A 72,089-nucleotide genomic window follows, 5' to 3' on the forward strand; every position below is an offset into this window, starting at 1 on the left:
TGATTTAGGGCTGAAGCATTGGCCAAAATATCTTTTATGCTTCTGTTTGATGGACCCCAGCCTTTCTCAAGTCTCATCTTCCAGTACATGGAAGGAGCCTTCCTCTCCTTCCATGTGCTGATTCTCACTTGCTCTGAGTTCTATGAGCCAAGATTTCAAAGGCTCATAGGTGTCAGAATGATAGATACCCCATTTTAAAAACTATACCCCTTAATGTATTCACTTAGGGATGTCAGGAGTATTTTGACCCCACAGTTTGTTTTTCAGGAGTTAATGTAATTTAGAGGAGAAAAAATAAAATTTCATATTTTTGCAAATACATCATTTTAAAGGCAGGTTTTCTTTTTCTATAATGCACATGAAAATGAGGATTTACACCCCAAAATGGATACCCCTGTTTGTCCTGTGTTCAGAAATATACCCATTGTGGCCCTCATGTTATGTCTGTATGCATAGCAGCGCCCAAAATGAAAGGAACAGCCGGTGGCTTTCAGAACAGACATTTTGATTGAAGACATTTTAGGCCCCATAGCACACATGTAGAGCCCTCGGTTCACATGGCCGTATGTGGAATCCGCTTGCGGAGGCCCGCAGCGTATCCCAGTATATTCTGGCATAGAGTGACCTAAAATCATCAGTATGTGATTATAGAAATTAGGGTGTCATTTCTCAAAGCTACTACAAATGTGGTGCACTTAGGTTGGGTTCACATCAGCATTTTGTTTTCTGTTCTGTCTTAAGACCAGAAAAATGTAAAAAACGGATCCTGTAAAATCCCTTTTAGCGTCTGGTCGCTTTCACACAGGCAACAAAATTGGGTGATTTCCTTGCGATGTGACAGCGCTACAAATCGCATGTATGTGCAGCCTATGCTTTTCAATGGGTTCCTTCTAGAGATGAGCGAGCAAGCTCATTTAAGGCAGATTATCGAGCGGGCATCGCTCTTCTCGAGTAACTGGTTACTCGTCCGAGCAAATGCGGGGTGGCGGCGGGGGTGAGAGAGAGAGATATCTCTCTCACTCTACCCCCTGCATTTGCTCGGACAAGTAACCAGTAACTCGAGAAGAGCGATGCCCGCTCGATAATCTGCCTTAAATGAGCGTGCTCGCTCATCTCTAGTTCCTTTACATTTGTGATGTTTTGTAGGCTACTACTGTACATAGCAATTGTGGCATGCTCTATACAGCTGCAATTTGCGATGTTTTGTAGCCCATGTTTCCCTATGGAGCCTTTTTTTGTGTTGCAGCCCAAAATCGCGGTTTTTGTGCAAAGCGATATAACGTTTACAGTAGGAAGTCCTACTGTAAACGTCCCTAAAATAAGCAGCATATAAAAAAAATAAAAAACAATACATTACCTAACAGCCGCTCTTTGCTCAGCCGCACTTCTCCTCCCAAAGCTCCGGCACACATCTTTATAAATCCCGCCTTCAGGAAGCGCTGGCTCTGATTGGTTCTAAAGCGCCACGGCTCAGTCAATCAATGCAGTGCTCGATGAACTAATTACAGCCATTGCATTGAATGGCTGTGATTGGTTCATCCAGTGCTGCATTGATTGGGTGACCACATCAATGAAGAATAGCCACGATTGAGTCTCAAGATTACTTAGCGTTTTCTCGTCCGTTGGCAGAAATCCTCAGAATGTCTTCTAATGCATAAATAGAACCAGCTATCTTCTTTTCGTGTGCCGGACACAAGTAAACTTCCTCCCTCTTCCTTTTTTTTAACTTCCATAGGAGTCCATGGGAGCCTCCAGCAGTTTTCATCAAAAGATAGGTCAAGACTAGAGATGAGCGAGCACCAAAATGCTCGGGTGCTCGTTACTCGAGACAAACTTTTCGCGATGCTCGAGGGTTCGTTTCGAATAACGAACCCCATTGAAGTCAATGGGCGACCCGAGCATTTTTGTATATCGCCGATGCTCGCTAAGGTTTTCATTTGTGAAAATCGGGGCAATTCAAGAAAGTGATGGGAACAACACAGCAATGGATAGGGCAGGCGAGGGGCTACATGTTGGGCTGCATCTCAAGTTCCCAGGTCCCACTATTAAGCCACGATAGCGGCAAGAGTGGCCCCCCCAACACTTTTACTTCTGAAAAGCCCTCATTAGCAATGCATACCTTAGCTAAGCACCACACTACCTCCAACAAAGCACAATCACTGCCTGCATGACACTCCGCTGCCACTTCTCCTGGGTTACATGCTGCCCAACCCCCCCTGCACGACCCAGTGTCCACAGCGCACACCAAATTGTCCCTGCACAGCCTTCAGCTGCCCTCATGCCACACCACCCTCATGTCTATTTATAAGTGCGTCTGCCAGAGGAACCGCAGGCACACACTGCAGAGGGTTGGCACGGCTAGGCAGCGACCCTCTTTAAAAGGGGCGGGGCGATAGCCCACAATGCTGTACAGAAGCAATGAGAAATATAATCCTGTGCCACCGCCATCAGGAGCTGCACACGTGGGCATAGCAATGGGGAACCCATGTGCCACACACTATTCATTCTGTCAAGGTGTCTGCATGCCCCAGTCAGACCGCGGTTTTTTATAAATAGTCACAGGCAGGTACAACTCTGCAATGGGATTTCCGTGTGCACCCACAGCATGGGTGGCTCCCTGGAACCCACCCGCTGTACATAAATGTATCCCATTGCAGTGTCCTGGACAGCAGAGCTAACGTCAGATGAAATGCAGGTGGGCTTCGGCCCACACTGCATGCCCCAGTCAGACTGGGGTTCTTTAGAAGTGGACACATGTAGTTACATCTCCCTGTGGACCCACAGCATGGGTGGGTGCCAGGAAGCCACCGGCGGTACATAAATATATCCCGTTGCATTGCCCATCACAGCTGAGGTAATAATGTCATGTTTAATGCAGGTGGGCTTCGGCCCACACTGCATGCCCCAGTCAGACTGGGGTTCTTTAGAAGTGGACACATGTAGTTACAACTCCCTGTGGACCCACAGCATGGGTGGGTGCCAGGAAGCCACCGGTGGTACATAAATATATCCCATTGCATTGCCCATCACAGCTGAGGTAATAATGTCATGTTTAATGCAGGTGGGCAAAAAATTAATTGGATTACACTGTAGGCGAGGGCCCACAAAAATTGGTGTACCAACAGTACTAATGTACCTGAGAAAAATTGCCCATGCCCAACCGAGAGGGCAGGTGAAACCCATTAATGGCTTTGGTTAATGTGGCTTAATTGGTAACTTGGCCTGGAGGCAGCCCAGTTAAAATAAAAATTGGTTGAGGTGAAAGTTTCAACGCTTTAATGAGCATTGAAACGTATAAAAATTGTTTAGAAAAATTATATGACTGAGCCTTGTTGGCCTAAGAAAAATTGCACGTTCGGTGTGATTACGTCAGGTTTCAGGAGGAGGAGGATGAATATTATACACAGATTGATGAAGCTAAAAGGTCCACGTTTTTGATGGTGATAGAGAACAATGCTTCCATCCGCGGGTGCAGCCTACGTATTGCTTAGGTATCGCTGCTGTCCGCTGGTGGAGAAGAGAAGTCTGGGGAAATCCAGGCTTTGTTCATCTTGATGAGTGTAAGCCTGTCGGCACTGTCGGTTGACAGGTGGGTACGCTTATCCGTGATGATTCCCCCAGCCACACTAAACACACTCTCTGACAAGACGCTAGCCGCAGGACAAGCAAGCACCTCCAGGGCATACAGCGCGAGTTCAGGCCACGTGTCCAGCTTCGACACCCAGTAGTTGTAGGGGGCAGAGGCGTCACGGAGGACGGTCGTGCGATTGGCTACGTACTCCCTCACCATCCTTTTAATGTGCTCCCGCTGACTCAGCCTTGACTGGGGAGCGGTGACACAGTCTTGCTGGGGAGCCATAAAGCTGTCAAAGGCCTTAGAGAGTGTTCCCCTGCCTGCGCTGTACATGCTGCCTGATCTCTGCGCCTCCCCTGCTACCTGGGCCGCGGAAATGCGCCTTCGGCCACTAGCGCTGTCGGATGGGAAGTTTACCATCAGTTTTTCCACCAGCGCCCTGTGGTATAGCATCATTCTCGAACCCCTTTCCTCTTCGGGAGAGTGGAAAGGCTCTCCTTATACTGTGGATCGAGCAGTGTGTACACCCAGTAATCCGTAGTGGCCAGAATGCGTGTAACGCGAGGGTCACGAGAAAGGCATCCTAACATGAAGTCAGCCATGTGTGCCAGGGTACCTGTACGCAACACATGGCTGTCCTCACTAGGAAGATCACTTTCAGGCTCCTCCTCCTCCTCTGGCCATACACGCTGAAAGGATGACAGATAAGCTGCATCTGTACCCTCAGCAGTGGGCCAAGCTGTCTCTTCCCCCTCCTCCTCATGCTCCTCCCCCTCCTCCTCCTCCTCTGGCCATACACGCTGAAAGGATGACAGGCAAGCAGCATCTGTCCCCTCAGCAGTGGGCCAAGCTGTCTCTTCCCCCTCCTCCTCATGCTCCTCCCCCTCCTCCTCCTCCTCAATGTGCTGAGATATAGACATGAGGGTTCTCTGACTATCCAGCGACATACTGTCTTCCCCCGCCTCCCTTTCTGATTCCAAAGCGTCTGCCTTTATGCTTTGCAGGGAACTTCTCAAGAGGCATAGCAGAGGAATGGTGACGCTAATGATTGCAGCATCCCCGCTCACCATCTGAGTAAGCTCCTCAAAGTTTCCAAGGACCTGGCAGATGGCTGCCAACCAGGCCCACTCTTCTGTAAATAATTGAGGAGGCTGACTCCCACTGCGCCGCGCAAGTTGGAGTTGGTATTCCACTATAGCTCTACGCTGCTCATAGAGTCTGGCCAACATGTGGAGCGTAGAGTTCCACTGTGTGGGCACGTCGCACAGCAGTCGGTGCACTGGCAGATGAAACCGATGTTGCAGTGTCCGCAGGGTGGCAGCGTGCGTGTGGGATTTGCGGAAATGTGCGCAGAGCTGGCGCACCTTTCCGAGCAGGTATGACAAGTGGGGGTAGCTTTTCAGAAAGCGCTGAACCACCAAATTAAAGACATGGGCCAGGCATGGCACGTGCGTGAGGCTGCCGAGCTGCAACCAGGTTATGGCCGTTGTCACACACGACCATGCCCGGTTGGAGGCTCAGCGGCGCAAGCCAGCGGTCGGTCTGCTCTGTCAGACCCTGCAGCAGTTCGTGGGCCATGTGGCTCTTCTCTCCTAAGCTGAGTAGTTTCAGCACGGCCTGCTGACGCTTGCCCACCGCTGTGCTGCCACGCCGCGTGACACCGACTGCTGGCGACGTGCTGCTGCTGACACATCTTGATTGCGAGACAGAGGTTGCGTAGGAGGAGGAGGAGGGTGGTTTAGTGGAGGAAGCATACACCCCCGCAGATACCACCACCGAGCTGGGGCACGCAATTCGGGGGGTGGGTAGGATGTGAGCGGTCCCAGGCTCTGACTCTGTCCCAGCCTCCACTAAATTCACCCAATGTGCCGTCAGGGAGATATAGTGGCCCTGCCCGCCTGTGCTTGTCCACGTGTCTGTTGTTAAGTGGACCTTGGCAGTAACCGCGTTGGTGAGGGCGCGTACAATGTTGCGGGAGACGTGGTCGTGCAGGCCTGGGACGGCACATCGGGAAAAGTAGTGGCGACTGGGAACCGAGTAGCGCGGGGCCGCCGCCGCCATCATGCTTTTGAAAGCCTCCGTTTCCACAAGCCTATACGGAAGCATCTCTAGGCTGATCAATTTTGCAATGTGCACGTTTAACGCTTGAGCGTGCGGGTGCGTGGCGTCGTGCTTGCGCTCAAACTGGGGCGCTAGCAAAGTCTGGACGCTACGCTGAGAGACATTGCTGGATGGGGCCGAGGACAGCGGAGGTGAGGGTGTGGGTGCAGGCCAGGAGACGGTACTGCCTGTGTCCTCAGAGGGGGGTTGAATCTCAGTGGCAGGTTGGGGCACAGGGGGAGAGGCAGTGGTGCAAACCGGAGGCGGTGAACGGGCATCGTCCAACCTTGTGGGGTGCTTGGCCATCATATGCCTGCGCATGCTGGTGGTGGTGCCTCCCCAGCTGATCTTGGCGCGACAAAGGTTGCACACCACTGTTCGTCGGTCGTCAGGCGTCTCTGTGAAAAACTGCCACACCGTAGAGCACCTTGACCTCTGCAGGGTGGCATGGCGCGAGGGGGCGCTTTGGGAACCAGTAGGTGGATTATTCGGTCTGGCCCTGCCTCTACCCCTGGCCACCGCACTGGCTCGGCCTGTGCCCACACCCTGACTTGGGCCTCCGCGTCCGCGTCCACGTCCTATAGGCCTACCCCTACCCCTCAGCATGGTGTATTAGCAGTAGTGCAGAAACAGAACGCTGTAATTAAATGTGCCGCTTATTGGCCTGTGGTTGGAGGCTGACTTCGTTTACGGAACCCCAGGAAATAATTTGGCGCACGCCTGCTGTAACACTTAGCTGGCTGCGTATTTATTTGGAGAACTACTACCCCCAGCAGACACGGACCCAGAACACTGAGCACAGTGACAGGCAGGCCAAATAATTTTTTTTCCAATATTTTTTTGAAAAGGACCACTGCGTATATTCAATCTATAATATATGTCTTCTGGCCCTGCCTACACAATTCTCTCCCTGGAGTATTACTGCAGGGCGCAATGCTCTGCACGGCCGATATACCAAAAAAAAAAAAGTGCAACACTGCTAAAAGCAGCCTCCACACTACTGCACACGGTTAGATGTGGCCCTAAGAAGGACCGTTGGGGTTCTTGAAGCCTACAATAACTCCTAACGCTCTCCCTGCCTCCACACTTCTGTCCCTGGACTATTACTGCAGGGCGCAATGCTCTGCACGGCCGATATACCAAAAAAAAAAAAATGTGCAACACTGCAAAAAGCAGCCTCCACACTACTGCACACGGTCAGATGTGGCCCTAAGAAGGACCGTTGGGGTTCTTGAAGCCTACACTAACTCCTAACACTCTCCCTACAGCAGCTCCAACACTATAGCACTGTCCCTCAGCTATCTCACAACGCATCTGAGGCGAGCTGCGGGAGGGGCCGATTTTTATACTCGGGTGACACCTGATCTCGCCAGCCACTCACTGCAGGGGGGTGGTATAGGGCTTGAACGTCGCAGGGGGAAGTTGTAATGCCTTCCATGTCTTTTTATTGGCCAGAAAAGCGTGCAAATTTCTCAGAGATGAAAGTGAAAGTAACTCGAACATCGCGTGGTACTCGTCTCTAGTAATGAGCATCTCGAACACGCTAATACTCGAACGAGTATCAAGCTCGGACGAGTACGTTCGCTCATCTCTAGTCAAGACCTATCTTTTGACGCAGTGTGAAAAATTGGCGACTGAAAATGGTCTCCGATTTGAAGTTTTAACGGTGCAATTTGTCACGCACCCAAAAATCTCCCATGTGAATGAATGCATTGGAATCCATTACTTTACATGGTCGTGATTTTCGGACAGCGTTTTATCACGGCTAAATAGCGGCATAAAATTACCTGTGTGAATAAGGCCAAAGACTGACTATAACTAGAGATGAGCGAGCGTACTCGCTAAGGCAAATTACTCGAGCGAGTATTGCCACTTTCGAGTACATGCCCGCTCGTCTCAAAAGATTCGGGGAGCGATGGGGGAGAGATCTCTCTCCCCCCCACCGCTCCCCCCTGCTCACTCCCGCAACTTACTGCTCACCCCCGCCGGCGCCAAAATCTTTTGGTATGAGCAGGCATGTACTCGAAAATGGCAATACTCGCTCGAGTAATTTGCCTTAGCGAGTACGCTCGCTCATCTCTAACTATAACGCATGTCCCCATTCACATCTGCACCATGGAGTTTAAGTCTATTTCTATCGTTTGGCTCTGTCCTCAATCAAACTGAAACTCCTGGATCCAATACATGCCGGACCTGAACGGTGGTGATTAGACCACATTGTCTATGATGGAGTCCGACCGGCATTTTCCCGGATGAAATAGTGCAGGATGCTGTGCTATATTGTCTGGGATTTTGTGTTAGATCTGCAGTGGAGGCTGACACAGATGTGAATGGGCTGACAGCATTTTTTAATGCACCCCATCACCCCCAAAAAATAGAGCAGACAGTGTTCGAAAATCTCGGCATTAGAAACATTGCGGTGGAATGCAGGTCTATGAAGCCCCATTGGAACCAATGGGAGTGTTGTAACACGGTTAGCGCAGCGTTCCGAACTGAAGGAGAAGGTAACTTTCCGTTTTTCTTTTCTGATGGATCCGTTGGCTTTAGTTAGTACTAATTAGGGGGCTTTCACTTCTGTGTTGGGGACTCTGCTTTCCTGCTGCGTTTGGGGAGCAGTAAAGGGGAATTCCCACGGCCGAATGGTTCAGTCACTAGATGGAACTGAACAGCGTCAAAGAGACCCCAATGACTATATTGGGGGCCACCCACTTTCTGCCCAGCTCATCTCAGACATCTTTTTTTGGTAAGAAAAAAGTAGGATCCATTAATAATTGATAAAAGGGCGCTGATGTGAACACAGCCTTACCTAAACTAACGCAGAATCAAACAGGTGGGAACTTTGAAGTGCCGTGAATAAAAACTCCTTTTATTGTAATCTGTGCATATAAAAGTCACAGGTTCAGAGGACTAGTTTCAGCTCCTCATGAGCCTTGATCACCTCTTACAAATAACATTACTAGCCTATTTAAATAGTGAAACTAATTAAAAACAACACCTGATTAACCCTTTGTTTCTTCTTTCAAAACACCTCTCACCCTGTTCCCTAAGGGTGCGGGCAGACGAGCGCATAAACGGCGCGTTTTTGCGACCAAACGTATATACGTGACCATCTGAGGCAATAATTTCGAATGTATTCGTTCACATGGGCGATTTTACGGCGCGTAAAAACGGCAATTCGAAAAAAAACGGAACATATGCGACCGAAATACGCGCCAACGCATATTCGATGGCCGAAAAGACCATTTGCAAAGTAGGAACAAACGAAAATACGCTTTCTAGCTCTGGTCGTGATCGGTGAAAAACGATCGCTCGGGCGATTATACGTTGCACTCGTGCGAACGTAAATACGCCTACGCTCGTCTGCCCGCACCCTAAGGGTGGAAGTCATTTTGTTTGAAAAATCACTTAATCACAATTTTATGGATACACATAATGCACAATCTGTTAGAGAAGAGTTCTAGCCCAAAACACATGTCTATCAAAACGATTATACTAGTATAGAACATTTGTCTTTATACAGCAATGGGGGATGGATTTCATATTATTCAGTAGCATACTTGTTATAAACGGCAATGAATTATTATTACCTGTTATTCCAGCGAATACTTATCTTGAATAGCCAAAACATGATTTTTTTGTCTGTATTTTAAAGTTAGACCCAAATACTTCATTTCAATGCAACATTCATCAATATAAAACTGATTTGATAATATATAGTATAAGGAATATCTCGGCATATAGGCATATGTTCATAATACATTTTAGCTTTTTAAAACTATAGGCATGTGTTCGTTCATATTACGTTTTCACTTTATGTGGGTGTGTTTATCCAATGCCAGAGGTTGTTATATACCTATTAAACATATGAACCATAATATCTTGTTGGTTGCATAATCTCTTATAACTTTGAAATTAAACCAAATTTATTAAAAATAAATATTAATTCTAGTATATAGCGACATAATAATCAGCCTGCAACAAAAAAAAAAAAAAAAAATTCTCAAAAAAAAAATAAATAAAAAAAAATATCTTTTATAGAGAAATATGCAACACAACACAACCAAAATTGGTATGTTACACATAATTGCCTAATATGACAAAATAATTAATATATATACAACAAATCAGTTTTGGAATTCAATCCCTTTGGATATCTAGTGTCCAGAGTTAGGATCCAGTAACCCTCCTGTTTTAGAACAGAAAACTTATCTACATATTGTTTTCTTTTGTTTTTACATTTAACCTTTTCAATGCCAAAGTAAGAGAAATTTTTATTCACGGCACTTCAAAGTTCCCACCTGTTTGATTCTGCTTTACTTATAAACACCACCGGATCGAGTGGCTAATGAAGTATGTGAGTATACTCCTGCATGTGAAATATATGCTGCAAGCTGAAGTGGATAAGACGAGGTGAGACTTTTTCTGCTGCTTTACCTAAACTAACCAATCAGACTTTGCCTCTTATTTCATACACCATTTGGAAAATGATAGCACCAACCTAATTGGTTGCTATGGGCAACTGCGCCATTTCCCCTATTCTTCGACCTCTGGCACAGTAGTGTTATTTCGGGGCCGTGTACCTCCATGAGCAGTACACGCCACCATTAGGGTGACTACCCACTACAGCTCTTTTTCACTGCGAAATTCAAAGCGTTTTTTTTCTGCAGGGGTCTATGGGACTTGTAATGTTAAAATCGCGATCGCGCAAAATCGCGATTTCGTGTTAAATTGCAATGTTTGCCATGATGCATTTTTAATATTAGAAAGCCCCATAGACACCGGGAAAAAAAAATGCAGCAAATTAGCAAACGCTAGTGGGTAGTCACCCTTAGGCTGGATTCACGCGAACGTATATCGGCTCGGTTTTCACGCCGAGCCGATATACGTTATCCTCATCTGCAGGGGAGGGGAGGATGGAAGAGCCAGGAGCAGGAACTGAGCTCCCGCCCCCTCTCTGCCTCCTCTCCGCCCCTCTGCACATTGCGCCACCTGAACCGCGCCCACAGACCTAATATAAGAAGCCGACAGGCTTTTTCTTGCACCACACTTTGACCCCTTTGCACAACCTTTGGTGGATGATTTGGGTGTCCTTAGATTTGGTACATCCTCCCCACCACCATAAAATCATACAATGTGAGTGTGACACATTGAGTGAGCTGTCAGTAATGGCTACAGTTCCTCTGTTCAGTCTAGCAGCGCCGCTAGGGAGAGTCAGAGCTCATTCGCACTGGTGAGGGCGATATTGGGGCGTGAATCACAGCCAGATACCGCCCTCGCCACCATGTGAAGCCCCTGGATGCAAGTCGTCTGCACATGGAAACGACCTTCTATCCCTGCGGGGCTGCAGGAATCCCGGGCGCAGCGGTCACAGCCACAGCAGGAGATCGCCATGTTCTCCCATTGCTTTCAATGGTGCCGACGCTGCTGCCCCCGGCCATATTGAAAATAATGGGAGATATCGCAAAAAGAACGGACATTTATTCCCTGCGTAGCATCACAACGCGGCGCCATGCAGGGAGACATCGCTAATACGAATGAGCCCATTATATGTGGATGTACTGCAGGCGCGAGGACGGCGTGACGGGCGTACATCGGTCAGAATAGGCTCACAAGGTACAAAAGAATCCGGCGCACATTATTTAGCCTAAAGAAGTCGCATTTTAGACTAAATAAAACGCAAATACTTTTTTATAAATCTCCCAAATATGTGTATTTATGTGCAAATTTCCACGGCCCGACGGGCGCAGCAAGTCCTATCTAGCGCTATTTTAGGCTCAGAATTGCACATTCAAGTCAACGGATATGTTAAAAAAATGAAATACAAGACGGAGGCGCACTATTTTATTTATTTGTCACGCGCCCAATAACTTCTGGGGAGTTTTCACCGACATCAGTTGGTCGACTTCCATTTTTATTTTTTCTGGCCACGCTTGACACTCAGGTGCTATAAGCACAGAAACTGCGCAAACTCCGATGGGGCGGCCGGTCAGCTGCAGCCGCCCGACTATCACCCAGTCGCGATAACCCGGTTAATGCAGCGCTCTTGAGCATTATCAGCCCGTGTTGGCCCGCCCTTGTACAAGCAATGAAATCAGTTTTTCCATTGCCCAGCCCCGGGACATTCCGGCCTCCCGCCCGCAGTGACGTCTCTCACACCCAGCCGGGCTGACAGGACGTCTTTCCCACACACAACATGGCGGCGGCTGCTCGCTGGGAAGCGACTCCGAGCCGCCTGATTGGTCAGCAGGAGGGTCAGCCTCGCTGACGTCACGGACCGCAGTGATAAAAGGACGAGCAGCGGCGCGCAGTGCTCCATCCCGAGGTGTTCAGAGGTAAAATGTATCGTCTTCATTCACAGGCATTCACCGGAGATTCATTCAGTTCTTCTTTCAAACATTTCTCACATCTGCCGATAGAAGATTCAAACCTTATTCCTGAGAGACGGTTTAGTAAAAAGTGCTCTAGCATCGGCTGATTTTTACTGAACTCTGCAAACTCACACCGAGGAACCACAAGTAACGACCGACGTGGTGAGCTAAAGCAGGGACGCGGACGGGGGACAGTGCCACAGACATGCCGAAATCTAAGAAGAGGAGCAACCGGCCCGCGGGTAAGCCGGGGTGTACGGGAGGCCTAGCGTGTGAGAGAAGAGCGCAGTGCATGCCGGATGTTGTGGTTCGTCAAGCAAGACTGCAGATTATGTGACGTAAATAATTAATCGGACCCGGACTACATTTCCCAGCGTACATTGCGCCTAGTAAAGCCGGTATTTACAGGTTTATGGGTGCTGCCTGATATGGCTGGGAGAGAAGTGTGTCACGTGTCCAGCTGTCCTGCCTGCGTCAGCAGTGCCCGGCACGGTGACGTCAGAGCCTCGGTCTGGCGCGGCGGCTATACGGCAATGTAGAGACTGTCTAGTTCAGACTAGGCAGCCACTTTACACCGCTGCTATGGCTGACATGCTGCTGGCCAATGACAGGGATCGCCTATGTAAAGGGACTTGTTCTGGCTTCAACCATTGATGACCCACCCAGCTGTCAATAGTGATTGAACGGTGATCTCCGGCCATCTGTCAGCGCCGCGGGGCCGGACGTCACGGGGGTCACAGCTTTACTCTCATAGAAATCTGTTTTATAATGCTGGTTCCCACGGGGCGGTTTCACTGCGGAAATTTTGTGGTTTTGCAGCAGCGAAAAACTGAGATTTCCACGGGATAAGCGCAGCTTCAAAACCCGCGGCACCTACCAGGGGCTTTGGCGCGGCTTTGCTGCATGCTTTTGCCTTGTGGCCGGCTCTCCCATAGAGCGGAGCTAGGCTGCCAAGCAAACAAAATTGACATGCTGCGTCCCGGGAATCCGCGCTGCAGCGCCGGCTTTGCCGCAACACATTGTCCGGCCCATGTGGACGAGATTTTTGACAAATCTCTTCCCCATGGCTGGCTAATCTCAGGATTAGCGACCGCAGTGAAATTCTGCAGGGAAATTCCGCGACAAATTTGCCCTGTGTGAACCCAGCCTTAGGCCTCATGTCCACGGGGAAAATCAGGCCCGCTCCGGATTCTCCATGGACAATCCGTAGCGGGTCCCTCCTGCCCCGCGGACATGAGGGATGAAAATAAGAATAAACTCACCTCTCGCCCGCTCCGGATCTTCCCTTCGTCGCGGCTTCATCTTCTCTCCGTCACGGCCGGATCTTTTTTGTTCGGCCCGGCAGATGCGCAGGGCACGTCGGTTGCGTGTTTCGCGCATGCGCCGGCCTGAAGAAAAAAGATCCGGCCGTGACGGAGAGAAGATGAAGCCGCGACGAAGGGAAGATCCGGAGGTGAGTAAATTCAGATTTTTGTCTCCCGCGGATCCGGACGGCTTCCATAGGCTTCAATAGAAGCCCACGGGAGCCGTCCCCGCGGGAGACCTGCACGAAAATGGAGCATGGTCCGAAATTTTTCATGCTCCCATTTTTTTTAAATCCCTTTTATTGGCCATCCGCGGGTATTTATCTACCCGCGGGTGATCAATGCATCCCTATGGGGTGCGGATCCGCTGCGGATTTAAAATAATCTTTTGGCCGTTGGCATGAGGCCTTGCACTTCCGACTGCAGCGAGGAGTCAGATGTGTGATGGAGGCATCATTCATACGTATGTCAGTGGGAGCGAAGCGAGTCGTCCATCAGGTGACCGCTGGTGATAATGGTTACAGCCTAGAGAACCCCATAAATGGGCGGCCCTGCAAGAACTAGCCACAGCATAATGGCGCTCTTACACAGGACGATTATGGTACAGATTCCCGCGGGGTGGTCATCCCACATAACTGCTCGCTGCCACTGGAGGTGGATCATACAGTCAGCTTCTGCATTCAGAGGCCTAAAGGAGGCGCCGTTCTGTGCAGTCGGTAACTTCTGAACGCCTGTCTGCTTACTGAATGGAGGCCGTTGGGGGGAGAATGCTCCCCGGCCCATTTCTTGTGCCCGCGCTGAGCGATCCTCCTGTGTAACAGCATCACTGGGACAAGTGTCGGCCGTCATTAGCGGACAGCTCGTCTCGTGTAAAGGGACAGTAAGGGCTAAGTATCTGATGGTCTGAATGCTGGGACCCCTGCTGATCCTGAGAATGGGGGTCCTGAACAGCACGGTGGTCACCCCTATAACATGCGGGCCCACAGCTGTTTGTTCCAGGTCATTCTGCGTTGCTGTCCTTGTGACCCCACATGATGCTAATCCCTAGTCTGTGCAGTAGGAGCCAGTTATTCCTGTGGGGCATTAAGGGTACGATCACATGTAGGGGATGTTCGTGCCGTAAAGATCCGTCCCAGATGTTGCAGATTTTCTATGTACTGCAGAACATTCCTAGTATATCTGCTGTGTATGTGAGTGGGCCGTCCTACTGAACTTCTTCTCTTAGGCCTCATGTCCACAAGCTGGTTGGATTCTGTGCGGGATTCCGCCCTGTCGGGGGCCAGTTAGCCCTGCTTACCTGTATTTCCCCGGCAGCGGCGCCCGCGCACATCTCTACACTTTCGGGTTCGCTGTACTATGGATGGTCTTCACGGCTCGCTGTTGGACATGCGCAGTGAAGTTTCTTTTTTTTTTTTTTTTAAACCTCTTGCTTTCTTGCAGATCTGCGGCCCGTCTGTAGTGTCACCTGCATCTGTGCCGCAGATCGGATGGCTTCCATTGTCTTCAATGGAACCTGTCAGTGCAGGATCCGCACGAAAGTGGAGCATGCTGCGATTTTTGTTTTCCGGACCAAAAGGCCTGCAAAAGAAATCTGCATGTTTAAATTAATTTCTGGACATCCATGCTTCCCTATGTGCGGCTTGATTTTCGGATCACCCGCACAGGTTCCGCAAATCAAACCCGCCTGTGGACATGAGGCCTTATCCACAGGATGGGAATAAGAATCATGGGAGTGCTAGGATCCCTAACAAAATCCACCATGTGTGAACGCACCCTAAAGAAGTTTTCCAAGAGTAGAGTATTGATTACTTGCCACCAATAGGCTGTCTGCAAAAGCCACTGTGTGCTGGTCCACCACAGCTCCATACAATGTGCTGTGGCCTGGAATGGTACTGCAGCTCTTCCTTCATTTGAATGGGACGGAGACTGCAGCTCGGATCAGGTCATGGTGAGGTGGTAATGGCTCCTGCGGTTTCTCCCTGTTGGTGTACTTGGCATGTACCTCTATTCTGATAACGGGTGTGACGCACTCTCCTGATGGCTCAAGTTTACCAGGGGTGAAGCCGCACTTGGGTTTTGCAAGTCAGCGGTCTATTTGCTAAGTCACGCTCCTTGCAGAGGGCTGTGAGATAGTAAAGAACAGCTGATGATGACTTGCACGTTCTTGGCATAAAGCCACTTGTGGAGTCATGATGTCTTAGGTAACAGCTGGAAGGCGAGACGGCTTGTGTGCGGCCAGAAGTGAGGTAAGGGGTTATGGATATTTAGTAAGCTGCTCCATAGAGGGGTGTATATAGTGGGGGGTCTCTAAGGTCAGTAAGCTTGGCGCAGCTTGCCCTTTGGACTTGTTCATACTGACATTACTGCTAATACTAAGTTTATGGTAATTTTGGCACTTCACTGGGGGCTGAATCACCAACATTGATGCAGCGCTAAACTGGTGTCCTAATCAGACCTTTTTTGAGACAAGCTGGTGAAGGTGTGAAGAATTAACCAGGAAATGCGGATTTATTTGTCAAAACTGACACTTTTGCGCAATGAATGTAAGGCGGCTTCACACGGGCAGATCTAACTGCGGATTCCGTTATCGGCGTCTGTGCGGACGATACACAGGCATTGAAAGCCATGAACCTTCGCCAGTTCTCTCAGACGTGCAGATAGGAATTGCAGATTCTGCAAGCAGAAGAAAAATCACAGCATGCTCTATATTAGTGTGGATTCCGCACGGACGGCCCCTATTGCAGCCAATGGATACGAGCGTTCCGTCGCCCATACGTAATTGGCATTGTGTTTGAGTGGTGGAAACACTACTTCATATGAACATAGATAAAGGAGTGATAAATCTATCTTCCACGTGTACGGATATGCTGTGCATACGTATACATCCACGCTAAAAAAACACACGTATCCGTGATTATTCACAATTACTTTCCGCAAATGATTGCAGGTCTTTTTCTGTGGGAATCCGACCCATTCGTGTGAGCCTGGCTTAAATCGAAGAGGATTTGTCCAGCATTAGAAAAAAATAGGGCCTGGATTTTAACTTTTTTTTTTAATCATTAAAAAACCCAATTCAAGTGTGTAAGATAATGTTGAGGGCAAACAGCTGGTGGGGGCATGCATGTCGCTGGTGTGTGATCACTTGTGGCATTGTAATGACTTGGGCTCAGACAGAGTTGCAATCTACAACCCATAGAAAAAAGCAGCGCTGGAACTCGAACTCAGAGAAACCTTTTTAATCAAATCTTTCAAATGAATGGAATCCGTACCTGCAATACCAAGCCGGGCCACTGCGCTATAGTTGGCGCTGTCTGCTGCTTGCAATTCCCATAGTGACAGTGGTGCTGGGGATCGGACGATTGGCAGGGATCCTGAACCGTCACTTCCACGCATCTAGTATTGACTTGTCCAGAGGATTTTGTCTATGGAGGTTTTACCAAACCCTTAGGCTGGATGCACACAGGGCGGATTTGCTGCAGAAATTCCGTTAGGAATTTCGCTGCGGCAAATCCGCCTGCGGCCGCTAATCCCTGATTGGCCAGCCATGTGGACGAAATTTCTCAGAAATCTCGTCCACACGGAACGGCAAATCCGTTGCGGCAAAGCGGCGCGGATTCGCCGGCCGCAGCATGTCCATTTTTTAAAAAAATTCCGCTGCGGCTTTGCTTCCCTCTATGGGAGCGCCGGCCGCAGCGGATAGGCGAGTGGCCAGGCTGCTTCAAAACCCATGGCTAAGTGCTGCGGGTTTTGAAACAGCGCTTTTCTGACGGAAATCTCACATTTTTTCGCTGCTGCCAAACTGAGATTTCCACGGGGTATCCGGCGTGTCAGAACCCAGCCTTATTCATCTGCCAGCTGTTCCTTCTACCCAGCCATTCACATGCACTCTGACAGCCTTGTGCAGTAAGCACCTGTGGTGGCTTATCTCCTCTGAACACAAAAAGCATTTATCATGTCTACTACCAGAGTTTCATGTGGCCGACACTTGTACCTGAATCGTACATCTGCTAATTTGTGATGTTTTCTTCTCTAAATTCATAGATTTACAAAAAGCCAACCTATCTTTCTAGATAATTCCCTAGTGCTCCGAGTGATGTCTGCTTCCGAATGTCTGCAGTGCTGTTATTGCATAAAGACTTTTTTTTTATAGCACCTTTTCCCCAAAAGTAAGCCCTAGCCAGAGTTTTCGGGGAAGCTTGAAATGGAAGCGTTACCCTGAAAATAAGTCCTAGTTAAAGTACATTTAAAAAAAAAAATTACCTAGTAGGCGCGGTGGAGGGCGTTCCCGCAGTCCTCGGCCGCTCATACAGCATCACTTACTGGTTACAGGATTCATAAATCCCTCCTCCAGGTAGCGATGGCTGTGATTGGTTATTGGACCACTGCTCAGTCAATCAATGCAGCGCACAATGAACCAATCACAGCCATTGCTTTCTGGAGGCGGGATTTATGAATCCTGTAATCAGGAAGTTATGTGCCATTGGCTGAGGACTGCGGGACTCTGGAGAGCAGCGGGAGGGATATTGACTACGCCTGGTAGATAAGTATAATAAGGCACCCCCCAAAAATAAGACCTAATGCCTCTTTGAGGCAAAAAGTAATACAACAGGGTCTTATTTTGGGGGAAACACGGTAGATGAACAATGTCAATAGTTTCCTTCAGGTTTCAGCAAGATCTAATTAAAAAGAAATGTCTCGTAGCTGTCACGGCTGATAAACGGAAGTGATGTGAACAGAGCCTAAAAATATACTGTACTGTCATCGCGCAATTAGCGACAGGCGGGGTCCAACGTCTAGGTTACACCAAGAATAGACATTACTGAAGAGCAAAAACCAGTTAAACCACTTCAGGAAAACTTCTCCCTGTTTAGCCAAGCTGAAACTTCCTTAAATGCCGCTAGAAAACATCCCAAAAAGTTTGTCCCGTCTGACTGCTGACTTGTCGCCCTGGACTTTGCACACCGTGGACATACTGCAACCTGATGGGGAAGGCTTCTATTGACAATTCATATTGCTGCGGAGAATGGCCTTGTGTTGTGTGCATTGCACCAGGTTTTAAAACTATTTTAGTTTTTGGTGTCTGGATAGGGGCGTGGCTTTGTCAAAAGGGGACGTGGCAAATGGGCATGTTCTAAATATCATCATGTGCCAAAATGTTGGTGCAATTTCTGGTGTCTGCAATAGCCGTTCCCCAGTGGTTTTAGGTTAGGCCCATATGATATGTTAAAGGGGTTTTCCAGGCATTTACTATCCTGCAGGTAGGTAGTCTAGAGTTGATGGGCTGGGGTTTGTTCTCAGGATCCCCACCGATCACCTGATCCTCTGGCCCGCTGTTGGTGCAGATGAGCGTGAAGTGTGACGCCTCTCTCACACAGGCGTCAGTATAAACACGCGTTTTACAGGGTTTTCAAACACTTTTCCAAAACACTTGACAGCTTTTAATGCTCCCCATCATTGCAGTGAGTGATGAGGTGTTAAAAATCACTGAAACCTACTAAAATAGAGCAGACAACGTTTGATAATCGGGAGTTTCTAACTCAAACTCTGTGAAAGCCCCATTAAAGTTAATGAAGGTGTTTACGGCATTTAGTGTGGCGTTTGAAACTCTATGCTAAACCTTGTAAACAGGCCTAGGAGAGCGGCCCGGTGGAAGGCTCTGCCCCATGGGATACTAGGCTGCACATCCTCTGTATGAAGTGCCTTGCCTCAAACATTACTGTCCTGCATGAGGACTTCTGCAGGGGTTCTCGGTGCTCTCCCTGTTTTGTTGTCCAGCTTGGTGTGGCTTGGAGTCGGCAGCACAAGCTACTAGTAAGAGGGAAGTGCCAGCGCTTGTTGACTCTGTGACTCCTGTTTGCTGCCATCTGCATCATGGAGATATTTGTCCTTGTCCCGGTGATTGTGTAGATACGTACATGTAGGTTGCTGTTTGCTCAGGGTCATACAAGGAGATAAGCAGAAAGGACTGATACGATTTTTCCTTTGAATCCAGGCCTAGTTTGGGCTTACATAAACCCCTGTACACAAGCTGCACACGTGCCGGCAACTTTAGGCATTAGTGACGTGTGAAGTCTTGCACTTTATTTTTAAGTGCTCTACATCTGCTTGAGACAGACTTTAACAGACATGAATTATAGGCATATACATTTCACAAATCGTTGTGCCTTGATGAAACGGTGCAGGGCTCAAGACAAATGACAGCGTGTCCTGTGTAATATATGGAAGCTGCCTAAAAAGCATAGAAATGCCAATTAACAGAGTTGGAGACGGCGATGATCGGTGGACGACTAAACGAGGCGCCATAATGCTGAACTTCGGAAGACAAGGCCAAGTTCACCTGACTGCTTCTCTTTTTTGACACGTTCCTTGATATCTGGTCACTTGATAAGTGATAAGACTTGAGACTTCCACATCTGTGGATATTTATTTTTCCGCTCCACGATTTGGCTAATATACTGTGTAAATAATTGATAAAGGGTTTATCCAGTCCGGTAACGTGTTGTGTAAAGCACACTGGCTCGCCCCGGCGCAGAACACTTCACCCCGCAATAATCAGTCCATTACTCTTACAAACTAATGAGGTTGGGGATCATTCCAGCCCGCCGCCTCCATTCACATTAAACAGGTAGTTCATAACCAAGCGACAGCCTGTTTACAGGGCTGATCCGTCATTCAGTGTTCTGCATGCATTTACACTGGACGACCATTATTCAAATTGCCATGGGGGTTTAGAACAACTCCTAACTATAATCCTCCCATGTAAAAGGGCCTTAAGTCTACAGTGGTGCATATAGGTGCTCTTACTACATGGATTTCCCTTGTAGTAACTCATGAGTGAAGTAGTTTATATAATGTGGTTTTTCAGGTGGCCGCCAGAAAGCCATCCAGCCGTTTAGTGATGATGATTCCTCCGTTGAAACCATGAGTCACTGCAGTAGCTTCAGCGACGCCGCCAGCTTTGCTGAGGATGGTAAGTACTTTACTTATAGCATTCCCATTCTTGCTGAGCTTTATGCCAGGACTTCATGTGTATTCTCCTCCGGCAGGAGCTGAGGTGGATGAAGAGGCCGCTCAGGAAGACTTTGAGTTCAAGTTAAAGGGCCTTATAGATCTTACAATGGACAAGAGGTATTATATACAATGTCAATGTTTGAAGGAAGGTTCACCATTTGTTGTCATTGGCTGCTATAGTTGGCACATGTCACAGGTGCGCATGATTAGGAAAGCATGGCTGCTTTCTTCTAGAAACGGCACCAGACCTCTCCATGGGCTTGTTCTTTGGCAAGGTGCTAAGGAGAGCTGCATGGTCATTGATGGTTTCCATCATTAATTGATCCATTTTTTTCAGATCAATAAAGGATGTCTAAAGGCCCATTTACACGTAACAATTGCTCAAAATTTGTTCAAACTACTGAAAATGAGCAATAATCGGTACATGTAAACGCAGGCATGGTGCAGTTTTCACTTGAACAATGCTTTTAAGGTGAACTTAAAATCCATTGTTTAGCTAGTGAGAAATAGTGTCTCTATAGACCGCACACTGGTATCTCCGGGGAGCCAGCAATAACCTTGTAATCTGCTGGCAGCTGTGAAAAGACCAATGCAGCAGTGTGCAACAGCTGGGTGTGTGATTACTCACACGCTGGGCTCTGCAAACAACTCCTGGATGCCCTTTTACATGCAAATGATGATAGTGTTAATGGCCTTTAACATTCCATGCAAATCTAAAAATCTGTCATTTGAAAGATACTTTACAGGTAAATGGGCCTCCACTGATGTGAACTGCAAACAGATCTGTCAACAGATGGTCTCCATTTGCATCAGTTTTCATTGGCATCAGATAAACATTTGTTCAGCTTTTAACAGATCCATTTAGTTTGAAATGTAGTTTGACAGAAAAACTCTAGATGGGGGACACTACCAAAAAATCTCTTGAATCCAGGGAGTCTGTGCGGTGGTACAGAATTGTGATTTTTCAACTGAGTTTTCAAGTTTTCTTGAAGTTGGTCTTTTAACATATTACATTTTAGAGCTACATAAAAATGTGAGCAGCATCCCAAGTTCCCGGCTGTATTAGTCCAGCAGGTCATAAGACTGCTGCTGTACAGTGTAAATCTCCCGGAGTGACCTGCTTGTTCAGCATCTGTGCAGAGTGCATTCTGGAAAGTGTAGTCTTTTCACCGGGCGCTGTGTAGTAATCTGCTGTAGAAAGTCATAGGGCTTCAGCGGCACTGAAGGGTTTTGTCAGGCTTATTACTGATACATTGTCATAGTTGGATATGCGGCTCTGACATATATTACAGCATATAACTCTGTGTGAGTGTATTTACAGCGAAGTGTTTTTGATTAAAAATTGAACCGCTTCTGAAAAATTGTAATCATCACGTGCGTCAAATGGTCGCAAGTGTTTCCCATAGACTTCAATAGGAAAAATGACATGTATTGCATGCAAGTGCCAAGTGATGACATTGGGGGTGGGAGAAGCATACCTGCAGTGATGAGGAGAGGGGTGGACATGGGTCTCCCATTCCCAGTGTCTTATCACCTGTCCTATGGATAGGTGATTAACCCCTTAATGCCACAGGGTGTAAGTGTACATCCTGGCAGCGGGCTACTTAACGCAACAGGATGTACATTTACGCCTTGTGGATAGCTCAAGATCAGAAGAGATCCCGTGCTATCTGGCAGCGGGAGCTGACTGTCACTGATAGCTGGCCTCCCGCTGCAACAGTGGGGGTGCAATGGGACAGTGATCCCCACAGTTAATCACTTACATGCCACAATCTATGTAGATCACGGCACGTGAAAGACTGAGGGATGGCGCTCCCTCTGTAATGTCTTCGAATCCCTGTAATGTAATCACTGAGGGCCGATGGGTTGCCATGGCAACAGGATGCTAGCTACAGGTGTCCTGCTTTGCCATTGCCTATGATCGCCATTACTAGTGATAAGGCATTGCAGAAGAGAAGTTTTCTAATGCCTCATTATAGCGATCATAGATTCTATTGTACAAGTCCCCTACAGAGACATAAAAAGTGTGTTTAAAAAAGATAAAAATGGTGTAAATGTAAAATAACCCCTTTTTGTGCTTTTTGCCCTATTAGTATAAGAAAAGTTAAAATCCCACATATTTGGCATCGTCATATTTGTAACGACTCACACAACAAATTGAACACGCTTTTTTATCCTGTGCGGCAAAAAGTGTTAGAAAAACCCTTAAAAAAACGGAGTCAAAATGCTTATATTTTGCCTCCCAAAAAACGCAATAAAAGTGATTTAAAAATCATGTACCCCAAAATGGTACCCATAAAAACTACAGCTCGTCTCGCAAAAAAACAAGCCCTTACAGAGCTCCATCCATGGAAAAATAAGTTATAGAACTTTAAATGCAGCATTTTAGGAAAAAATATAATTTCCAAAAAAAGGGTTTTATTGTGGAAAAGTTGAAAGCAATAAATAACTAAAAATTTTGTATTGTTGTACTGACCCGCAGAAAAATGTATAGTCATTTATGCAGCATGAATAACGCTGTAAAAAAAGCCCAAAAAGGCAGAATGTTTCTCTCCCTGTTATCATAAAAAAATTAATAAAGATTTTCCAATATAGTCTATGTACCCAAATATGGTACCAATAAAAACTACAGTTTGCCACCACGCAAAAAACAAGCCCTCATATGGCCGTGTCGACAGAAAAATAAAGTTATGGGTTTTGAAAAGTGGAGTTGAAAATCCCCCCAAAATTGCTGCCGCCGTATGCCCAAAATAGGCCACGTCCTTATTGGGTTAAAGGGATTGTATCAGAATTAACTTGTGTTTAACGTTTAACTTATTAGTTCTGTTTGGCCTACAGTGCGAAAACTAGGCAAGCTGCTCTGGAAGGCCTGAAGAATGGGTTGTCATCCAAGATACTATATGATTTCATCCTAGAAAGAAGGCTCACACTGACGGACAGCATTGAACGTTGCTTGAAAAAGGGTAAGTAATTTAGTTGTGTCTTATCCTTTGAGGATGTTTCCAGCGATGGCTTTTCTCTACCAATAACTAATTGCAAACCTTGATTTAGGTAAAGGTGAAGAGCAGCGTGTGGCCGCATCGCTAGCCTGCCTCCTGTGCTGTCAGCTGGGCTCTGGGATAGAAAGTGAAGAAGTCTTCAAAACCTTAGCGCCTGTCTTAAAGAACATCATTTCTGACAGGAGTGCAAGCATGCCAGCGCGTCAGGCTGTAAGTATCTCGCTCAGTCGCCCCTTGTAATTGGTGTAAAGGCATTGGTGTCTTGCAGACACATCCTGGCCGTGTCACAGATTTGTCAGTGCTTTGTCTGTAGAAATGAACTTGTATAACTTTCCAGTATTCAGTTCCTCATAATTTTAGACTTGCTTGCTATTGGGATATGAGAAAATTTTACTTTCAATCTTCTCTGCTGAGAAGAAGATACAGTTGTGTGTTCAATCCAGGCAGTCAGCGAAATAAATCACAATAGCTGCACAAAGCCCTGGTAATGTGCTACAGCGTATCAGAATGCAGTTCAGGCTGTTTAACTCTGAATCAAGGAATCCTGTGAATGTAAGTCATATGAAAGAGCAGTAGGTGCCCAAAAAAGTTGGCTCATAGATTGAATAATTTCCACCACCACCTTTAAATGCCTTCAAACACAGCATGCTTTAGGTATTTTTTTCCCTAGGTGAATTTCCATAGAATTAGCTATAGAAAATAAAAGAATGAAAAAGCATCTAAAGTGTGAATATAAAGCTATTCAAACATGTCTAAAATTAATTAGACTGTGACCACTGCAGCCAGTGATTGATTTCTGCAATCCTGTGATGTGTAAAGAGCACACATGAGTAGCGGGAGAGGCATGAGATCTGGGGCTGGAGGGGATGTGCAATGTAGACATTTGTATACTTTATCGCTTCAGAATTTTCAGTTCTAAAGGTAAATTAATCTTACATTTTTAGGCAGATCTATATTCACCGAGTGATAATTGTCAGAATGAAATGTTGAGATTGAGCAGGTAAATCTGTGACGACATGGCAATACCAGAATCAGAAGTGCAAGTTGTAAAGAGAACCATCCACGTTCCAGACTGCCATTAAAACTTTACCTGTTGTTCTTATTAACTAAAATATTCATCATAAACTCAAGATTTAAAATCAATACAAAAGTCTAATCGGGAATAATAGTTTCCTGAATATGGCCCAGTATATTGTATCCTGTCTATTAAATGCTGGAGTAGCCACCCTGTCAAAGAACTATTCCATTAGGGATCTCCTAATACAAATCTATTATACCCTAATCAGGGTCACATAATGCTATTATCTACGGACCAAAAAGCTGGGAATTCTTAAGATATATTGGAACAAAGCCATAAGGTCGTGTGAGGCAAAGATTTATGATCACCACCTATTCGTGATGCACCGAGCCACACTGGTACATCTGATAGACAAGCATCAAATGACAAATCTCCAGTGTGGTTCATCAGGGAGTATGTATGTAAAATAACCAGAACTGCACTAACCGAAATGTTCAACACAATGAGTAAATAAATATCGGATACGGTTATATATCCCAGATGACCCATACTAGTAATCTCAAGTGTGCAACATCAACAGCTTATAGATATTGCAGGTATAGAGAGATCAATACTATTAGTCCTATTCTGCTATCCTGACAATCTCAATACACCACATTAGCAGCTCATCGGTATCAGATATAAATACAGCTACATGGCCCATTCTGCTAATGATGCAGCTTGTTAAAGGTGGACATTGTACCATATTAGGGAAAGTGTAGTATTCCTATCCCTTATTGTTTCTTGCCTCAAGTTGACTTTTTTAAATTAAATCTTGATTGTTTATGATGAATATTTTAGCTAATAAAGGTTATCTGGTTATTAACACTATACAAGAGCTACTGGGGGTCAGAGCTTGGCAAGTGTAGCGCTACACAGGATGGCAGTTTTGGCATAAGGCAGTGAAGGGAGAGTATGAATAGTTGATTCAATGGAGTTAGGGGTGCTTTTATACAGAATAATTCTCCAGCCAGAATCTGAACGCTTATCTTTCGGTGTAAATGCATGCACCAACTGTATGACAAGTCTTTCACTTCTCGTTCAGTTTCTGCATGCACAAAACTGAACAAACCTATCATTCTGTGAAAACAAGCAGTCATTCACTTATGTACTACGGCTGCCTGCTTACTGGGAATGGAGGCGGGTGGTAATGATTCTTGCGCCTCTCCACATCTAGTAGTCAGTGATGCTCATTCCTGTAAAGGCACAAACTATTATTGCCGGGATGACCTGTCGGGCAGTTGTTGTATCCTTTAACACTTCTACATGGAAGCGGAAAACTAAAAAAGGGGATACGCTTTTGTGTGTCAAGCCTCACAAACTGCTCTCTTCATAATATCGTTCCCAGCTCCCTCCTGCTTAAAAACCACTTCTACACGTGATGAATAACACGTGGATACAAGGATACACATGTCAAAACAAAAACTCATAATAAAGAATATTACTGCAATAAATGTAAAGTAAATCAGAGCGATGATTCAGGATGGCGGCTATCTGAAACCATAATCCAAAAAGCTTCTGCATTCCTCAAATTTTCCTCCTATTTTCACCCCTGCAAGGCTTGTTAACCCTCCCCAGGCTCTGCAATGTGTCTTTTTTAAGGTCTTATGGTTAACCACACATATTGTAAACCACACGAAGAACAATAAATGACATCAACCACGTGATGAATCAATTAATGAAAGACAAGATTTTAAAGTCCCTTTTAGTTACAGTATACCAATATTCTCTTGCTAGTCAACATGTGTTTGCCACGTCTGTATGAGCCCTTGATGATCAGCCATGTGGTCACATCACATTTTGTGTTTATTACCAAAGTAGAAAGAACATTCCCTATGGTCATACCTCTCTGCACAGAAAAACTACAGCCCGATTGTAATGTAGTCTTTAATTTATCACTTTGGAAATTACTTTATTATAATCCGCGGGAATATCACCTCCACATGATCCGTTCTTTTTAGATAGCGGTACGTGGCATTTTCTGTAATTTTTTTGATGCAACTTGTTCAACTTGTAGATGAAAATATTGGCTCTTCCATAATCGTCTAGTATATTGACATTCCTGTATATAGTCTGTAACATCTGTACATAAGCTGCTGGCATGTGTAAATGACCCCACAGGCAAGTTCTTGACAACATGTGCAGGATGACTGTCTGCATGTAACAATGAATTACTACAGGGTTTCCCCCCAAAATAACGTACCCCTAAAATAAGCCTTACCCTGATTTTCGGGTAATCCAGTTACCAGCTAGCAATCTTCTGTCAATGGCTGAGGACTGAAACGAGCACCAGAAGTCCGGCGACCAGTGGGAGGGACCTGGACGGCGCCTGCTAGGCAAGTAGGATAAGGCATTCCCTGGAAATAAGACCGTTTTTTTTTAAGGGTAAAATTTAATATAAGACAGGGTCTTATTTTTAGGGGAACACAGAAGTAACTGGTTTCCTGTATAATTTGCTAGAAATTTTAACTGATTGCCCACAAGTAGTCAAGAAGAGGAATATCCTCTGCTGACACATGCGTAAAGTGAAGATTCATATTGTTGCTGTTCAGGTGGGAGACTAAATTCGGCATGGCAGACAGACCCCCTCACACCCCTACTGGTAAAATACATGATCAAATATATAAAAAAAGAATATTCTATAACAAGAAAGTAACAGATATAAGGTATTCTTTCAACTCATGAAAAAGTGGAATACTTATTCAAACAATGACAGGGCAGACAATGTTCTGTCTAAGGTATTGACATGTACAGCACTGAAATATCGCAAGTGACCCACACATAACCAGCTTCATTCCAGGTTTGGGGCCTGGAGAGGGTTAACAAGTCTTGCAGAGGTGGAGATTGGGAGGCAAAATTGAGGAATAAAGGAACCTTTTGGATTATGAAAGGCATAAATGTTCTCCTTATGTTTCTGCTTCCATGGAGATGTTTTTAAGGATGCTACAATAATGGTCCTGTTTAATTATAAAGGGGAGCTGGTAGAAATTTTGTTTTGTAATTAAATGGGTTGTCATTGAAGAATACCATTACCCTCAGGAAAAGTGATCAAGAGTTGATTGGCTGGGGTCCGTCGCTCGGGACCCTGATCGATCAGATGATTGTGCGCTTGCTGACTGCGCTGCAATTACAGTGGTTGGAGCGGAAGCAACGGGAAGTCTCTGCTGCAACCTCTGAAGTGGCCGGCGCTCGTTTTGTGTTTAAAAAAAACAAAAAAAAAAATCTTCGTGATACATAACACTATTTCTGGCCATTATTAATTTATGGAAATTTTCTCTCTAATTCTGCATTTTCTCTAAGGTGGTGGGTGGAGACTAGCTGCTGTCATCTACCTCACTATGCACTTGGAAAGTTGGATATTATCTGTAGCACTCTCTCATAAGTACCGCATCATGGGGGACATTATACAGCCGTACTGAGCAGTTGGGGTTTGATTTGGGCAGCTGTGAGACAGTAATTCACTGCTTAAATGTCTGTTACTAGAGACAGAATTACATAACCGGCAGTGGGCAGGTCCCCAGAGACCGGCACTTGAGTGCTTTTTCACCACTATAATGTGATAAACTAGTAAAAGCGGAAATCCTTTTTAGCTAGATATCATATTAATACAAGTTATTTGAATAGTCAGTGACCATTGAACTTGGATTTAGTGGTAGCTTGATTTGTGCAATGGTTTTAAGTGGAGTGCTCGCTTCTGATGGTGTCCGTATGCAAGAAAGCAATGGTTTACAGAAGGGTTTAGAAAGATGACCTGTTTTGGAAGATATATTATAAGAAATGTGGTTTAGCAGCAGTGAAAACTGAAGATGGCTGCTTACGGCCGCTCACACTGGATGCTTTCTACAGCAATTAGCACTGCGTCTCGAACGCCGCTGTACATTGATTTCAATGGGGCCTCAGACTAGCTCGTAAACCCGTCATTTCCAACGCCAAGGTTTTCAAGCTGTCCTGTTTTCGTGTGTGTCAGCGCTTTTTAAAGCACCTAATCACCCATCATAGTGATGAGGTGCACTAAAACTCTAACATGCGCTCAAAATTGCAGTAAAATGCAGCGGTTCACATGCAGCATTTTCTGAATGTATGTGTGAGAGCAACCCAAGACGTTTTCTGCATTGGTGTATTTGGCTTTTTGCGCCGTTCACAATAGCTTACCTATCATAGTTCTATACAACATGTTCAACCTCTAAATCTATTATATTTGATGTTATATTTAAATTCTGCTTCCATTGTAAATGTTGACCTGTAATGTATTTGATTGCTTTTAGTGCGCAAGTTATTTGGGCCTCTGCTGTTTCATCGCTACAGATGACATCGAGGTAAGGCTGCATTTTTAAATACCTGCTGTACTACACTTTATATTCAAAGTTAATCTTAAAGGGGTTGTCCAAAAATTAAAAAAATGGGCTCAGTCACACTCACCCTTATGTGTACTCCATGTCTAGCACAGGAGCCCTGGTCCCCACTACTCTGGGCTTGGAAGAAGCTGTGATGGCCGTGTGCTATTCATTGTACACAACCACTTGGCCAGTAGTGATACTGCCAGGAATGGCACGTGACTAGGGATGAGCGAGTATACTCGCTAAAGCACTACTCGCTCGAGTAATGTGCTTTAGATGAGTGTCTCCCTGCTCGTCCCTGAAGATTCGGGAGCCGCCGCAGCTGACAGGTGAGTCGCGGCGGGGAGCAGGGGAGAGCGGGCGGGAGAGAGAGATCTCCCCTCCGTCCCTCCCCGCTCTCCCCTGCAGCTCCCCGCCCCGCGGCGGCCCCCGAATCTTCAGGGACGAGCAGGGAGATACTCGTCTAAAGCACATTACTCGAACGAGTAGTGCTTTAGCGAGTAGACTCGCTCATCCCTACACGTGACTGCTGAAGCCAGCGATTGGCTGAATAGTCATGTGTACAATGAACAGCACTTGACCGTTGCAGCTTCCTGAACCAAACCAGTGGGAATATGTGGGTACGAGAGATTAATCTATGGGAGAGATTATCTTATAGTTTTCTTCAGCCAGTTTCACCTCCATAATTTTTTTCGTACAGCCAGAAAACCCCCTTTTTAAAGTCCTAATAAAATTAATCTTGTAGGATTTGTACATGACAATGGAGTGTATGGAAAATGTCTTCACCAAGCAGTATCGTTCAGAAGGTGGAACAGATAATGCTTCAGCGCTTCACATCCAGGCTTTACAATCATGGGCTCTCCTGCTGACCATATGCCATAGCAGCGAAGTGAAGAAAAAAATTGACATGTAAGTAAACTTTACAACATCCATGGGTGTCTGGGCATACTCTCCTTAACCCTTAATTACTGTCCTGATGTCTGACACGTGCCAATACCTAGGCTTTAAGGGGATTACTGGGAGTTTGATAACCTGTCCAGTAGCCTGCGGTGTCGGTGACCTTTTTTTGTCTGAATGGAAGGCACATTTCAGGTTTTATGTAAGAGTATGCTGATTTCAAAAATCAAGACGAAAAAATTCTCCGAAAACTGGAACACCTCCCTATTTACACTTAAGAAACTGAAAAATCATATTTGTAGCAATTTTCATATCTTTGTTTATTTTATGCCCCCCCCCCCCAAAAAAAACCTGTTTATTATTAAAACCAAAATACATGAAATATCATAACCATATTTGTTTATATTTCTGTACGAACAGTACAAACAAAAACATTGCAATCTTAACCATAGTCATATGCTCATTAGCCTACTCAATTTACTCATACACTATTTAGGAGAAGGATAGTTGAAGCCTTTTTTGTATCTGTACATGGCAGTGAATTTTTCCGTGTTTTTTCCGGTCATTTAGGGAGGTATTCTGGTTTTCGGAGACTTTTTTTTTTTGTCTTGATTTTTGAAATCCACATACTCGATTACATAAAACTTGAAATGTGCCTTTCATTCAGACAAAAAAGGTCTACCACACTACAGGCTACTGTCCATTGTATAGGTCCTCACTATCCAGATAGGTGGGTTCAAATTCCTCAGGTGAATGGGATTGACCTTGCAGGGCCATATCAGTCATATAATAGATGACACTGGACTAGCTCCATTGACTTCATGGGGATTGTTGTGGTGTCTGGTTTAACAGAATTTGCATGCACTACTACCACCCATCAAATCTGATGCATCAAACCAAGCCCTTCACAGATATAGACTAAAAGATAACTTTTAATTATATTCTTTAAAACAACATTTATGGGCCGACAATCAGACTAAACATAAAAGACAAGGGATATAGTAATATGTAATTCAGAAGTTCCTCATAAAATCTGATGCATCAAGGTGCATTTAGACTCAAAACAGATGGCTTTTAAGCAATCATTTTTGCAGAAACTACTACTTGGTACTAATGCCTATTAGTAGCCTGTGAGCCACTGGTAGCTGTAGTCAGAGAACAGACCACCTGCTGTTCTCAATACATTCCTTTTGTTCTGCCACAGGACTGACAGCTGAGACAAGGTTATCAGCGCTCCCCGGGCAGAACACAGCGTGCGGTCTGTCTTATCGACTGTTCTCTTAAATGATGGATTTCATGCCGAACTGAAATCCATTGTTCAGTAGAAAAGTGAAAGATGGGCACATTTACACCCAATGATTACTCAGAAGATGGCTTTTGAGTGATAATCATTGTCTAAATAAGCTTTTACACAGCGTCTATCTAATGCTCTGTTGACATCTGTGTCAATGTGATAGCTCCAGCATGTTCCAGAACTATACATGCAAATTGAAGGTTTTATTGTTTTTTGTTCATAGACATCTACATAAACTTCCACGCCTCTTGTCCTGTGACAATGTTAACTTGAGGATTGCGGCTGGGGAGACGCTGGCTCTCTTGTTTGAGCTAGCCCGAGAAGCGGATGCTGTAAGTACAGAAATGTTCTATTGCATCTCTAACTCCTTTTAAACTGAAATGCTCATGTTTCCGAATAGTAAATGAGCTCCGGTGTAGACAGCTTTAAGCCCTTAGTGTTGTGGAAAGTAGCATGCAATTGGAAAGTAACGACTTGTATACAATGCATTTATATGCAGACATTCTTTCTGAGTTTATGTAGTGAGAGGTTGCATTAAGCTTTATGGCAGAATCTTGCCATCTAGCTAGTTTTTATGGCGTTGGTGATTCCTGTTTTTGGAGTTCAGTATTGTATACTTCATTTATAGAACCATTATACTTTATATGGTTTAAGGTTTTTTTATTTCTATTTGTGGACCGTTTGTGCTAGGACTGGTTTTCTAACAGGTCTTGAATAAGAGGAGGAATGCCAGATGAGCTCCATTATAAGCATATCAGCGTTAACAAAGTTGGACGGCACTTCTGGGAGAAACAAAATACAAAGACCTATGGTCATGCAGTGCTTTTTATCCAGCTGTGGAAGAGGGTGGGCATAGGACATGTATTTAATAAGGGTTGTTGCACCAATTAGTGTTGCAGAACCTGTTATAGTTTAATGGTTCGTTTACTGAAATGGAAATACTGGAGAATGTCTCCTGGGCCAACCTATGGTAAATGGAGGATTGGGAGGAGGCTTTTATCGAGCACATGACTTGGCAAACAAGTTACAAAAGTTGCACAGTTTTTTTTTTGTTTTGTTTTTTTTTAAACGATCGGTAAGTAACTTCAGACATCAAAGATCACATTGGTGGCTCAGTATGTTCTAAGTATCCCTTAAATTGGTATACTTCAAAATGTGGACTTTGCAAAGTTCTCTTTTTTTATTTTAAATGTCAGTTGAAAAAAGTGCACGTTTGAATATCTAGGATAAACCCTTTTTAAACATTTTTTTTTTTAACATGGGAAGAGTGATGAGCTATAGCCTTTGTTGCTTCACTGCTCCAGTCCCCCATGGCTTTGCTTTCATGCTTGCAGTGAGGTTTGTGTACCTCCTGTGGCTGCTGCAGCCAACCTCTGGCCTCGGCTGTGTACGGCACAAGGCTGCTGAGGCCAGGGATTGGTTGCAGGGGGCATAACACTGCTGCAGCCTTGTCAACGAAGCCTTGCAGGGAGAACTGGGACAGTAAGGGATCAAATGGGGAGTATAGTTTGTCGCGCTTCCTATAAATATACAGAATAGGTATACTGATAGGTACCCACATGTAGAATTTAGGCTAACTACTTCAAATGTACTTTTTTTTTCATTTTTTTCCCCTTGGTTTGTATTTTTGTTGCCATAATATTGATATATGAAGCTTGGTAAACTGTACTGCAACGGATTCAACATTGTTTTTACTTTCAGGATTTTTATTATGAAGATCTTGAACCTTTAACTGAAACTTTGAAAGGTTTAGCCACTGACTGCAATAAGCACAGAGCCAAAGTAGATAGAAGGAAACAGCGGTCAGTTTTTCGAGATGTCCTAAGAGCTGTGGAGGTATGTAGCTAAGTAAATCAGTAAACATGGAAGCCATTCTCTTGTGCAACGGTCATAATTTCTGTTATCTTGTACATAGGATGGAGAATTCCAGTCAGAGGTGATTCGATTTGGGAGAGAACGTATGCACATTGACTGCTGGGTAAAGAGATTAACATATGGGGTATTCAAGGAACTCTTTGGCTCTGGGATGCAGTTTCATCTTATGGTGAGTTTAAGAGATGTGATATTACTTTCCTTTTTAATTGACTAAGATTTTTGAACATCTGTATTAACCTGTAGACTGCTAGAAATGCGGAGGATGCCATTTTAGAACATCGTAGTGTGATGAGTTTTTTTATATTCACTCGCACTACTGATTTCTATTTGTTATAAGTTATAAGCGAAGTGAAGTGGGGCTGATCCCATCGTTACGACCTACCTATGGACAGATTTGATCACTGGGTCAGCTATTGTAAATGTCCATTGTTACTGATTGAAGTCCAGGGCTGCCTATTGGTTGTAGGGGACGTGAGAAGCATTTAGTAAGGGTTATGCAGGTCAGTCTGAAAATGATACTGAAGGAATCCATATGAACAACCATTCATTGCTATTCTAATCTGGCACTTCAGAAATTTAGATGCTGGTTCTTATACTAACTTAGTACACTTTTATAATCAAAACGGAGTTTTCTTCTAAATTGCTTTTTATATTTATGGTCTTTCTAAAATGTAATATGCTGTTATTTTTCATATGTAGACAAATGGATTTCTACGTAGTATATTTGAGCTCGGACCCCCGTTGCTCCTGGATGCAGCTACTATTAAAGCAATGAAGGTTTCTCGTGATGAAAGGGTAAGTTGCAGAGGTCCTTGTGCTAACATAGCATGGTGTTAGTCATTACATGTGTGCATTCTAGGTACTGTGTTTCGGGTAAAACAGATCTTTGTAACATAGTTGCAGTTTCACAAAGAATGTTCCTGGTGTTTTTACACTCCATAAGGTGTGACTAGGGCATGATCTGGATTGTGGATCTCACATTAATAGGACAATTGAATTACTGAAGAAAGTTTGCTGTAAGCAAGAGTCCTTTTTGTTTAGACTGAGGCAAGTTTTGAAGTGAAGGCTGCCCTGTTGCATATAGGGTGGCCTTCACATTGCATCTATGCCTTCCTCCCAGCTCTCCATCTCAGGATTCCTTCTCACATGCCAAAAACCGGATTGAGATGTAGACCCCTTTGGGCTATTTGACAAGGTTTCTGCTTTTTAGAAGGATAGAAAAGTACGGTCAACCATGCTTTTCTCTTCTAAAACACAAGAAATGGCCTGTTTCGCTTAGTAAAGCATATGGTTCCATCTCAGCATGTGGGATAGACGTAAATTCACAATCTGAAAGTAGCCATATATGAAATAAACATTTGTAGTTGGAGGCCTCTTAAGTGTATTGCGCAAGTTGTAATTCTTTGAAGTTTTTTTCATTTCAGCACATGAACAACTCGGCTGCATTCAAAGCTCGTACAAAGGCTAGAAGCAAACTGCGTGACAAGAGAGCAGATGTTGGAGAGTTCTTCTAAATATTCAGGATGGGATCCAACCTTGAAATGTGAAGAGTCAGCAAATGAAAAGAACAATTCCTGAGGATGAGTTGGCTTGTTGTCACCAGCTGAAAAAATAAAAATTTATTTTAGTCTTTGCAGTGTTTGTATATTTCTTGAGTTTATAATATTTTATCAGTATGTAAAACTTGTATATTGCTTATTTGTCAAGTCTTTGTGATGCACTTTTCCTGTACAGCACAACATACATTTTGGTGTTTTCTAAGCTTTGTGTGTATAGTATTTTGATTTACTTCCTCACTGTGCCCTTAACCTATGGAATGATAGACTTACACAATTCACAATCAGTATTTCACCTTTTGGGTTTTTATGCAAATATTTATATTAACAAAATATTTAATGTATATTTACACATAATGGAGTGTTGCATGATTTCATTCAAAATACCGATGTAATATTGGAAGTGGATATAGTAAATTACCGTAACTCTAAGGAGGTGTTAGAATAAATTTTCCACTAAGATACATTAATGTGTATGGGCAATCTGAAATGTCATGACTTAATAAAGTTTCCCAATGCTTTTACTAGTGTTTCATCTGCCCATTTTTCTTTTTACAATATTTTTAGGTTGGTATAATGTCTGTCTTCCTTTGCAAGGAAATGTCATACCCTCCCCTGCATCATTGCGGTGTCTCAGGTCTCACATGGCTCCATCCTGGGTAAAGTTTAATAGGTCAGTTTTTTTTCTAACCATAACTAGAATAAAAATAGGTTTAAATGGCTTACATTGTGAAGCTGTCATCAATGGCAAGTGAATCTCCTGCTTCAGAAAAAATGACAGCTTGTCTCATAAAAGGCAAACAAAAGATCACTATTGTCTGCACCCCAAAATGATACTGATGAAAACATCAGCTTATCCCACAAAAAAGTCCCCACACTGCATCATAGGTGTAAAGATGAAAAAGTTTTGGTTCTCTAAATATGGCAATAAAAAATTTACCCAATAAAAAGGACGCATACAAAAAAAGCTGCACTGAGACGCGTGCAAATGCATGACCACTGCAGTAGAGGATCGCTGAGTGTCTCACATTGTTCAATGGGGAAAACGCCTCGTACTATGTGCAATAATGCCATTGCCGATTGTTTTTAATGGGGCCAATCTAAGGGCATGCCCAAAGAATGGGGTTTATACTGGTGTAAGATTTGTGTCTCGCAAAGAACAAATTTCACGCTAAAATCTTGGTCATGTGAAACTGGCCTTAGTGTGAGAGACTTATGCTGCCTATGGACTTCAGGAAACAAATTTTGGTAAGCAAATTTACACTCTTCTGATCAACCCTCGGCAGCATAAACACCAATGGGATTTGTAAAGATATAAAACTTTGGATGGGATAGTGGATGCTGATTCTCAATGTTACCAAAATTAGAGTCCTATGTTGAGTTTGTCTAGCCCTGTAGTAAGGATAAAGATGACCATGTGGTAGCTCAGCAAGTCTGATCTAATAGTGAATGTCCAACATCAGCCCAGTATGTAGCTGTAGAATGTGCTGATATACATGAAGGAAGGTAGCCCCGAAAGGTCAGAGCATTTTTCGATTGTCCCTCCAATTCACCTTGTGAGGGTGGCTTTGTGTGCATTTTGTCCTTTATTGCACCTGCAGGTGCCTCTTACGCCTATGGATGTTCAGTAAGTCTGCTCTTTTGACATCAAGAGTGTGCTTCTTTTCTTGCTCTTGTGAATTTAGTAAGAGTACAGGTAAGTAAACTTCTGATTACGTCCATCCTGATGGCTCACATGGAGGTTGCCCTTTGACCTCGTTGGGACAGGAAGAGGAGGGTTCTTAAGGCTGCCTCCCACCGCTATTCTCCAGTGTTCTTCCTGTCCCAACTGGACATGGAGAGTCTGCATGTGTGCAGGAGGATGGAAGTTTTCTTACCAGGACCCGGCGTATTCAATCAAGGTGGTCGGTGGATCACTGTCCCCCCGCAAATGCTGCGGCATCCCTGCAGTAGGGGGCCCGGACTGAGTCTTCATAGATCCTTCTCTCAGTCCGGATTCCTGCTCAAGCAGAGACTGTCGTAAGATCGTTGCCCCTCTTCAAAATCTGACCATGCCAGCAGAGTGGTGGGCGCCTAGGACAAGAGTGATGACGTTAGAGGCCGTGCATGCATGGCGCCAAATGCAAATAAAATGTAACTCTCCCCCCCCCCCCTCCCAATTATGACTGAACCTTAGAGATCAAGGAATTAATATAGCTCCTTATTTGGATGATTTATTGATCATTTCAGAAAATTCCCATACCATGGAACAACACTTGGGAGAGACGCTTAGCTTACTCACTGATCTAGGATGGCTGATAAATTTAGATAAATCACGCCTAGAGCCGGATGATAGGAACGTTTTCCTTGGAGTGCTATTGGACTCTTGCAAGTGTTGTTCCTTTCTACCCTCCAACAAAAGGAAGGATTTAATTAGAGATGAGCGAACGTACTCGGTAAGGCCGATTTCGCAATCGAGCACCGCGATTTTCGAGTACTTCACTACTCGGGTGAAAAGATTCGGGGGCGCCGTGGGTGAGCGGGGGGTTGCAGAGGAGTTGGGGAGAGAGGGAGAGAGCTCCCCCCTGTTCTGCGCTGCTACCCCCCGCTCTGCCACGCCCCGCCCCCCCCCCCCGGCGACCCCCGAATCTTTTCACCCAAGTAGTGAAGTACTCGAAAATCGCAGTGCTCGATTGCGAAATCGGCCTTACCGAGTACGTTCGCTCATCTCTAGATTTAATCCTTTCAATTAGAAATTTTCAGAGGAAAGACTGGGTATCTGTAAGGGAAGCCATGAGGCTTCTTGGACAGATGTCAGCCTGCTTTCCCATGGTTCCATGGTCCCAGTTCCGTTCCAAGGCCCTACAACAGGAGATGTTGTCAGCCTGGGATAGGAGTCAGCTATCTCTAGATGTAAAGTTTAGGCTGTCAGTGGCAGTTAAAAGATCCTTAGATTGGTGGTTACATAGTAACATAGTATGTTAGGCCGAATGAAGACAATGTCCATCTAGTTCAGCCTGTTTCAACCTCCTTGTTGATCCAGAGGAAGGCAAAAAAACCCCAGGAGGCAGAAGCCAATTAACACTTTTGGGTTATCGCCGTATAACCTTAAAAAAGAGGTACAATGGTGTCTGTCTCCGTCAATTGTGATAAATACTGACACTAGTGAATCAGGTTGGGGTGCAAAAATCGCAGATATGAACTTGTAGGGTTTTTGGTCGGCTTATGTCAGTTCCCAATCATCAAATTATAGGGAGTTTAGGGCAATTTGGGAGACATTAGTTCAAGCAGGTGATGCAGTGTAAGGACAACATGTGAAAATCCTATCTGACAATGTAACAGCAGTCTCCTTTATTTGCCACCAGGGAGGAACCAGGCACTCGCACCTACAACGCCTGTCGAAGAGAATATTTCCTTGGGACGGAAGAAAACGTAAGATCGTTGTCGGCTATACACTTAAAAGGTTCCCGGTACAAGGTCGTAGATTAACTAAACTCGGGAGAGTATTCCCTAAATACGGATGTGTTTCAGTCCTTAATAGCTCGATGGGGTTCTCCTCATGTGGATCTATTTGCGAAAAGGGCAAATACAAAATGTCAATAAAAATTTTCCCTGAACATCAAGGACAATCTGCTAGCATTGGACACTCTGTCCCAAAACTGGGATATGGATCTGACATATGCCTTTCCCCCTCTTCCACTAATGGCTCGAGTCCTTCAGAAAATCCAGAGCTGTCAAACCAGAGTCATTCTCATAGCCCCAGCATGGCCAAAAAGACCCTGGTATCCTCTGTTAACCTCTTTGGCGATAGATACTCCTATTGTATTTCCGCTCAGGCAGGACCTTCTGTCCCAAGGTCCAGTCTTCTGTCAGGAGGTTCATCGATTGAAACTGCTTGTGTGAACATCCGTTCGAGCCTCTAGAATCCATTACACTCAGAAATTTATCAATTAAAGTAGCTTTCTTAACAGCCATAATGACTGCCAGAAGAGTTAGCGAGTTACAAACCCTGTCTTGTAGAGAACCTTACTTAAAAATCTTAGATGACAGAATAATCCTAAAACTCGACCTTGTTTTCTTCCAAAAGTAGTATCTAAGTTTCACATGGAGCAGGAAATTGTCCTGCCCTCGTTCTGTTAGAATTGTAAAAATATTAAAAAACAGCACATAAATAACTTACATGTTAGACGAGCGGTGTTGGCCTATTTGAAAGTTTCGCAAACGTTTAGAAACTCAAACAGTTTGTTCCTTTAGTTTCAGGGTAAAAACAAAGGAAATGCAGTATCAAAGGATACCATTGCTAGATGGTTAAAGTTAGCTATCCAGGAAGCATATAAGTCTAAAAACTTCCATAAGTTTTCCTTCCAGAAGGAATAAAAGCCCACTCCACAAGGGCTCTCGCTTCTTCTTGGGCCGAACGTAGGGAGGCCTCAACCGAACAAATATGTAAGGACAGAAGGTCCTTTAGGCTGTTGTTCCCCCCTGATGTGTATGTAATAATTTGGTATTGCCTCCATGTGTGCTGTCAGGATGGACATAGTGGGAAATAGGGAATTATTCTTACCATTAATTCCTTTTCCATGAGTCCATCATGACAGCACATGCTTTCCCACCCTACTGGATTGTGCTTACTGTATATGTAACATATTAGTACATCTGTTTTTCAGTAACAATAAAAGCTTTTGGCTGCATAAACATTGTGATAATTTGGAAGACACTGGAGAATAGCAGTGGGAGGCAGCCTTAAGAACTCTCCTCTTCCTGTCCCAATGAGGTCAAAGGGCAACCTCCATGTGTGCTGTCATGATGGACTCATGGAAAAGGAATTAACGGTAAGAATAATTCCCGCTTTCCAGCTTAAATGTATTTCTCTGCAGGTGTAGAATCTTATGGCTCATATACACGTAACAATTATTGCTCAAAATTTGTTCAAACGAACGAATTTGAGCAAGCAGTCAGTGTAAATGCAAAAGAAATCACTTACGATTTGTTCACTTGTCACTATTGCTGACTTTTAGTCAGCATAACAACTATTGCTGGGTCGCTGGCTTCTCATTCCATGTAAATACTCCCTGCTTAGCGCTTCACATAGAAGGTGAAGCGCTGAGCGAGACCCAGTGGAGAAGTCTTTCAGTCTAAATGCTCGGCATGAGCGCTGACTGCTTTAGCGGTGATGTCAGTGCTTGTGCAGTCATTTAAATGACTATTGGCCCGTGTAAAAGGGCTATTACAGTGGCTATGCTTTGGTTCAAATGGCTAGTAAAAGCAGAACGCCACAGAGATTTTATACAGCAGCCTGAAAGGTAAGAGCTATGTTTTTTAGAGCTCTTTAAAAGTACCTGCACTTTCACCTTTGGAGCACTTCTGCTCCGTCGGCTGTTTCTGTCTCCTTCCGACAGCTGAAGACTGCCTCATATAGTGCTATAGAAGTGCAGGTATTTTAAGTTTTACCCATGTGATTGTTATAGTACCTGTACTGTGTAACTGCACATAGATGGCTGTAAATTGCACTTTGCTCGGATTCAACTTCAGGTTTTTTTCTTTTTAAAAGCCATTTTGTAAGACTTGCAGGATAATGGTCAAAAAATCCAGAGAGGCTGTTCTGAGCAACAATGTTCTGAAGAGACCCCAGACTCTACTATATACCATGATGGTAAAAAGTCTAAGAGCAGCCAATATAATACTGATCACTTAGTTTGGGAACGCTGATTCTCTTAGATTTTTGCATTGAATTTCCAGGCTGTGAAATGCAGTGTGTGAGAATATGGATGCAATCAACGCTTCTAACCCATTATGTGCTGCAAACAATGTTGATCATGGCATGTAAAGGATTCACAGATGTCATCGGCCCACCGCTATGTAATCGCGGAGGGCCGTTGACAGAAAATCACGTTCGAGTTTGTCATGTCCTTTGATCACTATTATTAATAATACTTTGCAGTACAGGAGTACTACAATGTATTAGTGATTATAGGTTACAGGTTCAAGTCCACTCCAGGGACATAAAGATTAAGAAAAATAGGAATTTCTCCTACCATGAATTCCCTTTCTTAAGGTCATCATGACAGCATACGATGGAGGTTGTCCTCTGATACCCTGTTGGGACAGGAAGAGGCAGAGCATAAAAGAACCTCCTCCTCCACCAAACGCCAGTGTGTTCCAAAAACCCACAGTGACTAGTTTCTTAACTGGAAGGTGTGTCTTATTGTCTTCACCCACCTTCAACAGAAAAATGTTACATCAAGACATTACCTCATGTGACCAGAAATAACTATACCGGCAGGGAAGGGGGGGGGGGAGCCTGTTTGCTGTCATGATGACATTAAGAAAGGGAATTAATGGTAGGATAAATTCCTATTTTCCCATCATCGTCATGACAGCATACGATAAAGGAATACCAAATTATAAAAAGGGCTATAGGGAGGGATTACGGCCTGTAACACCTTCCTACCCAAAGGCCGTATCTTGTCCGGTCTCTAGGTCAAGTCTGTAATCTTTTACAAACTACCAGCCCACGTGGCGGCCCTGCAAATCTAATCAGTAGAGGTCTGGGCCTTCACTCACCCCTTCAGGAGTAGGACGCCCTGGGACTTGTAGGCTTCTTGGATGGCTCGCTTGACCCATCGAGCAATCGGGTCCTTAGAAGCTGCCCCTCTAAGTAAGCTAGTACAGCCCCTCTCACGTCTAAGATATGGAATTTCCCATTCCTATAGTCCTGACAAAAAGGGAATAGTAATTGACTAATTTCTATGAATGTCTGATAGGACTTTTGGCTGGAAAAAGGGATCCAACATAAACGTGATCCCATCTGGGTGGACCGTCATATAGGGAGGTCTATGAGAGAGGGTCTAGACCCACTCGTCTAGCTGACGTAATAGCCACTGAAAGGGATAACTTATACGTAAGGATGGAAATGGGTAAGTCCACCAGGGGTTCAAATGGTGTATCACAGAATGCCTGGAGAGCTATGGACAGATCCCAGGCAGGAAAGGTGTTCCTAATGAAGGGGTGAAGCCTACTGGTGCCCCTAAGGAACCCCCTAACCCATTTATGAACTGCTAGTGAGAAATCAAAGAACACCGCCAAGGCTGCAACTTGGACCTTTAGGGTGTTTGGGCTTAGCCCCTTATGCAGGCCTTCCTAAAGGAAGTTGAGAATTTTGAGGATGTCCGGATGTTTTAACTCCTGGATATCCTGTCCTATTCGTTTTGAAAAATTTTCCCCAACCTTCAAATAGATCCTTGTAGTCGAGGGTTTGGGGCTCTCACAGATGGTCAACACCACCTTGCCGGAGAGACCCTGCCCTAAAAATGTTACCCTCTCAGCATCCAGGCAGTTAACCTGGACCTCTGGATAATGTAGAGGGCCCTGAGGTAGAAGGTCCAGCCTTGACGGCAGGTGGACGGGATCTCCAACTGAGAGGGATCTTAACAGAGGGAACCAAGGTCTCTTGGGCCAATAGGGAGCCACTAGTATTACTGCAGATTTTGACCCCTGTATCTTCCTCAGCACAACTGGTATTAGGGGCACACCTGGTGTTCCCACTGGAAATGAACAGATCTATCTCAGGTGCCCATCATTTTTTGGCGAGAGATCTGAACACCTCAGGATGTAATTCCCATTCTCCGGGATCCACTTCTTTCGTGCTGAGGAAATCTGTGGTCGTGTCTCGGCTCCTCTGATGAAAAAGGCCGACCGAGACTGGGTTGCTTGCTCCGCCCATCATAGAATCTTCCCCACCAACTGCTGGAAAAGAGGATTCCTGGTGGCACCCTAGTGGCAAATGAACGATACTGCAGTCATCTTGTCTGAGAGAATCCTAGCGTGACTCCCAATTAATTCTGTGTGAAGGCTCCGTAGGGACTTCCAACCTGCATCCAACTCCTTGAAATTGGAGGACTCGGCTATCTCATGAGGGCCCCAGGTACCCTGTATGTGTGTGTGTGTGTGTCCCTCCCTACCCCCGGGTAGCGGGCACCCCAGCCTGTAGTGCTGGCATCGGTTGCCACTACTACTGCTGGGTCATGGTGACATTCCGCAGCCCGAGAGAGATTGTCAGCAGACATCCACCACCGAAGGGAGTACTTGACCCTAGGAGAAAATGAGGACTATCCCATTAAGCGAAGCCTGCGATCTGTTCCAATTCCTGAGAATAAGAGCCTACAACTCACAACTATTGAACTGAGCCCAAGGGACATTATTGATGTCATTAGGCCCAAGATATGCATGGCTTCCCTGAAGCATACTCCAGATTTCTTATATAAGGCTGTGCCTGCCTCTAAAATATGCTGCCTCCTTGAGGGGGTTAGGGAAGAGAATTGGAGATGGGAAACTAGGAAGACTCCTAAAAATGTCTTCCTAGGTTCAGGATCTAGGCTGGATTTCTGGAAATTAATGATCCAACCCTGACCCTACAGTAAGGAGAGAATGATCTCTAACTGGGATTTTAAAATTGTGGGGGAATCTGCCCCCAGCAGAAAGTCATCTAGGTAAGGGATGATAATTACCCCTAGCCCACGCAAGTGTGTTATTATTTCAATGACTACATTAGAAAAAAATCATGGGGCGAAGGTAATTCCGAAGGGCAGACATATAAACTGAACATGGCAAACCGACCCTCCATCTCCAAAACAAAAACTTTTGGGAATTGGGATGGATGGGAACATGTAAATAGGCATCTTTAAGGTCAAAAGTGACCATGACACTATCTACACTAATCAGTGGGATCGTGGATTACATTTTTTCCATTTTGAACTGTCTGTAAACTATAAAGTCGTTCAGGCTTTTTAAGTTATAGTTTGATGCGAACCACCTGGCTTTGGAATGGGAAATAGCTGGGAGTAAAACCCCTCTTGATGGTCCTGCTCGGGAGTGGGAATAACGGCCCCTAGTGATGACAGGTTCCGGACCTCCGCAAGTAAGGCCTGTTGGAGGGAGGATGACTGTAGAGGAGCTACCAGGATTCTCCCAAACTCGATCCTATAAGCCTCGGATATAAGTTGTAACACCCATTTATTAGCCGTAATGTCTCGCCGCAGGCTATGAAATGCGGCTAATTTCCTACGCACTTGCTGAGGGGACGCAGTACTGGGACGAACTGTTGGGACCTTTCCCCTCCACCTTTGGGATAGGATGATCTTCCGCTTTTCCCCTTCCCCACGTATCCGGAGGATGAGGGACGAAGTATAAACTGTCTTTTAGGGGGTCTATATACTTGTAGCCCCTGGTTTTTCTCTGCCGCTTTCTCCAGGAAGGCGATCCTTCCCTCCTGGCGGTGTTACACAGCGCTGCTGAGCGAACCCCGAAGCGGACAGACTTCTGTCTGCTGAAAACCCGCTGACCATCTACAGTAGAGAGATCAGTTAGTTTCTGTGGACTGAATAGAGTAGTGGACAATGCTATTCTGTCCTCTAAAAATAAATGGAAAAGAATGGAAACCATTACAAACGGAGACGCTTTCTGTCTCCATTTAACTAATTAAAGTCTACTGTTCTGTCCAGAGTTCCGTCTGAATGCCATTTTCGGGGATTCCAATGGAACCCAAGGACAGAAAGCCTGGGCGTACAGTAAAATGTAGAGTGATCCCAGCCTTAAAAGAGGCGCATTCAGACTCTGTGCCTAGGGCAGTACCAACTGCAGTCTTAGGCCACTCACATACACAGTGTTTCAAACGCTGCGCTAAATGCTGTAAAATTCCCTCACTGATTTCAATAGCGCTTCTTAGGCGAGCATGCAAACGCTTCTAACGTCACTTTTTTGAGCGCTGTTTGTTGTATTTTTGTGCGTTTCACTTTTAAACATGATGCGTCGTCCATTGAAATAAATGGAAAGCGATTTTATCGCTGTAAAAAATGCGGTAGAACGCTGTGTACAGTATTTTACCACATTTTTGAATGCAGCTTTCTATGCCCCCGAGACGGAAAATGAAAGTGGCGATGTCATAGGCTTGCTCTGCCTGCATTGGCTTTGCTTTGCCTGCATCGTTACTGCGCTAAAAGACTCACACTGAACGCTGTACAAAGCAGCTCTACTAGTGAAAACGCCTGTGTGAGAGTGGCCTTATACTACTTATAGAAATCTATGGAGAAGGGAGCAGAAAAAAGCTGCTGGTAGTGATGGGAAGTCTAGTCCTCTATGGTGAGCTGGATCATTTGGTTCAGGTCACCCAAAAGAGCAGTATCTTTCAGATTCTGAACGGATCTTCATTACACTCAATTCCGCTCTTGTCTTGTTGCATAGATAGGAGGGCAGAACAGCGTATAGACAACCCTTCCTCTTTCCTTCTCCCTTCATAGTATAGCTCATATGTCATACTATGAAGAGGAGAAGCTCCCTGTCTGCTCACTGTTCTGCCCTCCTCTCCTCTCTAGAGTCAGATTAAATGGCACAACAGACTGACTGCTCAACCCCAATGTACAAGCCATTAAAAGAGCCTTGTCCAGCACCTATTGTTCATGTAAAGAAGGCAGCTCAAGGTAAATGACCCATCACTAGCTGTTGAGACAGAAGAGAGACTCAGATGTGGTTCTGCTGCTTCTAGTAAGTGCTTTACGTCACGGAAGTGCTGGATTCACACCTACACTGCTCTTTACTACTCTATCATGTCCTCCATGCTGTTGTTACTTATGATGTAATCTTGCTGTAGCATATCAAGAGCAGAATATCTTCTTCTCTGTGTGCGGTGTATGGGAGACATCATAGAATCCCACACACTAGCTCAGGGAAGACTGAGAAATAGCTAGAGAGAGACTGCAGAGGGGAAAACTTGTGGAAAATGCCATATACAAGTTATATAATGGCCAGAAATAATGCTATTTCTCATGCACACATGGCATCTTATTTTGAAAAGTCACATGCAAGGGTGGGTACACTTCAAGACACAGATTATGGTGATGGTGGAGCTTCAGGGCTGTGTTATATACTGTATTTTCTACCACTATTGCTCACAGATCAGTACCCGTTTTCAGCTGTAATATTAGTTCACTTGAGCGTGTTCATTCTGAAATATGTTTCTAGGTTGGCTGCTTCACATAAAAATCAATAACTGGTTATTACAAATGATCTTCCAGATTTGAAACACTCATAACTCACATTTAATGATGGAGACAAATTTGATATCAGTGGAAGCAGAAACCCAAAATGTTTTGCTGCACAACATCAAAAATATTTTCCCACATCAGAGGTGATCAATGTGAGCCCCCACGCTGTAGCATATCACGATTGACTGATGCAATGGCTTCTGTGGCTACGTTTGTTCACTGTGCCCAAAAGGTGGAAGGCAGCTTCATCACTGAACACTAGAGATTCCATGAAACCATTGCTTTACATTAGAGCTTGCATGCTCTCGCGGAAAGAATGTCACCTGGCTTTGTTGTCTGGTTTCAGGGCAGGTAACAATCGCAGTTGGTAGAAATAACATTACAAACATTACATATAATCTTCCATACAGTCAGCTGCGGGATATCCAACTCTCTGCTCACTCTGACAGTGGATTTCTGGGGACTTTGTGTGAAACTTGCACTGACTTTTCTGTCTCCTCTGTCTCCACGCTTATTGGTGGACGGATGGATGACTTTTGCTTACACTTGGAGTACACTTACAAAGTGTGTGTGCACTGGGTGCATATACACCAAACTTTGTTCAAAAATGACATTGCACACTAATAACAGGCTGGTAGACGTGAAAATCAAGGACACAAAACGCTCTCCTGTCTTCATTGGCTGCCATTTTCTCTCATATCCCCCTAGCAACAACTCTGGCAAAATAAAACTTTTTTGGCCTCATTGAGCAAAAATACAGTAAGACTGTTCTTGTTGCCCACAACAACCAATCGCAGTGCCCCACGCCCAGCACGGACGCTAGGCAATGTTCACACTAGACAAAAAATCACCAGTAAGTCCCATGGTAAACACCAAAACCACCACCAAACATAAACAAGGAGGTAAAAAAGGGGAAATCTAGCCCTAACAGCCTTGAGAGGAAAAATCCCTGCCTAAAATGGGGCGATCGCCCCGACAAGGACGGCCCCACGTTCCAGACCTAGGCCACCTGCTCTTGCCCTAGATTGAACCAGAGAATATCTATAGACAGGTGGAAACAGCTATAAGCAGCAGGGGCGAAGGCAGAAGCAACTCCCATATACAAATAATAAACCAGCTACGTAACTGAATTAGGATAACACCACCAAGGGAAATGTGGGCAAGACCAACTTAACCAAGAAGAAATGAATAATCAGCAACCATTAGGAGCATGGGCTGGAATATATAAACCCCGACTGTAATAGAGTCAGGTCAGTCAGAGAAAAGATCTAAGGGAATCTCAACACAGGACTCCCAATGCCAATGACCCTTTAGCAACAACGGGGAATCCCTAAGGGATAATAGACATATGATCAAAGAAAGTGTCATAACGTGTCTCACACTGACATAGTGCCATAACGTGTCTCACACTGACATAGTGCCATAACGTGGCTCACACTGACATAGTGCCATAACGTGGCTCACACTGACATAGTGCCATAACGTGGCTCACACTGACATAGTGCCATAACGTGGCTCACACTGACATAGTGCCATAACGTGGCTCACACTGACATAGTGCCATAACGTGGCTCACACTGACATAGTGCCACTGCGGCTGTCGAGCCATGACGGTAGCTTTCATCTTACTTTAGCAGCTTGAGAAATGAAAGCGGCGCTTTGACTGGTTGCTATGGGCTACAAGGACATTTTACCGTTGGACAATTTTGCTTAATTTAACATTTTTAAGTGTCTGTTTCTATTTATATAAAATGCATGTATCTGAGTGCCAATAAATGTAAGTTATGAGTGTTTTAAATCGGGAAGATGATTTGTAATAACCCTGAATAGTGAAATGAATATATATCGTATTTCTAAGAGTTTAAAAACATTTTCTTGTAAAATTTCCCAGCAATTAACATCCTGTAGATATTCCTGAACACTCCAGTTTCAATAGGATGATCGTCTTTGTTATTCTAGGCCATAATAAGAAATGCGATACGTGCTTGGAATAATAAAGTAGTCTCCCAGCTTCATAGTTAGCAGTTTTCTAAAATTGCTAATCATCTTTACATAGGCTGTAGTTTTCTATTCTTGCAACACAACATCATTTACTTCAGTCATCAGTCAATAGCTATTTATACTCAAGTGTACCCATAGCTAGAATCAGTGTCTTCATGGTGTTCTAAGTTCAGAACAACAAATAATGGTGTGCCAGCGGTCCTGTGTCTGGTTCCTGATCATGAATCAATAGATTCACAGCACTGCCAATGCAATCCAGAAATTGGTTCTTTTTTACATTCATGTGTGTAACAAAGCAATGTTTCAGATGTTTCAAATAAGTAAATCACTAGTCCAAAACATGTCCTAGAAGTTTTCCACAATGAAAGCAAACAAAAAACTTAAAGGGGTTCCCAAAGTTAGAAAAACATGGCTGATTTCTTCCAAACACAGCACCGCCCCTGTCAATGGGGTTGTGTCTGGTACTGCAGCTCAACTCTATTGAAGTGAATGGGAGCTGAGCTGCAATACCAGACACAACCTACATATAAGGGTGGCACTGTGTTTGGAAGAAAGCACCCATGTTTTTCTAACACTGAACAACCCTTATACATGTCGATCCACTGCATGTCGATAGCATGCAAGGCTGTCATAAAGGCAAAGGATGGATTCTTTGAGGAGTCTAAAATTCGTTACTAAGTTATTTCCAGATTCCAAGAGTCAGTAGGAAGATTGAGCTGTTTTTGTTTTGACTTTTAGTTCATTAAACACATCCCAAAGCATCAATAGTTTTGATTCTTTCCAATTTTACATTAAAGGGGTTGTCTCGCGGCAGCAAGTGGGGTTATACACTTCTGTATGGCCATATTAATGCACTTTGTAATGTACATCGTGCATTAAATATGAGCCATACAGAAGTTATTCACTTACCTGCTCCGTTGCTAGCGTCCACGTCTCCATGGCTCTAATTTCGCTGGCGGCTTGCTTTTTTAGACGCGCTTGCGCACTCCGTTCTTCTGCTCTGAGCACGAGCCGCTTCAGCCGCTTCATGCGCAGACGAGCTGTAACTTCTCGGGAGCGCGCTGGAGCGGCCATTCTGCTACCATCCTCTCTTAGAGGAAGGTGCAGAAACTTGAGCCGCCCAGCTCTGCCGAGAAGCCGCCCAGCAGTGCCTAGAAGCCGCCCAGCCGTGCCGAGAAGCCGCCCAGCCATGCCGAGAAGCCGCCCTGCCGCCCAGCCGCCCAGGTAAGTGATGGGTCGGGGGTGATGTGTGACTAACTGGCCTGGGCCCCGGAGCCTAGCGTTGGGCCCCGGAGCCTAGCGCTGTGGCCCCGGAGCCTTCGTCTGTTGTCAGGGGACTGCCGCTGGGCCCCGGGGCCTAGTGCGGGGGAGCCGGGGCCTAGCGCCGGTTACCTGCTGCCTGGCAGTGGGTGACTGTGGCCCAAGAGCGTGTGCCGTGGTCGGCCGCGTTCAATCCCGAGGCCCGGTCGGTGGCTGTGGGGTCCGGTCGGCGGCCGCGGTGGGTCTGGTCGGCGGCTGCGGGGCGTCTGGTTGTCAGGGAGACACAGCTGGTAGCGTCTCGGGAGCGCACACGTCGGGCTACAGCAAGCGCGGTGCACCTTGGGAAAAGAACCGGCGGCCATCTTTGGGAAACGTTTTATAAGTTGCTGAAACACAAGAACTGTGAGTAGAAACCTGCTTTAAAACCCATTTACACGTGTGCATAGTAATGTATGCTTAAGATGGGGGACTGGGCAATAAAAAAATTCCACCCTTGCCTTGAGACAACCCCTTTAAGAGCTCCTGCACACGGGCAGATATGATTTGCAGAATCTGGGGCTGGCGGCTGCCCCTTGATTCCGCAGCAAATATCACCCATAGCCTCCTAGGGAGATATGCTGCTTCCTGCATAGAAGCGGAAATTTCTGCTTGTGGCAGAAAAATCACAGCATGATACATTCTGTGCGGTTTTCCCCACGGCCCTTCCGTATTAAAGGGGTTGTCTCGTGAAATCAAGTGGGGTTATACACTTCTGTATGGCGATATTAATGCACTTTGTAATATACATCGTGCATTAAATATGAGCCATACAGAAGTTATTCACTTACCTGCTCCGTTGCTAGCGTCCCCGTCACCATGGTTCCGTCTAATTTCGGTGTCTTCTTTCTTTTTTAGACGCGCTTGCGCAGATGGGTCTTCTCCCTTCGGCTCGGCTCAGCAGCATCGGCGTTTTGGCTCCGCCCCCTTGTACGCGTCATCGCGTAGCTCCGCCCCCGTCACGTGGCGATTCCAGCCACAGAGATCATCGGCTTGCTTCTGACAAGCCGATGGTCTCTATGGCAACCTATAAACAAAGCAGGAGACTTAGAAGCAGGAGATTGCCGGCAGATCGGCAATACAGCTTGTGGCATTGTGCTCTGCAGCTCCCATAGTGATACATAGCCCGGAAATCTTCCGGGCTATATCACTATCAGCAGTGTAGCTCGTCCCGGAAAATTTCTGGGCGTGCCACTCAAGGGGTTAAAGGGGTTTTGTGATTAGAAAAAAAATTCTATGCTTACCTATTCCTCCCCAGACAGTCTCCTTACTGCATCTTCTCCTCACTGATCTTCTCTTGCCTCCTCCAGTCCCCTGGGTCACATCACCTCCAGCCAACCAGATACTCTTCTTGCTGTGACGTTACGTACATTCTCATCAGTCTCCTTCCAGTGGGTCAGTGTACTTTACGTCACTCACCCTGCATATGTCAATTTTGTGCGAATACTATAAAGCCAAGCGTATACCTCGAGGTTTACGTCCTCACATACGACTTTAATGGCGGACAATAAGGCTTTTTGTACTAAATTTGAGGGAATTGTAAATAAATTCTCCTTCGACATGATTGTTCTCAAACAGAAATAAGGACGTCTTCGACACAACGACAAGACCAAGAAGACAAAGACGGCGCCCACCCAGGAATAGGGCCCACTTTGGTTTTTCCTCACGGGGCTCCATCTCGACGGATGATTCGAGCAAAAACGATAATACAATGGGTGCCTCTACATCTTTTTTAGGTCGGACAGCTACCATCAGAGGGAAGAGAAAGGAGGGTCCTCCCAATCTAAACTCTGAGGAGGACGAAAGCATCATAGGACATACAAAAGGTCTAGACAAGATGATAACTCGATCTACGAAGAGACCTCCCCCAATGGATCCAAGGAAGTGAATGATGGGGACATTGTGGTAAATATCTCATCTAGAACATTGTCACAGATGGAAAGTAGGATATTGTCTAAAGGTCTCTCCTTCTGTCCCGTTTCTCATGTGAACTGGTTTGACTTAAATCTTGATTTATATCGTTTCTTTAGAAATATCAGATTGAAAAGTCATTTTGCCTCACAGCCGAAACGTACTGCTGCACAGACCAACCCCCGTGAGAATTTTTCTTTGAAAAGTATTGGTCTGCGTAGCAAAAGTAATTACCAGCCCCCTATGACTAACCACCAGGTGGAGGTGTTTGCAAGTGCTGTATTAAGAGACATGGAAAAATTGAGATTGAATACTCTCAGCAGAGGCAATAGATCTAAACCTAATCTTTCTAGGCCCGAGGAAGAAGCTCTCACCGCACTTTCCTCAGATGAGAGTATAATAGTCAAGCTGGCTGACAAAGGCGGTGCTATAGTTGTTATGGACACAACTATGTACACAAGGGAAGTTGAGAGACAGCTCTGCGACACCAACATCTATGAAAATCTTAAACATAACCCTACATCCAGATCCAGATCAACTTAGGATCATGTATAATGATGCTCTATTAATAGGTTTAATAGATGACAAACTATTTAAGTTCTTGGACGTTCAACTTCCGGTGGTCCCCACCTTTTATATCCTGCCTAAAATCCATAAAGATTTACCCCCCCCCCCCCGGAAGACCTATAGTGTCTGGCCGGGACTCTCTCTTTTGTGGTCCAGCTCGTTTCCTCCATAAAATATTGAGGCGATTTGCAGATGAGGCAGTCACACATCCGAGACACGTCAGACTTTCTGAATAAAATCTCCACCCTTACAATAACGGAAGGGACAATTTTGGTCTCATTCGATGTGACTGCTCTTTATACCTCCATTGACCACTCCAAGGGGGTACAGGCAGTCAGACGATTCCTTGTGGCTTCGGACTTGCCCTCCAGTTGTGTCAATTTTGCCCTGTCGCTCCTGGAATACATCCTCGTGAACAATTATTTTTTGTTCGGAGGGGTGTACTTCAGACAGCTACAGGGCACTGCCATGGGTTCGAACATGGCGCCTACATACGCCAATTTGAGGAACAATTTATCTATACCTCCACATACAAATCCTCGATTCTGTACTGGGGTCGATATATCGATGATGTCTTCGTATTATGGGATGGTTCGCTACAGACATTACATGAATTTCACAGCTTCCTTAATTCTGTATACCCTGAGTTACAATTTACAATGACACACTCGACCCACGAGATTCAATTTCTGGACGTTCTTGTCAAAAAACAAGGTTTTTGCTTACAAACTAATCTGTTTGTTAAAAACACAGATCGCAATAGCCTCCTCCTCTACAGTAGCAACCACCCCATGGCTATGAGGAACTCCTTACCTTGGAGTCAGTTGCTACGAGTGAGGAGGATTGCGCATGACGAAACTGTAGACCAGAGACTCGGCCAGATGTGTGACAGGTTTGTTAGCAGGGGCTATCCTGAGCAGGTTGTAAGAGAAGCTGCAAGAAAAGCTAGAGCCTTATCTCAACGGGACCTATTAATCCCCAAATCCAGGACTAGGGACCTAAAGAGGTTACCGTTTGTGTCCACATACAACAGTATGAGTGGTACTATAAAAAAGCGTAATAAAGAAAAATTGGCCTTTATTGACTTTGGGTGGCCCAGAAGTGTTGGAATTTAATAACGCTCCACTGATGGCGTACAGGAGGGGGACCACTATTGGAGACAGATTGGTGCATTCCCACTTTTTGGGTAAAAAAACATCCATTCAATCGACATTGATACCTCCAAAAAGGGGGAATTTCCCATGCCTTGCGTGCTCCTGCTGCAGCAACATAGCCAGGGGTGAATATTTTTCTCACCCTCTGAGGGGCAACAGGTATAAAATCAAGGGGAGATTTACTTGTGCTTCATCATACGGGATCTACCTCATCACATGCCCATGTGGCATGGGCTATGTAGGCGAGACCACAATGGAGGTGAGATCACATATGGTGAAGCACAAGAGCACCATCAGAACAAAGAATATGCAACTCCCTGTCCCCAGACATTTCGTTGAGGCTAGGCATGCCATTAGCCAATTCAGGTACAGGGTGATCGACCATGTACCCCCATGTCTTGTATTTCCACACATGCGCCCATTGGACTTTACTATACACAGCTGAGTTTCTGCTTCACTGGATGCCCGCAGTTTCTGCTTCACTGGTGCCTGCATTGGACCTTATTATACACAGCTGACTTTCTGCTTCACTGGATGCCTGCATATAACAGGGATGGTATGTGGTGGAGGCGAGGCAATCAGGGACACAGGATCTACACATGATGTCAAGGTGTGTCTCACAATGTTATTGGTTAATTGAAGGATTTACTGCCTTATAAATAGTATGTATTTGTACTTGTATGTATAAGCTTGAGGAAGGCCACTACGGCCGAAATGTCGCTGGCTATGTGATGGGGCAATAAAAGTCTTTGTGCTATTCCCATCCATCCATCCATGCTGCCGGCTATTTCTTTTATTGGATTATCACGTGGAATCTGTCTGGTTTGGACTCTGGCCTGGCTTTGCATCTTAGCAGCCTGACCCTGAAGTGGGATTATCTGAAGTGCTGCTAATGGAACTTTTGCATATTCCTGTACTTTACGTCACTAGTGACCTAGCGTTCACTTGCTAGCACGGAATGCCGAATCCTATGCCGAGCTATTGCTGTGACTGCGCATGCATGCTGCCTCACGGCGTTAGTATATGAACACTAACGGTGACACAGCTCGCATGTGAAGTCTCAACAATAGCTTGGCATAGGATTCAGCATTTCCTTCTAGGCAGTGTACATTACATCACTTGTGACATAGTGTACACTGACCTGCAGGAAGCAGAATGTCAAGAATGGACGCTACATAACAGCAAGAAGAGGATCCGGCCCGCTGGAGGTGAGATGACCCAGGGGACTGGAGGAGCCAGGAGAAGATCAGTGAGGAGACGATGCGGTAAGAAGGCTTCCTGGGGAGGAATAGTTGACATTGCAGAAAGGTCACAAATTCCGCATCATTGCCTAGCGACGGTGCAGGAAAAAAAAGAAATTTGAAAAAAAAAATCTGTACTGTGCATGTGCCCTGGACTAAAGGTTAATTCAGATGGGGCAGTAAATTCACTTTTGTAACATCAATACCATAAAATCAAATCTAAATACTGCAGTTTTGCGGCAATTTCACAAAAAAAGCACAATTTCTACACAGTTTTGCAGTAAAATAAAAAAAAACATGACTAGACCACATCGTCTGAATAGACCCTTATAAACTGACTGCCCACCTTTTATGGAATATTGCCCAACCCCCTAACAGCTCTGCTCAGCAGCTACAAAGGCATAGACAGAACATTAAAGTGCCCGAGTGGAACTGAAAAAAAAGAATTGCTTTATCATGTAAAAAAATTGAAAACAATAAAAATAATAAAACGTATTATCTATCTGACATGTGGACAACCTTAAAGTGACCCTCTGCTCCTGGGTGAGCAAAGATGGCCATACCGGTTCTCTGACTACACTGTGCACTACTATGCATCAGTAATCTAAGACGCTGCATGCTGCTTTGACTGGCCAGCACTGCTCACATGGATGGCACTGGCCAACCAAAGCAGCATGCAGTGTAGTTATGCATAGTGTGTATCAGATAGTCAGAGAAGGGTGCGTCCATCTGTGCTTCCGGACTAGAGGGTTACAAATAAGATCAAAAAGCTGAATGTACATTCAAATAGTACCAATAAAAATAACAGCTCTGTCAATGGAAAAATAAAAAAAAGTTATGGTTTTCGGAATTAGTCAACTCAAAAACAAATGATGTTTTAAAGTTTTTTTTAATTGCGTAGCACATAAAATAAATGAATTTACTATTGCTGTAATTGTACTGACCTGCAGAATAAAGGTAACATGTTATTTATGCCTCATGATAGTTGAAACTGGCAAAAGTGCAGTTTTTATTTGCATTCCCAGAAAGAGTCAATAAAAGTCAGTAGATTACAGTATGTGTACTCCAAAATGGTAAAAATACATTGAAAACATAAATCATTCCACAAAAAACAACTTGTCATACAGCTACGAAAAAATAATTTTGGCTTTCGCAAATTGACAATGAAATAAGGAAAAAAATTGCTGCGTCTGTAAGGGTTTAATTCTGTCCCCACACCAGAGGTTGTCAGTTCCTCTTGACTATCAGCTGTGCAGGATGTCTTGTCATCTATGTGATGCCATGTTATACTCATCCTCATCATGGAGAGAACAGAATAGCAGCAGGTCTTAATTGTCTGCTGCGATGATGTGACATGAGGTTCCATCATTGTGTACAGCTGACAATCTAGAATGATCGGCGGTGCAGAAACAGCAAGTATATTACAATTTGTTTTGCTTTACAATTTTGGGCAAATTAAAATGGTATTCATAGATACTGAAAAACACATTTAGCCCCTTAGTGACACAGCTTTTTTCCCGCATTTTCATCCCTCCCCCCTTTTTAAAAAAAATCGTAACTCCTTTATTTATCCATCCAAGTTGCTGTATGAGGGCTTGTTTTTTTGTGGGATGAGTTGTATTTTTCAATGGTGCTATTTAATGTATCATATATAGAGATGAGCGAGCACCAAAATGCTCGGGTGCTCGTTACTCGGGACGAAATTTTCGCGATGCTCGAGGGTTCGTTTCGAGTAACGAACCCCATTGAAGTCAATGGGCGACCCGAGCATTTTTGTATATCGCAGATGCTCGCTAAGGTTTCCATTTGTGAAAATCTAGGCAATTCAAGAAAGTGATGGGAACGACACAGAAACGGATAGGGCAGACGAGGGGCTACATGTTGGGCTGCATCTCAAGTTCCCAGGTCCCACTATTAAGCCACAATAGCGGCAAGAGTGGGCCCCCCCCCTCCCAACAATTTTTACTTCTGAAAAGCCCTCATTAGCAATGCATACCTTAGCTAAGCACCACACTACCTCCAACAAAGCACAATCACTGCCTGCATGACACTCCACTGCCACTTCTCCTGGGTTACATGCTGCCCAACCCCCCCCCCCCCCCCGCACGACCCAGTGTCCACAGCACACACCAAAGTGTCCCTGCGCAGCCTTCAGCTGCCCTCATGCCACACCACCCTCATGTCTATTTATAAGTGCATCTGCCATGAGGAGGAACCGCAGGCACACACTGCAGAGGGTTGGCACGGCTAGGCAGCGACCCTCTTTAAAAGGGGCGGGGCGATAGCCCACAATGCTGTACAGAAGCAATGAGAAATATAATCCTGTGCCACCGCCATCAGGAGCTGCACACGTGGGCATAGCAATGGGGAACCTATGTGCCACACACTATTAATTCTGTCAAGGTGTCTGCATGCCCCAGTCAGACTGCGTTATTTTATAAATAGTCACAGGCAGGTACAACTCCGCAATGGGAATTCCGTGTGCACCCACAGCATGGGTGGTTCCCTGGAACCCACCGGCTGTACATAAATGTATCCCATTGCAGTGCCCTGGACAGCAGAGCTAACGTCAGATTAAATGCAGGTGGGCTTCGGCCCACACTGCATGCCCCAACCTGACCGGGGTTTTTAATTCATAGACACAGGCAGGTACAACTCCCTATTGTGAAGTCCCTGTGGACCGACAGCATGTGTGGGTGCCAGGAAGCCACCGGCGGTACATAAATATATCCCATTGCAGTGCCCAGCACAGCTGAGGTAATGTCATGTTTAATGCAGGTGGGCTTCGGCCCACACTGCATGCCCCAGTCAGACTGGGGTTCTTTAGAAGTGGACACATGCAGTTACAACTCCGTGTGGACCGACAGCATGGGTGGCTCCCTGGAACCCACCGGCGGTACATAAATATATCCCATTGCAGTGCCCAGCACAGCTGAGGTAATGTTATGTTTAATGCAGGTGGGCTTCGGCCCACACTGCATGCCCCAGTCAGACTGGGGTTCTTTAGAAGTTGACACATGCAGTTACAACTCCGTGTGGACCGACAGCATGGGTGGGTGCCAGGAAGCCACCGGCGGTACATAAATATATCCCATTGCAGTGCCCAGCACAGCTGATGTAACGTCAGCTTTAATGCAGGTGGGCAAAAAATTAATCGGATTACACTGTAGGCGAGGGCCCCAAAAAATTGGTGTACCAACAGTACTAATGTACGTCAGAAAAATTGCCCATGCCCAACCAAGAGGGCAGGTGAAACCCATTAATCGCTTTGGTTAATGTGGCTTAATTTGTAACTAGGCCTGGAGGCAGCCCAGTTAAAATAAAAATTGGTTCAGGTGCAAGTTTCAACGCTTTAATGAGCATTGAAACGCATAAAAATTGTTTACAAAAATTATATGACTGAGCCTTGTGGGCCTAAGAAAAATTGCCCGTTCGGCGTGATTACGTCAGGTTTCAGGAGGAGGAGCAGGAGGAGGAGGATGAATATTATACACAGATTGATGAAGCTAAAAGGTCCACGTTTTTGGATAGAGAACAATAGAGAACAATGCTTCCATCCGCGGGTGCAGCGTACGTATTGCTTAGGTATCGCTGCTGTCCGCTGGTGGAGAAGAGAAGTCTGGGGAAATCCAGGCTTTGTTCATCTTGATGAGTGTAAGCCTGTCGGCACTGTCGGTTGCCGGCGGGTACGCTTATCTGTGATGATTCCCCCAGCCGCACTAAACACCCTCTCTGACAAGACGCTAGCCGCAGGACAAGCAAGCACCTCCAGGGCATACAGCGCAAGTTCAGGCCACGTGTCCAGCTTCGACACCCAGTAGTTGTAGGGGGCAGAGGTGTCACGGAGGACGGTCGTGCGATCGGCTACGTACTCCCTCACCATCCTTTAACAGTGCTCCCGCCGACTCAGCCTTGACTGGGGAGCGGTGACACAGTCTTGCTGGGGAGCTGTCAAAGGCCTTAGAGAGTGTTCCCCTGCCTGTGCTGTACATGCTGCCTGATCTCCGCGCCTCCCCTGCTACCTGGCCCTCGGAACTGCGCCTTCGGCCACTAGCGCTGTCGGATGGGAATTTTACCATCAGTTTGTCCGCCAGGGTCCTGTGGTATAGCATCACTCTCGAACCCCTTTCCTCTTCGGGTATGAGAGTGGAAAGGTTCTCCTTATACCGTGGGTCGAGCAGTGTGTACACCCAGTAATCCGTAGTGGCCAGAATGCGTGTAACGCGAGGGTCACGAGAAAGGCATCCTAACATGAAGTCAGCCATGTGTGCCAGGGTACCTGTACGCAACACATGGCTGTCCGCACTAGGAAGATCACTTTCACGATCCTCCTACTCCTCCTCCTCAGGCCATACACGCTGAAAGGATGACAGGCAAGCAGCATGGGTACCCTCAGCAGTGGGCCAAGCTGTCTCTTCCCCCTCCTCCTCATCCTCCTCATGCTCCTCCTCCTCAACGCGCTAAGATATAGACAGGAGGGTGCTCTGACTATCCAGCGACATACTGTCTTCCCCCGCTTCTGTTTCCGAGCGCAAAGCGTCTGCCTTTATGCTTTGCAGGGAACTTCTCAAGAGGCATAGCAGAGGAATGGTGACGCTAATGATTGCAGCATCGCCGCTCACCATCTGGGTAGACTCCTCAAAGTTTCCAAGGACCTGGCAGATGTCTGCCAACCAGGCCCACTCTTCTGTAAAGAATTGAGGAGGCTGACTCCCACTGCGCCGCCCATGTTGGAGTTGGTATTCCACTATAGCTCTACGCTGCTCATAGAGCCTGGCCAACATGTGAAGCGTAGAGTTCCACCGTGTGGGCACGTCGCACAGCAGTTGGTGCACTGGCAGATGAAACCGATGTTGCAGGGTGGCAGCGTCCGTGTGGGACTTGCGGAAATGTGCGCACAGCTAGCGCACCTTTCCGAGCAGGTTTGACAAGCGTGGGTAGCTTTTCAGAAAGCGCTGAACCACCAAATTAAAGACGTGGGCCAGGCATGGCACGTGCGTGAGGCTTCCGAGCTGCAGAGCCGCCACCAGGTTACGGCCGTTGTCACACACGACCATGCCCGGTTGGAGGCTCAGCGGCGCAAGCCAGCGGTCGGTCTGCTCTGTCAGACCCTGCAGCAGTTCGTGGGCCATGTGCCTCTTCTCTCCTAAGCTGAGTAGTTTCAGCACGGCCTGCTGACGCTTGCCCACCGCTGTGCTACCGTGCCGCGCGACACCGACTGCTGGCGACATGCTGCTGCTGACACATCTTGATTGTGAGACAGAGGTTGCGTAGGAGGAGGAGGAGGAGGAGGGTGGTTTAGTGGAGGAAGCATACACCGCCGCAGATACCACCACCGAGCCGGGGCCCGCAATTCTGGGGGTGGGTAGGACGTGAGCGGTCCCAGGCTCTGACTCTGTCCCAGCCTCCACTAAATTCACCCAATGTGCTGTCAGGGAGATATAGTGGCCCTGCCCGCCTGTGCTTGTCCACGTGTCCGTTGTTAAGTGGACCTTGGCAGTAACCGCGTTGGTGAGGGTGCGTACAATGTTGCGGGAGACATGGTCGTGCAGGGCTGGGATGGCACATCGGGAAAAGTAGTGGCGACTGGGAACTGAGTAGCGCGGGGCCGCCGCCGCCATCATACCTTTGAAAGCCTCCGTTTCCACAACCCTATACGGCAGCATCTCCAGGCTGATAAATTTGGCTATGTGCACGTTTAACGCTTGAGCGTGCGGGTGCGTGGCGGTGTACTTGCGCTTGCGCTCCAACACTTGCGCTAGCGACGGCTGGACGGTGCGCTGAGAGACATTGGTGGATGGGGCCGAGGTCAGCGGAGTTGAGGGTGTGGGTGCAAGCCGGGAGACGGTAGTGCCTGTGTCCTGAGAGGGGGGTTGGATCTCAGTGGCAGGTTGGGGCACAGGGGGAGAGGCAGCGGTGCAAACCGGAGGCGGTGAACGGCCTTCGTCCCACCTTGTGGGGTGCTTGGCCATCATATGTCTGCGCATGCTGGTGGTGGTGAGGCTGGTGGTGGTGGCTCCCCGGCTGATCTTGGCGCGACAAAGGTTGCACACCACTGTTCGTCGGTCGTCTGCACTCTCAGTGAAAAACTGCCAGACCTTTGAGCACCTCGGCCTCTGCAGGGTGGCATGGCGCGAGGGGGCGCTTTGGGAAACAGTTGGTGGATTATTCGGTCTGGCTCTGCCTCTACCCCTGGCCACCGCACTGCCTCTTCCAACCTGCCCTGCTGCTGCACTTGCCTCCCCCTCTGAAGACCTGTCCTCAGTAGGCGTAGCACCCCAGGTGGGGTCAGTCACCTCATCGTCCTGCTGCTCTTCCTCCGAATCCTCTGTGCGCTCCTCCCTCTGACTTACTCCAATTACTACTACCTGAGTGATAGACAACTGTGTCTCATCGTCATCGTCCTCCTCACCCACTGAAAGCTCTTGAGACAGTTGCCGGAAGTCCCCAGCCTCATCCCCTGGACCCCGGGAACTTTCCAAAGGTTGGGCATCGGTCACGACAAACTCCTCCAGTGGGAGAGGATTCGGAACCATTGCTGCCCATTCTGGGCAGGGGCCCGAGAACAGTTCCTGGGAGTCTGCCTGCTCCTCAGAATGTGTCATTGTAATGGAGTGAGGAGGCTGGGAGGAAGGAGGAGCAGCAGCCAGAGGATTCAGAGTTGCAGCAGTGGACGGCGCAGAATTCTGGGTGGTCGATAGATTGCTGGATGCACTTTCTGCCATCCACGACAGGACCTGCTCACACTGCTCATTTTCTAATAAAGGTCTACCGCGTGGACCCATTAATTGTGAGATGAATGTGGGGACGCCAGAAACGTGCCTCTCTCCTAATCCCGCAGCAGTCGGCTGCGATACACCTGGATCAGGAGCTCGGCCTGTGCCCACACCCTGACTTGGGCCTCCGCTTCCTCGCCCGCGTCCACGTCCTCTAGGCCTACCCCTACCCCTCAGCATGCTGTATTACCAGTAGTGCAGAAACAGAACGCTGTAATTAAATGTGCCGCTTATTGGCCTGTGGTTGGAGGCTGACTTCGCTTACGGAACGCACAGCAGAGGCAGGAAAGAATTTTGCGCAAGCCTGCTGTAACACTTAGCTGGCTGCGTATGAATTAGGACAACTACCCCCAGCAGAGACGCAGTACACTGAGGACGGTCACAGGCAGCCCAAATAGATTTTTTTTCCAAAATTTTTTTGGAAAAGCCCACTGCCTATATAGACTGGATATGTCTTTCACTGTCCCTGCCTCACCACCACTACTGGTCGTGGACTATGTAAAATTACTGCAGACTGTTTCACTCTGGACAGGATGACAGCGGTGATGTAAGAGGCAACGCAGAGCCAAGAAAGAATTTTGCGCAAGCCTGCTGTAACTCTTAGCTGGCTGCGTATGATTTAGGACAACTACCCCCAGCAGAGATGCAGTACAGTCAGGACGGTCACACGCAGTCCAAATAGATTTTTTCCCCAAATTTTTTTGGAAAAGCCCACTGCCTATATAGACTGGATATAGAAGGTAGTAACTGGCAGCAATCAGCAATGTAGAAAGATGCAAAATTTATTTCCCCATTACAGAAATTCAGCAACGTTTCGGTCCCAATGGACCTTCCTCAAGCCAATACATATTATATAAAGTGCACCATATATATAGGGAATGTGACAACCACCAACCAATAACAAACAAACATACACAGGAGTGTCTCATCACTGATTACCTCGTCCCACACGTCCCAGCCGCTGACCGGCGCATAGCTGGTGACATCATCTCTAATCAGCCTCCTCACATATTGATGTGTCCATCTGTGCTGCACCGCGCCAACTGCGCATGTGCCGAGCATCAGCTATCGCGAGAACAAGCTCCCGGACACAACAAGACACAGGGGCCATGTTGTTAGTGGGCAAAGTATGCCAATAATGTGTCTGCGCATGCGCTGGTCATCTGTCATTGCGAGAGCCGATATTCGGCTCTATCCTAGCGTATAAGCTTAACTTCCGCATTCCACATCTATGCTGTCTACCCGGACACATTCTCAGTGTGTCAATCACTAGCAGCATTATAATGAAGAGTGCCAGGGTCGCATAATCGGTCCTGCGCTTTTGTAACTAACGCTGGACACAACCCATGCAGTCTCTGACACCTAGTCAGTAGATAAAGATATATACACCTATCTATTAATATCACATATGAAGAAATACGTAAGTATGGTACGGGATAAACAAATTCTTTATCAATCATGCTAGCCACAGGGAGAATATATCTGTCCACTCAGAGCGCATCTTGGTGGTATATTGTAGGTAACATTTAAACCAATATTGTGTTGTTCTCTATCTAGTACAAAGGGGTACACTAACAACCTCCCGGTTATGTCATATTGTATCCCCATATTCATCTAGGAAGTCAACACATCCTGATGTGTCTATATTGACAAAGGCTATCAGGCCCAGAACTGTATGTTCTCGCCTATAACGTATAGTCGATAGACCATAATATCCCATTATATCAACCAGATAAGAGAAGACAGAACAACAAGTGTTATCTGCCTGATCAAATTGTGATTTTATTGATAATGTATATCCAATTTTAAGTGTACATGCATATATCCTTTTTTCTTCTTGATGACGTAGTGTTGGACAGTCATATCACAGACGTGTGACGAGGGAACCAGCGAGAGACAAACAAACCTGTGTGGATAAATCAAAGGATAAAATTATACATATGCCCATAAAATAAATAATTAAAATATATGCACAATTCATATACTGATGTGTGTAACAAGATTTACAAGAACGGCTGGAAAATGTATTCCTGGTTCAGCCCCTTTGGATGCATGGTGTCCAACTCGTATATCCATTTCAACTCACACTTTTTTAGTAAAAATTCTCTGTCACCACCTCGTGGAGGCACAGGGACATGGTCAATGACCCTAAATTTGAATTGACTGATGTTATGTTTAGCCTCCAAAAAATGTCGTGACACAGGTAGTTGCAAATTTTCCGTCCGAATTGTACTCTTGTGCTTCACCATACGTGATCTCACCTCCATTGTGGTTTCGCCCACATACCCAAGGCCACACGGGCAGGTAATGAGGTAGATCACGTATGATGAAGCACAAGTATATCTCCCATGAATCTTGTACCTATTGCCCCTAAGAGGATGCCGAAATTCGTCACCCCTAACCAAATTGTTACAACAACTACAGGCAAGGCATGGGAAATTCCCCTTCCTAGGGGGTTTAAAGGTCCTCTGGACGGCCGATTTACGTGAAACAAAGTGTGAGTGGACCAGGTGGTCACCTATGTTTCTACTTCTTCTGTACGCTTTTAAAGGGTTATTTTTAAATTCAGGTATTGCAGATCCATCCAATGTCAACAGTGGCCAATGTTTTTTGAGAATATTACCAACGGTTCCACTGAGGCTGTTAAAGGTACTTACAAATGGAATCCTATCCATTGTTTGTCTTTTTAATTTTGGTGTCAAAAGATCTTGTTGTGGTATTGCCCTAGCTCGTGTGGCAGCCTTTCTGATGATTTGCGCAGGATATCCCCTATCCAGGAATCTCCTACACATCTCATCCAATCTTAGATCAATGGTTTGATCGTGTGCTATTCTTCTCACCCGTAGGAGTTGGCTCCATGGGAGTGAGTCCTTCATGGCAACCGGATGGTTGCTACTGTAGAGCAATAAACTGTTCCGATCTGTCTTTTTTGTGTAGAGATCAGTTACCAATCTCATTCCTTGTCTTTTGATCAAAACATCAAGGAATTGGATTTCCACAGTCGAGTAAGACATAGTGAAATGAAGTTCTGGATAAACAGAATTTAGAAAAGTGTGGAATTCCTGTAGTGTTTGGAGCGAACCTTTCCATATAGCAAACACGTCGTCGATGTACCGACCCCAGTACATCAACGACGCTGCATACATGGAGGTATAGATATATTTCTCCTCAAATTGGCGCACAAAAATGTTGGCGTATGTTGGCGCCATATTGGAGCCCATAGCAGTGCCCTGTCGCTGTCTGTAGTACACCCCCCCAAACAAAAAATAATTGTTGCGGAGGATGTACTCCAGCAGCGACAGGGCAAACTGCATGCACTCAGAGGACATGTCAGACGCCATCAGAAACTGTCTGACGGCATCTATCCCTTTATTGTGACTGATGGAGGTGTATAGTGCAGTCACATCAAAGGTGACCAAGACAACGTCTTCGGTCATCTCGAACGATGCAATTTTCTTCAAAAAATCAGATGTATCCCTGATATGTGAATCTGCCTCTTCTGCAAAACGTCTCAGGGCTTTGTCCAAAAATCGTGCGATATTGCAGAAGAGTGAGTTTCTGCCCGAAACAATCGGTCTACCAGGTGGGTTCTGGGGGTCCTTGTGGACCTTTGGAAGGATATATAGAGTAGGGACAATGGGATGTTGGATATCAAGGAATTTGAGCAGCTTGTTGTCAATCAAGCCTGCCAGTAGTGCCTCATTCAACATACCCCTCAATTGAAGTTGGAATCGTATGGTAGGGTCAGTCCGTAATTTCTCATATACATTCTCATCATTTAGTTGTCTGTATACTTCTGTTGTGTACATGGTGGTGTCCATCACAACTACTGCTCCGCCCTTATCGGCTGGTTTAACCACAATCGTATCATCCTGCGCAAGAGTATTAAGGGCTTTCCTTTCCCTCATATTAAGGTTATTCTTAAGCCTACTCTTGTTGCCCAATGTTTTAGATCTCAACTTTTCAATATCTTTCAGTACTAATTTAGCAAATACCTCAATTTGAGGATTTGATGTAGGTGGTTGGTACGTACTCTTGTTGCGAAGACCGGTTCCAGCCAGGGAAAAAGACCCTGGAGGGGCGGTCTGTGCAACTGCGCGTGCTGGTTGTGAGGAAAATTGACTTTTAAGCCTTAAATTTCTGAATAGACGATGTACATCAAGGTTAAGATCAAACCAATTCATAGATGTCATACAGCAAAATGATAAACCCTTGCCCAATACAGTTGTCTCATCTGGTGTCAATACCCTGGAAGAGATGTTAATTACAATACCGTCACTGGTAGGTTCACAAGGTCCAACACCAGCTACTTCCTGAAGTCCATCAGGGGTGGTCTTTTCGTGGATCGAGTCGTCACCCCGTCGGGATCTCTTATATGCCCTGTGATGTTTTCGTCCGCCACGGCGGCATCGGAAGGTCCCTCTTTTCTCTTCATCCTGTTTGGGTTCCCACGGCCTAAAAAAGAAGAAGATGTAGAGGCACCCACATTATCATTCTTGGCCGAATCATCCGTTGAAATCGAACCCCGAGACGAGAACCCAAATTGACTTCTATTCCTGGGTGGGCGGCGTCGTTGTCGTCTTTGTTTGGTATTTGATTCAAAGGGATCTGTGACTTTATTCTTTGATGTCTGCCAGCAGAATACACGACCATAAGCATAATCGTCAACATCCCTAAACCACTTGGTTTTTTTGATGCTTTCCAGTTCCTCCTGATGTCGTTTGAGATATGCTGTTTTTTTCTCCTTATGTTTATTCCAGTCCTCCGGTGTCAGAATCTCCAGAATATTCTTTTCAAGAGAGGATAAGCGAGCTGTACTCTCAGCAATCTCCAACTGCAAGAACTCAACATTCAAGATGATCATGTCAAACGAAAATTTATTCACTATGCCCTCAAATTTTGAACAGAATGCTTTGTTATCTGCCATTAAGGTCGGGCGCACATGTGGGCGTAGCCCTCTAGGAATGCGTTTGACTTTGTAGTACTCACATAATGTAGACATGTGTAAAGATAGGGAGATGTTCTTTTTACTTTCTGTCTCCCACTTCCGTAGTAACATATCCACTGTTGGCATTTCTTGCATGTAGCTCCTGAAATGATCTTGTTTACATCCACATCAGAATACGAAAAAATAACAGGGTTACCTGGTCTGTCAAAGTCCGGGTGTCTTTCCATTTTGTGCCTGTGTCAGGTGCAAGCTGGATCTGGTTTGTAGATATCAATAAATAGAAAAAGAGGTTCCCAGCAGCACAGCATATATCCTCATACAGAGTCAGGCAACACGGTATGCAACGCCAGTAGGGAAGCCCAAACCAGGGGGGTTCCGGGGGTGCAATCCAGATAAAGAAGGTAGTAACTGGCAGCAATCAGCAATGTAGAAAGATGCAAAATTTATTTCCCCATTACAGAAATTCAGCAACGTTTCGGTCCCAATGGACCTTCCTCAAGCCAATACATATTATATAAAGTGCACCATATATATAGGGAATGTGACAACCACCAACCAATAACAAACAAACATACACAGGAGTGTCTCATCACTGATTACCTCGTCCCACACGTCCCAGCCGCTGACCGGCGCATAGCTGGTGACATCATCTCTAATCAGCCTCCTCACATATTGATGTGTCCATCTGTGCTGCACCGCGCCAACTGCGCATGTGCCGAGCATCAGCTATCGCGAGAACAAGCTCCCGGACACAACAAGACACAGGGGCCATGTTGTTAGTGGGCAAAGTATGCCAATAATGTGTCTGCGCATGCGCTGGTCATCTGTCATTGCGAGAGCCGATATTCGGCTCTATCCTAGCGCATAAGCTTAACTTCCGCATTCCACATCTATGCTGTCTACCCGGACACATTCTCAGTGTGTCAATCACTAGCAGCATTATAATGAAGAGTGCCAGGGTCGCATAATCGGTCCTGCGCTTTTGTAACTAACGCTGGACACAACCCATGCAGTCTCTGACACCTAGTCAGTAGATAAAGATATATACACCTATCTATTAATATCACATATGAAGAAATACGTAAGTATGGTACGGAATAAACAAATTCTTTATCAATCATGCTAGCCACAGGGAGAATATATCTGTCCACTCAGAGCGCATCTTGGTGGTATATTGTAGGTAACATTTAAACCAATATTGTGTTGTTCTCTATCTAGTACAAAGGGGTACACTAACAACCTCCCGGTTATGTCATATTGTATCCCCATATTCATCTAGGAAGTCAACACATCCTGATGTGTCTATATTGACAAAGGCTATCAGGCCCAGAACTGTATGTTCTCGCCTATAACGTATAGTCGATAGACCATAATATCCCATTATATCAACCAGATAAGAGAAGACAGAACAACAAGTGTTATCTGCCTGATCAAATTGTGATTTTATTGATAATGTATATCCAATTTTAAGTGTACATGCATATATCCTTTTTTCTTCTTGATAACGTAGTGTTGGACAGTCATATCACAGACGTGTGACGAGGGAACCAGCGAGAGACAAACAAACCTGTGTGGATAAATCAAAGGATAAAATTATACATATACCCATAAGGGTATACACAAAAGTGTGAGTTGAAATGGATATACGAGTTGGACACCATGCATCCAAAGGGGCTGAACCAGGAATACATTTTCCAGCCGTTCTTGTAAATCTTGTTACACACATCAGTATATGAATTGTGCATATATTTTAATTATTTATTTTATGGGTCAGTATGATTACTATGATACCAAACTTATATAGTTTTTTTTTTGTTGTACTACTTGTATTTTTTTTCAAAGATATTTAACTTTTAAAATTATTTTCTTCCACCATCTTCTTTGCACAATACCTTTTTCATTTTTTCGTCCACATAGTTATGCAGGGTCTCATTTTTTGCAGAACATCCTGTAGTTTGCGTTGGTACCATTTTTTAATATATACGACTTTTTGATCACTTTTTATTGCAGTTTTTCTTGACGATGTTTATAGTGCGGGGTAAATAATGCATTACTTTGATAGATCGGACTTATACGGACGCAGCGATGCCAAATATGTATTTTTTTATTATTATTTATTAATAATAATAATCTTTATTTGTATAGCGCCAACATATTCCGCAGCACTTATTTAGATTCTTTTATTATAAATATAGCAAAAGGGAGGTGATTTAAACTTTTATTACAATTAATAATACTTTATTGATTTTATTTTTCCTTTTTTTCTTTAGTCACCAGAGGGGACAACAACTAGCAATGCTTTGATCGCTCCTGCAGTATGATGTAATGTCATTGCATTACATCATACTGAGATCAGGCAGGCATTCTATCAAGCCATCCCATGTGCATTCTGCCATAACAGCCCTAGGTCCTTTCAGAACTCCCCCGGCTGCCATCACACCCGCACAGCTCCCTGCGATCTCATCAGAATTGACAGCGGCATTTAAAGGGTTAACATCTCTGAGCCACATGGCTTATCAAAACTGTTGCAGCTGAGTGTTGACTGTAAGAAACAGCCAGCGCCTGCATTGTATGAAGGGAGATCGCCATGCAATCTCTCTTCATTCATAGCCCGCAGCTGCAGGATGTAAAAACATGATAGGCCGGTGACTAAGGTTGACAAAGGCCAGGACATGGCCGAAACATCGTGATTCATTTCTGTTGTTGGAGATGCAATAAAGGAAGCATCAACTAATGCTGGAGACTTTATATTAAAACCACCGTGTGCTCGCTCTATTCTTCTTTTCTGGTTTACAAGTCTGATGATCTGAGAAGTCCGGATCAACTTGTAATCGTGCACCTACAAAGCTCCCCCTATTTGTGGGTATTACCTGTGCTTCTAGATTAACTATTATCTTGTAAAAACACGATAGGCCGGTCACTAAAGGGTTATAATTGTGCCATCCACTATCTGACTGGGCTACAGCTATGAAGTGTGCCATCTATTTTTCATACAGAAATTTCGTAGGTAAATTCAGTTAGTGTTTGGATATACTACATAGTATGAACTCTGGTGCACATAAAACCTGACCTTGGAACCACAGTTCCCACTCATTTTTAAGTCTTTGGGCTTTTACAAATGAACGTATGTGCAAATATGCTCGCCTCATATTTGCACATGAACTAGGTTTGGAGATGTCACTAAATAGGCTGATATGCGCAAGCCAGCACATAGTAATATAATTTTTGCGCTAGAAATGCCAGTTCACACGCACGCGAGTTACTCCCTTTCCATGGAATAGAATGGCTATTTAAATCTAAATTACGGCCAGCTGTCTTTGTAACGTCCTGTTACCCGAAATCCTGCAACGGTCAGGGTGAGGGGAAAATGGTAATAATAGTGGTGGCGGGGTTTTATGGAAATCTGGTACTCGTTTGTGTGCTACAATTCCACGCACTGTGGGTATGGCCGGAGGCCTAGTCCTTGTCACGGTGTAGCTGAGTGGTAACACGAGGAGGAATATTTATGAAAGTGTGTGTGTGTATATATATATATATATATATATGTATATATCTCATGTCGTGACGCCACTGTTCCCACACAGTTATTCTATATGGCAGAGTAATAAACACAGGGACTTGTGTATCGAACCTCGGGACCTCAGGAACGGTTGAGACCCGGCAAACTTTACTTAGATAACTTGAATAAACAGGTAGTTACAGGTATCATTCACGGCAGTAATTACAGGCAGAAGCTCAAAGGTTCGCAGGAAAAATACACAGGAACAATACATTATCTATAGGTCACCGGTCCTGGTGACTTTAAGTATACTCGGGAGGAGGGAAAAGGTAGGGGTCTCTCCACTTACACTCTGGCAGGCAATTACTGAAGAAAAAGGCTTAGCCTAGATGCACCCCGCACATTCTCCGCGTGGGTGTCACAATCACGTACCTCTGTGGTGATTCTAATGGTGGACGGCCACACAGGAAGAATAATGCCTGTAGTGTGAATGGGCACTGTGCTGTGCCACAGTTTGTGGCAGAGCAACAGGGACTGGCATAGCACAAGGAGAGAGAGGCAGTAAAACAGAGTTTAGTGTTGTGCAGGAGGGAACACAGGAACTGTGACGGCGTAAGGGGAGCTGCTGATTAACCCCCATAAGTGTAGAGGAAATCAGGTGCTATACTATACACAGAGAGGCTGGCAATAGAGTGTGAGGGCTGGGAACAGTGCTGCCATAGACTGGAGCTGCAATCTGTCACATGATTGAGAGAAGGAGCACCCAATTGCCCAGAACAGACAAAGTGCAGAGCAGGGCTGCTTGTTGAAAGACACGCCTTAGAGGCCATTGTGGAATTCATGGTCATTAAGTCGTAAGTGAGGCCAACCTCAATAAAAGCCAACACTTGTTCACGCTTAAAGGGACAGTTTTAGCAGTCCTGCTAGTGGTAAGTGTGTTTCTTTTCTTTTAATGATCCTTCCGCTAGTGATGAATGTGTTAACACAGCCACTGTACTTATATTTGGATTTGCTTGAGAGACTGTCATTTAAAGAAACTTTCTCCGGGTAGTTCATAACCAAATTTCCTAAGAGACTAATTGGAAACAGTTATTACAAAAGGTGCTATCATATTTTGCCTTCCGTCATCCTCCTTTTTTTACACGCAGCAATGTTAAACATCTAAAGCTACCGTCATTGACCATTTGGTTGCAGGGTTATTTTACTTTCAGACTAATAGCTTGTTGAACTTGTGAAAAAGAACTGTAAGCTATTTTATTAATTGGCGTCACTGATTCCTTTTGTAGCTAGTGGCAGGCAACTCTACGGTAATTGTGCAACTGGTTAATTGCCATTGTCATATTTTTCCTCTGACATTCTGTGTTCTTCCATAAATAGTGTGTGTTATTGTAACTCCATCTGCATTGTGCTCCCAAATTTGTGTCACAGTACCATCTCCTGCAACAGGCACTGGATTGATAATATTGAACCTGAGCAGAAATCTCCATCTTGGGATCTCCTAAGAGTAGTGGGATGGAAGAAGTGAAATCCTTTGATACACCTTCACTGTAGTAAATAATATCACACATAATGTTAGAACATAACGGGATTGGATTGCAAAGTAAAGTTTCTTACCTCAAGTTGCTCTTGCTCTTTAAGTAACATACTCTTACTAAGATGAGCTGTCAGATGTTCACTCTCCCCATATACGCGTACATTGTTTTGTTATCTAAGGCAGTTTTCCTTCTGCGAACAATTGGTGCGACTCATAGGATTTTACTGCCCATTAAAACCAGAATGTGCATAAACTCAATTTCATCAATTCTTCTTCTTTTTATATCACAACTATGATAGCTCAAACCAACTGTAGCGAATAATACTATAAAAATCTATGAGTAGTTAAATTGTCTATAAATATAGCAATCCATAGGGTAACATTTTTCCAGACTTCTGAAAGTAAACTGATCTCAACTGTTTAATTTGAAGGAAAACTTAGCTGTGTATTTGTTTGCCTAAAAAATAAACAGTGGTGAAAGCTACCCGCCCTGTAAAGTTGGCGTAGAGAAAAAGGATTGTTGCCGATGACAAATTTGTCTGAATCACCAGATACAGGTCAGCTGAACTTTTCACCACTCTGGCAGAAATCCATTATTGCCTGCTTGGATGCAAATTTAAATATGATAGAGCAGTATATAACACTTCGTATATACTATAGATATAATCCTAATGAAAAAATTAGGCTTCTAACATAGTAACGAAACATAGTACATAAGGACAAAAAAAGACACATGTCCATCCAGTTAAGCCTATTTAACCCCTAACGTTGATCCAGAGGAAGGCAAGAAAAAAACCCAATGAGGTAGAAGCCAATTTTTCCCATTTAAGGGGAAGAAAATTCCTTCCTGACTCCAATCTGGCAATCAAAATAATCCCTGGATCACCGACCCTTCTGAAGTTATTAATGATCATAACATATAATACTGTATCACTCAAGAAAGACTTCAAGACTCCTCTTGAACTCTTTTATCGAATTTATCATCACCACGTCCTCAGGCAGAGAATTCCATAGTCTCACTGTTCTTACAGTAAAGAACCCCCTTCTATATTGGTGTAGAAACCTTCTTTCCTCTAGACACAAAGCATGCAGTTAGAGATGAGCGAGCACCAAAATGCTCGGGTGCTTGTTACTCGAGCTGAGCTTTTTGTAATGCTCGAGAGCTCATTTCGAGTAACGAACCCCATTGAAGTCAATGGGAGACTCGATCATTTTTCAATGCTCTGTGGCTGCTGCCAGCACCCCTGAATTGTTTTTCATGGAAGGGCTTTACATATAAGCCCTTCCCTGAAAAACCATAATTTAAGTGTAAAAAAAAAAAAAGAAAAGAAAACCTTACCTTTCCACCGCTGCCGTGCCCCCCACAGGGATGCATAACACATCTGCCGCATGCGGCAGATGTTTCCTTCATCCCCGCTAGTAAAAAGAATTCCCTGCTGCAGCAGATGTGTTCTTCATCCCAGCGGGGAACACGGCAGCGGCGGAGAGGTAAGTTTTGTTTTTTGTTTTTTTTGTTTTTTTACACTAAAATTATTGTTTTTCAGGGAAGGGCTTATATGTAAAGCCGCGGCAGCAACCGCGGCTCCATTGAAAACAATTTAGTGTGTGTCCTGGCCATCCGCACTATATAACATGACTGTACTCATTTTACACTGTTTATTTTTTGCTAAAGTGTATGCAAAATACTATTTTGCATACACTTTAGCAAAAGATAAACATGTAGGTAGGAGAGGGTGATATTTTCTCGAGCACCCAAGCACCGCGTGGTGCTC

At 45.2% G+C, this 72,089-nt stretch overlaps 1 protein-coding gene across 2 annotated transcripts; it reads left to right on the top strand.

Annotated features, from left to right (window-relative positions):
• The first annotated feature begins 12,102 nt into the window (after positions 1–12,102).
• On the top strand, positions 12,103–34,896 carry IFRD1 (interferon related developmental regulator 1). Of its 2 annotated transcripts, none has more exons than XM_066591777.1 (12): positions 12,103–12,284; positions 20,212–20,316; positions 20,393–20,474; positions 23,196–23,320; positions 23,409–23,566; positions 28,679–28,729; positions 29,496–29,659; positions 31,165–31,273; positions 32,643–32,777; positions 32,857–32,985; positions 33,516–33,611; positions 34,241–34,896. In XM_066591777.1, exons 1-12 carry the CDS (start codon positions 12,248–12,250, stop codon positions 34,328–34,330), a joined length of 1,281 nt encoding a protein of 426 aa, XP_066447874.1. In that variant the 5' UTR covers positions 12,103–12,247; the 3' UTR covers positions 34,331–34,896. The 2 variants fall into 2 exon arrangements, with proteins under 2 accessions (XP_066447874.1, XP_066447875.1); XM_066591778.1 differs by lacking the exon at positions 12,103–12,284 and adding an exon at positions 15,500–15,592.
• Positions 34,897–72,089: the final 37,193 nt, after the last annotated feature.

This window comes from Eleutherodactylus coqui, chromosome 2, assembly GCF_035609145.1.
Source record: "Eleutherodactylus coqui strain aEleCoq1 chromosome 2, aEleCoq1.hap1, whole genome shotgun sequence".
NCBI classification, from domain to species: domain Eukaryota; kingdom Metazoa; phylum Chordata; class Amphibia; order Anura; family Eleutherodactylidae; genus Eleutherodactylus; species Eleutherodactylus coqui.

What these genes read in the sequence shown, in the direction of transcription:
- IFRD1 (XM_066591777.1), top strand. Translation starts at nt 12,248, where the DNA reads ATGCCGAAATCTAAGAAGAGGAGCAACCGGCCCGCGG. An exon ending in GAGGAGCAACCGGCCCGCGG is followed by an intron (nt 12,285 to 20,211) that starts GTAAGCCGGGGT and finishes GTGGTTTTTCAG; the next exon opens with GTGGCCGCCAGAAAGCCATC. An exon ending in TAGCCCGAGAAGCGGATGCT is followed by an intron (nt 31,274 to 32,642) that starts GTAAGTACAGAA and finishes TTTTACTTTCAG; the next exon opens with GATTTTTATTATGAAGATCT.